At 31.3% G+C, this 72,089-nt stretch overlaps 1 protein-coding gene and 1 non-coding gene across 2 annotated transcripts; both read left to right on the forward strand.

Annotated features, from left to right (window-relative positions):
• The first annotated feature begins 19,284 nt into the window (after window positions 1–19,284).
• LOC132752624 (uncharacterized) lies at window positions 19,285–44,934 on the forward strand. The gene is made up of 13 exons (XM_060742965.1): window positions 19,285–19,322; window positions 25,110–25,133; window positions 26,882–26,920; window positions 32,445–32,480; window positions 32,847–32,879; window positions 34,338–34,379; window positions 35,137–35,178; window positions 37,786–37,824; window positions 39,665–39,703; window positions 41,820–41,858; window positions 42,322–42,360; window positions 43,455–43,497; window positions 44,438–44,934. Exons 1-12 carry the CDS (start codon window positions 19,304–19,306, stop codon window positions 43,478–43,480), a joined length of 417 nt encoding a protein of 138 aa, XP_060598948.1. The 5' UTR covers window positions 19,285–19,303; the 3' UTR covers window positions 43,481–43,497; window positions 44,438–44,934.
• Window positions 31,619–31,691, forward strand: Trnae-uuc (transfer RNA glutamic acid (anticodon UUC)). The gene has a single exon. It is a non-coding gene; the product is annotated as a tRNA-Glu (tRNA).
• Window positions 44,935–72,089: the final 27,155 nt, after the last annotated feature.

Below are 72,089 nucleotides of genomic sequence, written 5' to 3' on the forward strand. Positions count from 1 at the left end.
TACTTTGTTCTTTCAAATACAAATATTTACAAGTATGATTCGAAATATTGCTGCTCTAAACAGGATACAAGATTCTTGTTAAAATGTAAATACTGTGAAATGTCTGATATACATATAACAGAAAAAAACATTTGAACACAAATAAAGCAAACACAATTATAATTTCAATGCAACCTTTTACCGGAAAAGCTGCCGATTTCATTGAAAAGTTCAAACTGCTACGAAACTATGAAAAATGCTACAATACAGATGAAACTTGGCACAAATGTTGACAGGACCAATGCCTCTGTAACAACATGCTCAATCTTCAATTTCCTGTTACCAATGCAACTGGGGACGTCTCAAAACTACCAAACATTTTTTTTCCATTGTTTTTTTTTTCAACTGCTCAATGGATTGAGATAAAGAAATAGGCTTTGGTTACACGTTACCTTAGGTTAAACCTGATGCCATATGTAGCCTGTCACATGTCCAAACTTTTCTTGGCGATGAGGGGGGGGGGGGCTGTCGACCCCCTTCAAACCCCAAACAGAATGGGCATTTCCTCTTTCGGGCAACCCCCTTTATGATGGGGCGGGTCCGAAAAAGTGATCACTTTTTTACAACATTTCTCAAACAAAAACAGTGTTTGGGGCCCAACTAAGGCATTTAATATGAATGTAAAATGTTATTATTTTTATAAACTTAATATTTCCAAGATTTATATCAAAAAGCAAAACAAATGCTCTTATACTTTTTTCTCAATTGCTTAAAAACATGTAGGTATTTTGAAACAAAAATATGAATTGCTTTAAACTTGCTTCAAATTTGCTTACTAATTGAATAAAAAAAAACTGTATAAAGACAGTGAGGAGTACATATTAATGTAAGCAACCTCTTGAATTGTCCCACACAAAATATTCTGAAAGTTCTTTGCTATATCACAGACGCAGTGCTATCTGTTTTGTGGTGAAAAGTATCTAAATTTAAATGTTATAATTTTCATCAGTATATGTTTAAAAGATAAAACTTTATAAAGCCCTTCAAACGGAAGAATATGATTAAGGTTGTCAAACCAAATAAAAAAAAATTAAAATGTCATATTCATACTTTTGAAAAATTTTGTCATTTTAATCTTATTTCAACCCTTATGATACGAGGTAGCCATATTATTTATCAGATTATAATGATATAAACAATTTTAGCGAAGTGCAACCAAAGTATAAGTCTTGTCGAATAACATAATGATTTGTCTTTCTGAAAATGAAACACTTGCAGTCTTATATTTTATATTCTTAGCGATTGTGGCCCTTTTTAGCAGATCTAATTTTACAAAATTTCTAATTATCAATTACGGAAACCCCTATCAGAATTTATAAAACGTATTTCTAGCTTCGGTAACCATCTTGCACATCGGGCCATAATTTGGAATATTATTTAAAAGGACTATTTAGGGATCATTATGCGCTAGTTTGAATACTATTGACCTCGAGGTTCCGGAAAATATCATAGCTACCGAAGCTCTTTTAACATTCTTGGAATCAGTCTTTTAGGAATCGGATATTTAATTCTAAAATTTAAATGCAATACTTTCATTGTTGTCAAAAAAAGACTGCATTCGTACTTGCCTCAACTGGGGTTTATTCTAGCCCTTCTAAAAATCACAACTATTCAAGTTCTTAATGTAAGAAAAGTTCCTCTTTAAAAAGAATAATAATAAATCCTTGTGCTTTATCAATCACTACAAACATAATCAAAATTAAATTCATTGTCATTAATATTTACTTATATCTTGATTACACTTGAAATTAGTAAACAATCAAATAAGCTTTTCCTGTAAGGCTATTTACCAGTATAGTGCTACAAATTCATAGGGCAAAATGACATCAAAGTGGTCTATGTCAGCTAACAGCAACTTTCATATACCAAATTGTTCGTCAGGATCTGTAGTTTCTGGAATGGATATTCATTTGTCTGAAGTCTGGTGCGAAGCTTGGAAATCCAAGATGGCGTCAAAGATGGCCTCCAAATCCCTAAATATTCTATAAAATTTATGTTGGCTCATATTTATTTCCACTTTTCTATTTCAAGTAAAAATTTGCACGGAATATATTATTTAAAACGTTTTATACAAAGAGATATATCTTTATTGGAGAAAAAAGATTGTTTTTTGCTTATTTATACATAAATAAGCGAAATAATGCTAAACTTTTGGGTTCTTTATTTTATACTCTTGTCTATGCTTAAACAGAGTAATATTTATTGCCTATTTTGTTATTAAACTATTGTAATGTATTCATGTGAGTAATGTTTTAATGAATTCATATCATATCTGAAGAATTCTTTGTTTGTAATTAAGCATTAAAACATATAATATGGGAGGCGCTACATTAAAATAGTTTTAAAATGCAATGTTGTAACTCGTTATATTTGTTCTATGAATTGTTTCCCACTATTGTGTGTATCTGTTAAATTGAAGCTTCTTTGGTGCAGTCCTTGTGACAGATTAACATAATTAACAAGAATTATGATAATTTGATTTTGGTTATTTAATGAATTACTAGTCAAATTGTACCCACCCACTATTTTTAGTAGAATGAAATCAGGGGAAAGACCGATCCCTCGATATTACTGATTATGTGGAATGAAAATATTTTCGTCAGTAAATAAACATAAGTTGATTTTGAAAGAGTGATACCATTAGAGGTAGCTTTTAATATCTAATAATCTATTACAAATTTGTTACCAATTATAAAAGCATGAATTTGCTGTAATTTCACCTAAGTATTTGAATAGTATGCTAAAAAAAACAAAAACAACTGTTCATTAATGTTTATGTCAGACACATTTTCTATGTCAAATGTAATTTTTTTTAAAGTCGCTTAAATTGCCTAACAGTCATTTTAAAAATTAACTATTAGTATCTAAATGTATCATTACTTCGGTTTGATGAAACATGCATAGTAGTGCAGAGTAGTCGGATAAAACATAATGTTGATTTGAAGATCGTTCAGCTTGGCATAATTATTGTATTTGTAGTATTTTTAATTCCTTCTATTTGACCTTTTTGAGTTTTTCTATTTGAATACTGTATAATAACCATTTTGATATGTTGCGTGCTTTTAAAGATTGTCTTTTGACCTTTGATCTCGTTTTATAAATCTATTTTAAGTAGTTTCGCCTATCGTTTTAAGCATATTATTTCTTGGGAAAAATACGCTGTATATGGAGAAATTGCACGAACATTTTTGAATACATCTTTGGAAGTTTCTTCACTTCCTTTAAAAATATACCATTTTATGCAAACTTGAGAATTCTGTCAAAGTCGATGCTAGAGGGTGTGGACGGTACCTTGCAATTACCACTACCTGTATGTTCCTATATGACGAGACAGTGTTAATAAAAAAATCCCGCCAAGTGAATTTCTAACAATTGTCATAGAAAAAGATGAAATAAATAAAACACGTAAATAATTACTCGTATGTTAACATGTACAAAACATACAGCCTAGTGGACCGTAACAACAGTACTTAATGCCTTAAAGGAAGATAAAGCAACAAATATCACCTACAATTGCCGACAAAGCAAGGCAGAAGACGAAAATTAAAACCATTCAGGTCGGAAAACCTTTAGAATTGTCCATTATAAAGTATTACACTTCAATTAAAAGATGAAAGCGTAGAGTCCATCTGTAGAAGGGTTAAACACCAAGGAAACTGGGTCAAAACCTCTTTTCAAAATTGCTATGACCAATGATCCAAGGAATTTGGTAAACTACATTTCCAAAGTAATCGTAAAAGGTTGTTTACAAATAAATTTTAAAATATATCTGAATTACGATGGTAGTACTTTGTAAATATTTACGTAATTTATGTTAGCGATAGCCTTGTTGAAGAAGTTGCCAGTAATATATTAATTGTCTTTATGAGTTCATTAAAATCATTCACACGCAGCAGACCCTTGCAAATCTAATTAACTTAAGAAATATATACCCCATATGATGTTGCATTGAGTACATGTGAATAGTTAACGATATTTATAAATCAAAATCATCTCTTTTATCCTGTATTTTTATAGTAATTATGATATTTTTAATGATAGAAATGTTTAAATAAAAAAAGATGAAGAGTTTGTTTCATTCATTTTAAGTTCACTTAGATAAATTAAAGATAGATAAATACAGAATCCCTAAAGATAGCCCAACACGGCAAAATTGAAAATGTTGCAGGCCCCGTTCATGGTTTTATTTAAAAATAAGGATTATTCATGTTAAGGATATCATCTGGTTAGTGGGAAGTGATATTTTATGCAATGTATAACTTCATTGAATGCCACATTTCCTTGTTGATCATGTTTATCATATTCCTGTTGAGAATTAGGAGACTTAACATAAAATCCCTCTCGTAACAATATAAAAGTAAATCAGCTAGCTATCAGATGCCACTAACATGCCAATGGCATTATTATTGTACAATTGAGGAAAAGAGAAGATCCTTTGAGAGCATTAAACAAAGCAAAGTTCATAATTCAGACTCAGTTTGATTGGGTCTGTTCATGAGCACGCCTCTTAGTACCGGCTAAGTAGTATTCAGTCCTCAACTATTAAAGTTTTGCAATCGATGATCCCGAAGGACCTTTAAATATAACACTGAAATTAAGTAAGGTGAATCTTTTTACGGCTGCCACACAACACTTGAAACGTGCTGCTGCAATAGCCTATTCATGGTCGGTACTGGAAAGTGCAAGCTACTGTCTACGCTCCCTAGTATAACTATCAAGTAACCGTCAGAGAAAAGTTTAGCTAGTGTCGTCCAATTATTAGATCTTCCTAATTCCTCCCATGAATTTATCAACAAAATCATATATAAGAGATGTCAGTAGGACAGCGTGCTCGACTATTCTCAGTGCTTGATTGTAAAAAAATGGAGCATAATATTGTAAAAGAAGTGACCTCTTCCTGTACACAGGTTGAGATTATAATGGTGAACAAGTGTGTAAAGTATCAAAGCCATATGTCGATGGAATTTCAAAAGTGGCATGCAAATTTTAACATAAATTATTTGTCAGATATAACGAACATACTTCTGTCAAAATGTTTGATACAGATACCTCCTTCTATGTACAGGTTTGGGCATGTTGGCGAACAAGAGTTCAAAGTTTCAAATCCAAATAATGTCAATGGGATTTCAAAATATATGAGGTGGTACGCACACTTTAACATAAATTCCGAGTCGAAAAAAGGGGCATAATTCTGTCAAAATGCTTAATACAGAGCTGCTGTATACATAATAGGGACATGATGGTGAACAAGTGTACAAAAGTGCATATCCGGAGGTCAAGTGATACGCAAACTGTAAATCCTAAGTCAATGAATGGGTAAATTCTGTCAAATGCTTGATAGAGTTACATCCTCCTGGGTACAGGTTGAGGGCATGATAGTAAGCAAGATTGCAAAGTTTCAAAAAAGAGAAAATAATAATCCCTAAAGAAAGTCAAAACGGCAAAATTGAAAATCTTGCAGGCTCGGTTTGATTGTGCTTGTTCATGAACAGTACTGTGAAATGCAAACTACCGTCCACGACCCCAAACACCGTCCACACTCCCAAGCACCGGTTTAAGCAGATTTTGAAGTAAGAAACATCCGCAGACGGTTTCATACTGCGATTATCATGGAACCTTCAATGTGACACTTCCGTGCCATTCCATGAAAAGCGGCGTGTGGTTCCCAAGTTACAGAAAGCGTGTGCACTAAACGAGAAAACAATAGGCAGAACCAAACAAAATGAAACGTTAAAAGGGGATCAAAGGTTATGAAGTCTGCTTATCACAGATAAGACGTCAAGAGACAAAGTTAAAAAGCAGGCAAAATATCCTAAGGGTGATACAAAGCCATAGTTTTAAAACCATATGTCAATGGACTGTGTACGTAAGTGGTTACGCTGACGTCGACGCTCCTCGGGGGACCAGGATAGTTCTCCTTAATTTTTGAATAGTTTAGCTAAAATTGAAACTAATATATAATCTTAATTCACTCACTATACTAATTTATTAATATTTCAGATCCATTCTAGAGGAAATCTCTTACGTGAAATGAATTCCCTACGCATTTCAAATGTTCTAGGAAATAAAAAATTTACATTTTAATGTATATTTTATACATTTTAATGTATATTTTATACCCATAATCGATAATGACAAAATTGGTGATTCAAATTTTAAATTATCAAATGTTAAGCCAATGCCTTAAAACAAGAGCTGCAAGTCGGAAAGCCCGCTCGAATATTCAAAATCAACAGCCTGCATAAGAAAGGAATTATCTTATTACACAAAATAGTAGAATTCTTTGAAAAAAACATGTATTTTATGACAGTTGAACCCCGTTTGTAATACCCAACCCACTTTATATATGGGTTCAGATCAATATAATACATTTATGGCATAGTTCACTTATTCTAAAAATGTGTAGATACATTTAAACGAAATCACGAATGTTTTTCAGTTTAAACAAAAATAAACTAATAAGTTAGACATATTAAGAAAAGGACACCCAGTTTGCTACATTTTTTTCTTACGTTAAAGCTAAACAATGAAAACTAGAGAAAAATGCAAGAAAGTCAAAATTTAAAGCATGAGGTAGTAAAAAATAATAAAATTCATGTAAATTCAAATTGATTTACAAAACATATAAAAGAAATAAGGCAATCTAAAGATACTAGAATATTTAGGGATTTGGAGGCCATCTTTTACGCCATCTTGGATATCTCAGCTTTGCATCGGGGTTGGGTCTCCAGAAACTACAGATCCAAACGAATATTTTGGTATATGAAACTTGCTGTTGGCTGACATAGACCACTTACCCCTCTAAATAGGCTAGTAAAATAGGTTGATTTGCTGCACTAGTTACATGTATATTAAATCCATACATATGCATGATTTTCTCACTTGTTGTAGATGTCTAAGTAGGTATTTCACTAATTTTTATTTAATTTAACATCTTGTATAGCAAAAGTCTAACTTTTTACTCAGTGCTGGAGCATTCAACAATTTCCTAATCATCATATATTTGACAATAACTCAATATTGAATATAAGTTAAGCAAAACATATGGAAATACCAACTGATTGCTGTTTTACCCTGAATCTTAAGTTGAATATAAATATAACCAATGAAATTATATATTTTACATTTTCCGCTTATAATCCTATGTTAATGGTTATGTTATTCAAAAAGTAAAATGAATGTGAGAGGAATGAGTGGTTAGTATGGTGAAGATAAAACAAACATAGCATCACATACCTTATGATTAGCTCAGGTATTTAAATTCCATAAAGATTCTTATTGAATCTTAGAATAATGTATTTTTGGGAAGGGCCTATACACTAAATTGATGATATACATACATTTAATACAGGGTGTTAATCAGCTTTTACATTTCTATTGAGAACATCCTTATTGAAGCTCAACCTTTAGTGAATCTTACAGTTAATGTCAAATACAGATAACTTAATCCATTTTTTATGTAAACACTGAAATTGTTCAATATATATGACTATAAGATTATTAAGTTTGTTGACAAATACTTTATAAATAATCTATTTTTTCAGTTGTTCAAGTACGTGGTTTAGTTTAATAATCTATTACATATAAAAACACATCAGGAATAATTTCTTCTCTATATTTGGCATTTTTGCCTTGAAAAATAAATGGTTTGGTTTATAAATTAGTTAATATGTCAACAGATGTCAAGAATTAATATAGCAGAGTCCTGACCAGGCCCCTCACAGATCTCCTATATTTGTCATTTTTAAAGGAATCTCCACTGAGGTTAGTAAGCCTAAAAACATAAATTTTTAATTGTTCACATAGATCAACACGAGCTATTAAAACAGAAATATAAATAAAATATAACTAAGAAACATACAGGATATACATTAAAAATAGTTTGTTTGTGCTATTCTCTGTCCGGTTTGAGTGAAAAGCGTTTAAATGCTTTTCAATTTTGGGTCATTTTTCACTATTATAATTATTATTTTGGAAAAACGGAACGAGCTAATGATCTAAAATTTTGCACTTTAGTTATTTGTATAGATCTACATCAAATAGAGTAATAATTTAAAAAAAAGTTTCCAGTCCCGTCATGTCTAAAAACCTCAGTGGAGTCCCTTTAATATATTGCTAAATTATTCAAAATTACTATAAGCATTAAAATTTTAACAAATTAAGATTGTGCTTGCAGTTCAAATTCTTTGTAAATTTTATATCATTGAAAAGAAAATATTTCATGAGACCTCCTCAAGATATTTATAAAGACTAATATGATATTCGTTATCATTGTCATTATCATCATAGCTTCTTATAATAATCATCACTATCAATTTAATGTTTTTCTGCACATCATTTCCACAATCATAAGCAACAAAGAGTCTACAAAATGGCATTTATCATTATCAACTTTAGCAGCAGTATACCAATATTCAGCATTGTTATCATCATCGTCATTGTAATCAGTGTTCATCAGTACAATAAAAAATAAATATTATGATCATGTTATATTTCATATAACCATCATAATCATGAGATTTACAGCATGATGGACATCATTACACCATCATCCTCATCTCTGTTGTACTTCCGCTGGTCAACCTGTTACGAGCCAGGCGTAACGAGAAAGAAAAGCCAGCAACAAACTTGTAACAATAACAAATTTATTACAGAAAAATTATTAAAGAAAAATTAAAGAACAATTAATGTTTACAAATACCTGAAGTCCAAATAAAAATGTAAAATTAAAATGTCTTATCTGATCCTGGAATGATCCTTTTTGAATAGCACAGTTAAATCCAAGTTAAATCCAAGAACACTTTAGAATAAATTCCCACAATAAAATCCACAAGAATAATTTATTTTAAAATCCAAGCTCCAATAATTCACTTTATATCCAAGTAGAATAATACTCCAAATATATTGATTTCTTAAAAGGTAACTGATGACTTAATAGATCACTGATGACTTAAAAGGTAAAGGTAATGAAAAATGTCAATCTATATATATTAACTAAGAAGTTTCTAGAAAAGTCTTCCATTTACTACAGTAATCATAATCTAGCAACTTCACCAATAAAGATCATTCCAGAAGTTTCTATCTAAATATAATGCATGAGTTTTCTACAATAGTTAAGAACCTTCTAGTACATACATGTAGTTTATGTTCTAAAAATAGAACAATGATAATATTGGAAAAACCAACTGGTCAGATACAAACTATATACATGTAATATGTTGCATACATAACACTTCCCCTCTTCAAGAAAAAGAAATATGAATGAAATGAAGATTTCTTTTACATAAATCCAAACAATATGACTTGCGAATAATAGGAGAAATGTTAAACAATTTTATACATACAATCATATATATGTGTATTATAAACAATTACAAACAACAACAAAAAAAAATTCAATCATATCATATACATGTTTAATTTAAAATACTGCAAATAACAGTTTTAGACACGTGAAAGTGCATCAGGGATCAAATTATCTTTCCCTTTAATGTGTCTAATGTCAAGACTATATTCTTGCAAAAATAAGCTCCACCTCAACAACCTTTGATTTTTGTTTTTAAGTTTATGCAAGAAAGTGAGGGGATTGTGATCACTAAAGACAACAACAGGCAACTTTGAAGAAGTTAGATAAACTTCAAAATGCTGAATAGCAAGAATAAGAGCAAGGCACTCTTTCTCTATAGTAGAATAATTTTTCTGATGTTCATTAAACTTTTTAGAAAAGTAACAAACGGGATGGTCAACACCATTGTTGTCTTCTTGGATCAATACACTTCCAGCACCTATGTCACTAGCATCTACAGCTAACTTAAAGTTTTTATTAAAATCTGGTGCCAAGAAAACTGGTGCACTCTTAAGTATGGCTTTCAGGCTGTCAAATGCCATTTGACACTTGTCATTCCAAATGAATTTGTTTCTTTTCTTTAGCAAATTTGTCAATGGTTCTGCAATAACCGAAAAATTATTACAAAATTTACGATAATACCCTGCCATACCAAGAAATCGCATCAGTTGTCTTTTACAAGTAGGCACAGGAAATTCAGAGATAGCTTTGACGTTAGCTTCTATTGGTTTAACTTTACCCTGTCCCACTACATGTCCTAAAAATGTTAAAATTGCATGACAAAATTCACTTTTTGCAAGATTAACTGTCAATTTAGCATCACTAAGTCGGTCGAAGAATGCTCGTATACTTTTGAGATGTTCCTCCCATTCATCAGAGTAGATGATTGTGTCATCAATGTATGCGTCACATCCGTGTAGCCCAGATATTACCATGTTTATAAGTCTCTGAAAAGTTGCTGGTGAGTTTTTCATACCAAATGGCATGACTTTATATTGATATAAGCCGTCTGGTGTCACAAAGGCTGATATATTTCTTTAGCTCTATCAGTAAGTGGAACTTGCCAGAATCCTTTTAGAAGATCAAACTTTGTCACATACTTTGCTTTTTCAATTTTGTCAATACAGTCATCAATTCTTGGTATAGGAAATGAATCAGTTTTTGTTACAGAGTTCACTTTACGATAATCTGTACACATTCTATATGTTCCATTTGAGTTTGGTACAAGAATACATGGAGAGCTGTAACTGCTTTGACTTGGTTCAATAAAATCATTATCCAATAAATACTGAACTTCTTGTCTTAAGTATTTTTGTTTTACAGGATTTGTTCTATATGGATGTTGTTTTATTGGTTCAGAGTTTTCAAGAATGACGTCATGATGTATTTTGTCAGTCCGTGTGGGAATATCAGGAAATAAGTGTTCATATTCATAAATAAGCTGTTTCAGTTCATCTCGTTTCGACGGTTCTAAGTGAGCAAGTTTTTCATCCAGATTTTTCAGAATATCAGAGTTTTCAAGCTTTGCTGAACCAGGATCAGACTTTTCAAAATTTTCATAACTATTAGATTCAACTGAACATTGATTTTGTGGAACAGAGTTTACAAAAGATATAGGTTTACTAATTTTGCTATCTCTATCAAAATATTCTTTTAACATATTTATGTGACACATTTGTTTTTGCTTTCGCCTCCCAGGAGTATTAATAATATAATTAAGGTCACTGACTTTCTTCTCAATAATATAAGGACCAAAGTATCTTGCCTGTAATGGTTTTCCAGGTATAGGTAAAAGAGCAAGTACTCTATCACCAGGGTTAAAACTTCTTTCCTGAGCATTCTCATCATACCTTGATTTCATTTTACTTTGTGTTAATTTTAAATTAACCCTAGCTAACTCACATGCATTAGTCAACCTATTTCGAAAATCTGATACATACTGAAGCGAATTTAAAGATATGTCATCTTCAGAAAGGAATTTCTCTTTTATAAGTTTTAAGGGTCCTCTGACAGTGTGACCAAATACTAATTCAAAAGGGCTGAAGCCAAAAGATTCTTGAACAGATTCTCTTACAGCAAATAACAATAAATGGATGCCTTCATCCCAGTCTTTTTCAGTGTCAAAACAATATGACCTAATCATATTTTTCAGAGTCTGGTGAAATCTTTCTAAAGCACCTTGACTTTCAGGGTGATAGGCTGAAGACCTATATTGAGTAATTCCTAACTCATGCATGACCAGCTGGAAAATACCAGACATAAAGTTTGACCCTTGATCAGACTGTACTGATTTAGGTAAACCAACAAAAGTGAAAAACTTCACAAGAGCCTTAACAATAGTTTTGGCTTTAATATTCCTTAAAGGAATAGCTTCAAGGAAGCGCGTAGAAGCACACATAATAGTTAATAAGTACTGAGAACCTGATTTAGTTTTTGGTAATGGACCTACACAGTCAATAATAACTCTACTAAAAGGTTCATCAAAAGCAGGAATAGGCTGTAAATGAGCTTTAGGTATTGTCTGGTTAGGTTTTCCAACCATCTGACAAGTATGACAAGATTTACAGTACCTAGATACATCTGCTTTAAGGCCAGGCCAATAAAAATGATTGAGAATTTTATGGTAGGTTTTATTAACACCTAAATGACCTGCCATGGGTGTTTCATGAGCCAAGCTTAATATTTCCTGGCGATATGATTTAGGGACCACAATTTGGTGATTAACTGTCCACTCCTTTTCAGCAGGGACATCGGGCGGTCGCCATTTTCTCATTAAAATCCCATTCTTTTCATAATAACAAACAGGGACTTGTAAAGCTTCATCTTCACTAAAAGCCTTTTGAAAAAGGACAGAAATCTCAGGATCATTTTGTTGTTCCTGGATAAGCTGTGACCTTGACAGCGTATCATAACCTTGATCTTTAGATCTTGGTGTAAAAAAATCAGATATTGAAAAATCTGTCTGAGTTTCAGGCAGAGTAGGAGTAAGAGAAAAATTCTTTTCATTATCAAAAGACTGACCTATAAAAGTATCAGCTAAGTCAATATCTGAACAATAATTATCTTCTTGAATGGCCTTCTTAGCCATAGCTCGAGTAACTGCACATGAAGGGTAAAGGTCAGGAATTTCCTGCTCAATGGGGTCAGGTATCTGATCCACACAAGGAGTGTCAGTTACAAGTGGATTAACCACTACCTTATCTCCAGCTAAGTCATTACCTAGCAATAAATGAACACCTTTAAAGGGTAAGAAAGATCTTATACCTACAGCCACCGGCCCAGTAACCAAATCTGAGGACAAATAAATATTATGGAGAGGAACATTAGAAAAACCACACTCTACACCCTGAATAAGGACACTAGATCCAGAAGAAGTCTTCTCAGAAAAAGGCAGTGTATCTGCTAAAATAAGAGATTGAGAAGCTCCTGTGTCTCTTAAAATTGTAATAGGAGTAGGTGGGCAAGTATCACCTATAAGTGACACGGAACCTTCCAAAAGGAATGGTTCATAAATCTCCATTATAGAATCAGACTTGGGTTCTTTGACCTTCAAAATTGCATTGTTATCAATACAAGACTGAGGTTCAGACCTTGAAGTGGTAAGACCAGTGGGTTTGGCCTCATCACGTTGCTGTTGCCTCCTTTTTAAGGTAAAGCAATCAGAAATAAGATGTCCAGTTTTCTTGCAATAATTGCATGTAGGACGAGATAAGGGACTATGACCTTTATGTTCATCAGATGACTTTGGTTTGGGAGTATTTGACTGACTAGATGAGCCAGATAGATTACCAGAACTGAACTTGGAATTAAAATGTGAGGGTGTGGACTTCCCTTTATTTATAAATGAAACTTTGTGGGTTAAAGAATAATCATCAGCTAGACGGGCAGCTTCTTCTAAAGTTTCTACCTGTTTTTCATCTAAGAAAGATTTAACATCAGAGTGAATACAACGTTTAAACTCTTCAACTAACATGAGCTGTCTGAGCTTTTCATGATTTTTATTAATTTTCTTAGATAGACACCACCGATCAAAAAGTTGTTCTTTTTCTCTTGCAAATTCGACATGGGTTTGACCAATTTCTTTCTTAGAATTTCTGAATTTTTGCCTGTATGCCTCTGGTACTAACTCATAACCTTTCAGAATTAATTCTTTTACATAATCATAATTAGAGCTTTGTTCAACAGTAAGTTGTGTATAGATTTCACGAGCTTTACCAGTTAAGACGCTCTGTAAAAGTAATGTCCAGTGCTCTCTTGGCCATTTTAAATTTTCAGCAACCTTTTCAAAATGAAGAAAATACTTATCAACTTCTTTTTCTTGGAAAGGTGGAACAAGCCTAATATTTTTAGTGACATCAAATTTTGAATTTATTCTATGTTCAAACTGATTTGCTCTCTCTTTGATTTCTAATTCTCTCATTCTTAACTGAAATTCTCTCTCTTCTCTTTCTTTTTCTAATTTTCTCTCTTCCCTTTCTTTTTCAAACTGCCTTTCCCTTTCTTTTTCTTCCCTTTCTTTTTCTAACAGTAACTGCCTTTCTTCCCTTTCTTTTTCTAACTGTCTTTCTTCCCTTTCTTTTTCTAACTGTAACTGCCTTTCTTCCCTTTCTTTTTCTAATTGCATTTTTTCAAGTTCAAATTTAAATTGAAGTTCAAGCTCTTTTATCTTAATTTCAGATATTTCAAAGTGTTTTTCAACAATGTGAGAAAGTGCATCTTCTCCAAAAATATCTTCATCCACAAAATAATGAATCAGAAGATTTTTAATTTCTTGTTTACGCATTGAAGATTTAATTTCTGATAAATTATACTTTTTTGCAAGATCGAGCATATCAGTTTTCTTAGCCAAATCTAATACCTCCTGGGAAGGTTCAGCTACAAACTTTTCTAAATTAAAGGACATGACTGCTTGTTGCTGGTTTTAAACTCAGAAAGTGATGTGTTTCAAAAATTTCAAAATGAAAGGTACACTTAATAGAACAACTATGATATCAACTCAGATGAGTAAATACGGTAATAATAAAATGTAAAATAAACAGTAATAATTTCCAATAATATAGCAAAAAGAAATATTCGATCCCGGACGAGCCCCCAATTTCTGTTACGAGCCAGGCGTAACGAGAAAGAAAAGCCAGCAACAAACTTGTAACAATAACAAATTTATTACAGAAAAATTATTAAAGAAAAATTAAAGAACAATTAATGTTTACAAATACCTGAAGTCCAAATAAAAATGTAAAATTAAAATGTCTTATCTGATCCTGGAATGATCCTTTTTGAATAGCACAGTTAAATCCAAGTTAAATCCAAGAACACTTTAGAATAAATTCCCACAATAAAATCCACAAGAATAATTTATTTTAAAATCCAAGCTCCAATAATTCACTTTATATCCAAGTTGAATAATACTCCAAATATATTGATTTCTTAAAAGGTAACTGATGACTTAATAGATCACTGATGACTTAAAAGGTAAAGGTAATGAAAAATGTCAATCTATATATATTAACTAAGAAGTTTCTAGAAAAGTCTTCCATTTACTACAGTAATCATAATCTAGCAACTTCACCAATAAAGATCATTCCAGAAGTTTCTATCTAAATATAATGCATGAGTTTTCTACAATAGTTAAGAACCTTCTAGTACATACATGTAGTTTATGTTCTAAAAATAGAACAATGATAATATTGGAAAAACCAACTGGTCAGATACAAACTATATACATGTAATATGTTGCATACATAACAAACCTAAGTCTCATTAATATCATCATAATCAATGGCATTACAATAGTACGCATCTGCTTTTCAAAGACAGCATACATTTCTTATAACATGACCTTTATCACTACAATAAAAATAATAACATGATGTCTATCATCATTATCAGCAGCATCATCATCATCACCATCATCATCATCATCATTGACTACATTGCAATCATCATCATCCTAATTATAGAAATAATAATCACCATCATCATCCTCATTTACAACATTTCTGTCAATATCATTACCATTATCATCATCATCATAATCATACTCATTATCATAATAATAACAATCTTCAGGTTGAGAAAACTTCGATCATTAATACAGATCGAATGTTGAGCTGAGTGTCGATTGTCTAGCTTGACATGAGAAATTTTCGAATGTCTAGCTGATTGCTAATTGTCTAGCTCCACATTCAATTTAAGAATACTTTAATTATAATTACAGATCGCAAGTTGAGTTGACTGTCGATTGTCTAGCTTGACATAAGGAAATTTTCGAATGTCTAGCTTATTGATGATTGTCTACCTCAACATTAAATTTAAGAAAACTTCAATCTACATCAAAGATCGAATGTTGAGCTGTGTGTCGATTTTCTAGTTCGACATAAGAAATTTTTGAATGTCTATCTATTTGTTGATTGTCTAGCTCAACATTCACTTAAAGAACAATTTAATCATTATTATAGATCGAATGTGGAGCTGAATGTCTATTGTCTAGCTTGACATCAGCAATTTTTAATTCTAAGCTGATTGTTGATTGTCTAGCTCAACATTTAATTCGAGAATTATTATTACAGATCGAATGTGGAGCTGAATATAAATTGTCTAGCTCGACATAAGAAATTTCTGATTGTCTAGCTCAGATAGATAGATAAATAGATTTATCTCGGCATAAGAAGCTCAACATTTAGAAAACTTTGACCATTATTTTAGATCGAATGTTGAGCTCAATGTCGATTGTCTAGCTCGACATTAGAAATTTTTGAATGTCTATCTTATTCTTGACTGTTTAGCTCAACATTCACTTTGAGAAAAACTTTGATCATTATTAATCGAATGTTTAGCTGAATGTTCATTGTCTAGGTCATAAGAAATTTTTGAATTTCTAGGTAATTGTTGATTGTCTAGGTCAACATTCATTTTAAGAAAACTTCGAAATTTATATAAATTAAAAGTTGAGCTGAATGCCGATTGTCTATCCCGACATAAGAAATTTTTGTATGTCTATCTGATTGTTAATTGTCTAGCTCAACATTTACTTAGAAAAACTTTGATCATTAATATAGATCGAATGTTGAGCTGAATGTAAATTGTCTAGCTCGCCATCAGAAATTTTCCAACGTCTAGCTGATTGTTGATTGTCTAGCTCAACATTCACTTTTAGAATACTTTGATTATAATTATCATAGATCAAATATTGAGCTGAATGTTGATTGTCTAGCTAGACATTGAATGTCGATTGTTGATTGTCATGTTATTTCACATTTCCCCTCCGTTGTTTTATCTCGGAAAATTCTTCTCCCTTGAAATTGACAGAGCGAATGTTTATTTCACAAACGACAATTTCCGCACTCACAGACACATAAAAACACATATGATGAGAGAGTATCTCTCGATGTTTTTAAAAAAAATGACATAAATATTGATAGATAATCAACGATATCTATATTTTTCTATAAAAACTGCGGTACATGGACGTGATATCAAAATAACTAATGTTAAGTTTTTTGTTGTTGTTTTTTTTTTAATCAATCCATGAATGACAGAATTATTGACACGTCAATCAATGTACTTTGACAAAATCAAGGACTATGGACGTACAAGTATGGTCTTTACCCTTGAGCTACCGAGCTAGCTGGAAAGATAACATACAAGAAAAATAATTTAAAGATCTTGGCGGGATTCGAAACATGAATGGCTTCAAGACAACGACCTTAACAATTCGATTCGGGCGATTGAACGCTTATTTTTCATATTTTCCAAGAGCTGTATATCGTTGCATACTCGACGCTCTATAAAAAAGAAAACAACAGCAAAACATAAACCAATGTGTCTTTACTCTTGCGAGCTTCCAGCCGCTATATTATTGCTCGGGTGGATAAGTGTCAACTCATTCCCCTTTAGACGGTTTTTATTCACTATGTATTTCTTGAGATATATGTTCTTTGGAGCATTTCCTTGCCTTATGCCATTGGCCGTTGGGAAGTTTGGAAGATATGACTATCAGTATGGATTAAGTCCCTTTAACAAATTGAAAATAGGAGTTCACTGAAAATTACATAACAATTAGATCATAAGCTTTTGCAGTAAATCCTCCAGTAAAGCCTCAAGATCTTGAAAACGATGAATAGAAATTTTATCGAGGTTTAATTAAGATTCTTACTGCTTACTTTAATCATTTTGAGACAACACTGAATTATCTCTCTTCAATTTACTGTTTTTTTTTTCTTTATACCAACACAGATAATGTGTACTGTATTTATTGCATAAACTCAGTGGTATTTCATATATTCATCATATCTTTAGTTGTTTTTTTTTTGATAATCCTATTCGTATTGTGTCTTAATGTCTTCTTAAAAATCATTATGTCAATTGACTGTTCCTATACATACATTATTTACTACAAAAAGTTTTAATATTACCCCACCCACTACGTTAATCAATGCATTGTTAAAGGTCGTGCTCATTATCCAGCTTGTTATACTGATTTTATGGAAATCCTACCTACAGATGTACTCTATGAGATTTTGCACATAGTTACGGAAAAACTCATAAATTTTCTTCACGCTTAAAATTTTCGTAGAACGAACAATTCTTAATTGAAAAAAAATAAAGTGTATAAATAATTATTAGTATTTTTTTGTGATTCACGTTTAAGTCATTTGACATAACTCTTTACATAAACAGTGAAATCTTGCAAATAAAAAGTGCTAGTTTAAATTAAGACATTTAGTCTAACTTATCTTAATAATATACTCTTCAACATTTTCTGCAAAGTGCTTTAAAAGCCATAATTGACAGACATTTTTGAGCGGATACGAATATATATGTACTTTTATGAAAAGGTCATTTTTTATGCACTTTTGACATACAAGCGTGGAGTTTGGGCTATGGACCAAAATTATGTGTGCGATACACGTTCATTGTGGTCAACAGAGTTATATTTTGCTATTAAGAATATATCCAGTGCTACAAAAAATCAAATGTCAACTGTACACAATAAAACTAAAATTATATTATGACTTTCAACTTACAAGTTTGACCTTGACACTTAATAAGAGACATTAATCCTGCACGTGGCCCTTTGAGATAAGAAATCCCGAACATGTTGACCGGACACTTAAACTGATGTTAAATGGTGACATCGACCCCAAGATATTGCGTACGATACAGCATCTTTATGTGCTACGAATTTATTCAAACCTATTTTGAAATTCCTCCATATGGCAAAATTAATGACTGGACAAAATTAACGAACTGGTGATCGACAGTTTTGCATTACCTGTGGTCATAGACTTTTAATAAACTGGAAACTTTGGCGCTTTCTCTACAATAGTTGTTCGTCTGTCTACAAAAATATTTAAGGACACGTAAACATAACTATAAGCTTCCACAAGAGTTTTCGCCAGTCATGTAATAATAAATCTAAATATAAGTACGTTCATTAATTTATATGTCTGTTTATTTTATGAAAATGCAAAAGAAAGAATATATTATAATTTAGAGGTATAAAATGCTAATGTCATTTTTATATGATGTTTTTTATTATTGTTAATGTATAATATGGAGAAAGAAGAAATCATCTCATGACTGCAGCTTTTTTACAAATGCAGGTTATTTTCTTTAATTATTATTTAAAATATCATTAAATGAGGGCGAAATATAATAGGTTCAAAATCAACAATAATAATAGGAATGAAAGGTTTATTTTATCCATGATAAAGAAATGTCAAAGATAATCTACAATTTGCATTTCAATATAAACTTTATTTCTAATACTTGTTTATCCGGCACTTCTGATTAGAAATTGCTACAAGTATTTCCGTTTATTGTGAGTTGTTCCTAACACTGCAAATGATAATAATTACCATTTTTTATATTTGTAATATGTAAATTATTTTTTATTTCAGGAAAAAAACTACTGAAATGAATAACGACATACGTGGTTGGTAACATTATTTCTTTTTCTTTATTTTCTTTTCTTTTATTTCCTCTTATACATGTAGATCTATGGTTGATTTTATCGTACCTTTACTTAATCAAAAAGTTGTTCCCAAATGTATAACAAACAAAAGGCGAAAATATCTTGTTACATGATCAGAAAAAAAGAAAATCTAATACCATCGTATATACATATTTTTAGCTTGACATTTTCGAAGAAAAACAAGATCTTTTCCTCCGGTATATTGTCGTTGCTGTTATCGATGCCATTGCCATCCGAAAACTATAACGTTGGCCTTGTGTTTTTTTTTCTCAATGGATTACCTTCATATTCGGACACAACAACCCATTGGGCAAGACTCTTAAGGTGGCCATACTGAACTTTACCTTTTTCATACATGTACTTTGGAATAGACCTTCAAGTAGATTAAATTGATAACGATCTCATTCATCAATGGCCTTAACTAAAAACTCAAATTATTGCATATTGCTTGACTCTAGCTGTAATTGGCTTTTATATTGTTATTTATTAATGGACTCTCTTTTTTACTTGAGCAAACTTCTTCAAGGACAGTGTAAAACGCAATTTGATCTTGACTCATAGATGACCTTAACTTGAAGAACAATTAATGTAATTTCACATGGTTTAATTTATTTTTTATTTTTCGTTATTTTTGCTCTTCTTCGCTTAAACGTTTTAGTTTTGTGATTAATAAATTGATTTTCTTCATACTGCGGCAAAACAATACATGGGACAATACATTAAGAATGTCATTGAACTTAGTTTGAGCTTGACATTAAAGGTGAAATATCTATGTTATTTATTTATTTTATGAATACGCTAGCAACACTCATTTCAAACTTGACTTGTTTAATAATTCAAATATGGCCTTCTCCTATATGTAGACTTTCAAATATTGAACTTAGCTTAGATTTTGATAACTTTGTCTTTTATTTACATATTTAATGAATACTTTGACCAAATGAAACCCTTATGACAAAACCAGTTTGTTTGATCATTCAAATTTTTCATTGACTTAACTTTGACCTTGACTGTCTTGTCATGTTCTTTTTTTAAATTGTCATGCATTTGTTATTTACTTACATATTTGATTCATACTTATTAAACAAAGTAACACAAATGGAAAACCAAAAGGAAATATTCCGATATGACCTTTAACTTTAATTGACCTCGAGCATCATGTTCAAATATTGACATATTTGCTTAAATCGTCATAAATGGGCAACTCATTAACAAATTTGATATATTCTTGAACAAAAGAATACATATGACAAAACCGACATGTTTGATAATTCTGATATGAAAAGACCTTAAATTCACTTTAACCGTCAAAGTCAAATATTGAATTTTGCTTAAATTGCCACTTCTTTGTTAATTGTTTACATATTTAATTAATACTTAAAGAAAAGGAAATATCAGACAAAACCGATATGCTGTATAAGTTTTAGTATGACATTGACCTTTTCGTGACCTTTTCATCAAGGTCAAATTATTGATATTTGCTATAATTGTCATAACTGGTATTTTTACTGATAGATTTGAGTCAATCTTGGACAAAGGAACACATTATGATAAAACTGATTATTTCAGATGTGACCTTGTTATTTTAATGACCTTGTCTAACTAGGTCAAATATGTGCATTTCGATTATATTTTGTTCAAGAAAATTATATTTTCTAGATTCATTTTTTACTCCAAAACACTTCCTGTGATATGTTTGACTTAAGAAGTGAGTTATAGTCGAGCGAGATCCAATATTGGCGGCTTTTGTTACCTTGTGTAATAAATTTTATTGAATATATGTTTTCAATATTCCCAGTTAATTGAAAGTTATTGCACATGCAACTTTGTACTGATTCTCCTTATATCTGCTTGGTACTGAGCAGTCATTTCCGTGTTTTGAGCTCATTTGACCACATATTCTGTCCGGCGTCCGTCGTCGTGCGTCGTTCGTCGTCAACATTTTGGTTGTTAACACGCTAGCAGTCACAGTTTTGATTGGATCATAATCAAACTTTGTCAGAATGATTGTTTCAGTGATTTACAGACAAGGTCGCAGGAGCTAAAGATAGAAAAATATTGTTAACACTAGAGTGACTGCAGTTTTAACCCAAATATCCTAGAAAGTAATGAGGAAGTTTATCTTAATAATTTCTAGGTTAATTTTGAATATGGGTCATCTACGTCAAAAACAAGGTCACAGTAGCTATAAAAAGACTAATCTTGTTAACACTCTAGTGGCTGCAGTTTTAATTGAATATTTTTGAAATTGGCTAGGAAAGTTGTTTTGATGATTTCGAGATCAACTTTGAATATGGATTATGTCGGGTCAAAAACTAGGTCACAGGAGTTAAACATAGAAAATTCTTATTAACACTCTAATGGCTGCAGTTTTGATCCAACTGTTCTGGAAATTGGTCAGGTAGCTTGTTTTGGTGATGTTTAGGTCAAATTTGAATATGGGTAATCTCTGGTCAAAAACTAGGTCATAATTAAAAATATTGTTAACACTAGTGGCTGCAGTTTTGAACCAAATATCCTGGAAATTCATGAGGAAGGTTGTTTTGATGATTTCTAGGGTATCTGATATGGTTTCTCTCCGGTCAAAAACTGGGTCACAGGAGCTATAAATAGAAAAATCTTGTTAACACTCTCGTGGCTGAACTTTTGATTCAAATATTTTAGAATTTTTTTTTGATAACTTCTAGGTCATGTTCGAATACGGGTTGTCTCGGGTCAAAAACTAGGTCACAGGAGCTAAAAATAGAAAAGTCTTGTTAACACACTTGTGGCTGAAGTTTTGATTCAAATATCATGAAAGAAGATCAGGAAGGTTGTTTTGATGATTTCTAGGTCAAGTTTGAATATGGGTCATCTCTGATTTAAAATTATGTCACAAGAGCTTAAATAGAACCTCTTGTAAGTACATTAATTTAATGGCTGCAGATTTGATCCAAATATTTTGGAAATTGGTCAGGAAGGTTTTTTTGATGATTTCTAGGTCTAGTTCGATTATTGGTTCTCTCGGGTCAAAGCTAGGTTACAGGAGCTAAAAATAGAAAACCCTTGTTAATACTCTAGTGGCTGCAGTTTTGATCCAAATATCCTTGAAATTGATTAGGAAGGTTGTTTGGATAATGTCTAGGTCAAGTTCGAATATGGGTGATCTCGGGTTAAAAAACTAGCTCACAGAAGTTAAAAATAGAAAAATCTTGTTAACGCTCTAGTTGCAATAGTTTTGATCCAATTATCCTGGAAATTGATCAGGTAGATTGTTTTGATGATTGCTAGTTTAAATTAGAATATGGATAATCTCTGGTCAAAATCTAGATCACAGGAGCTTTAAATAGAAAAGAAATATTTTTAACACTTATATTGTGTTAAATAAATCTACACCAACTGGATGACTGTTGATTCCGGTGTAGCGTTAGATTCATCAGACCCGTGAAAATGTAAGATCTTTCAAATCTCACGGGAGGCCTGAGACACCTTAGACCATTTAAGTTAAAAAGATTTCCTGTTTCACATAAATACTGTAAATATTTCCTTGCATCGATACAGTAATGGTTAAACCTTAGGTGTATGTTTATATAACAAGTAAAGAATTACATTAAATTATCTATTAGCTTACGGGATAGCTTCAAGAGTAATTCAAATTTCCTGGCGAGGTTCAAACGCACTCAGTTTAGTTCAGGTGATTTAAAGTAAGCTGCTTTAAACTTTTATAATGCCAAATAATAAAACTTAAACAAACATGTTTCACTAAAAACATATTGAAAAAATAATCAAATTATCACTTGTGAACTCATTACAGTAAGGGAAAATACATAAATTTATCATAAATGTCTGATTTTAAACAGTCAAGTCATCGAAACATTTGAACAATAATTAATTTTGTAATTTTTAAAATATTTTACTATTTCTTACCGTAATGAAATTTACCAATCAAATATTTTTAAAAATACATCTAAGTAAACCAGTCAATTTCTAAAAATATAAGTACCCATGACTTACACATTTTAAATACTTTATAGCAGAATATTTAACCAGCACTAATAATATTCAAGTATTTTTCCTATGTGTTAACGTCTTTCTAGATAGTCTCATATAGGATTTATTCTTCTGTTCAATTCTAAAATATCCATGCTAAAGGTACTGGTAAATATGTGACAACAACAATTTCTTGCATTTAAGACAAAAAAATGTATTTTTCATAATGGTGCTAAAAGCCCTATCTTACACCCCTGGCTATATTTATCGGTAAATCGACAGAGTCTGATTACCACCGGAAAACATTACCCTTGCGCTAAATGTTCAGATCCGTACCAATAGATGTAAGATTTTTAGGTTATAACCCGATACACGGGTGTGAAGAATACATTCAGTGGTTTGTAGCAACCAAAGTTTTCAAATAGAAGTTCGCAGGTTTCGACCTAGATGTCGTTTAGCTATCAAGCACTTTGAAACTTTTATATTAGATTTATAGTTGAGTGAATTGAAATATTCAGAATTTCAAATTCTAACGTAGAATTAATAATTATTCTAACATAGAATAAATGCCCATGAAATCATTAAATTTTGATATATTTGTTGAAAAGTGGAATTATTGTTTTCACAAAACTTCATCAGTAACATGGATAGACAAAAAACTTATGTTTTCCTCTGATAGTTGGGAACGATGTTGCGGTATACAAGTTTTTCAGTGGAAAGTATTGCATACCAAAACTATACTAAATAAAAGTGAACATCAGCACAGAAATATAATAATACTTTTATCAGTTTGAACTCAGACAATATTTCTATGTAAAGTTAGAACTCAATCAATAGTTCTATGTAAAGTTAGGACTCTATCAATTTTTCTATATAAAGTCAGGACTCAATCAATATGTTCATTTAAATTGTACAGATCAAATAATTGATATTGTTGAGTATTTTTACCTAGTGTAAGTGGCGTTCAAAATTTATCATAGAGGACATTATTAAACATCGTGCTTTCTGAAACCTTAAAACATAGAGGATTTCATTCAACTGTGCCACAGTCTGCATTCTAGAATTATTAATGTTAATGAAATTGAATAGAAATGACAGTTTTAATCAAAGGTTGCGTGAAATTGCAAGGATATAATTCTCATGTTACATTTTGCAAAGTGTGTTCTACGAAACTCTTATTGTGTCAAATAAAATAAAATTTGAAAACATAAAGGCGTAGTAGCGCGAATAAAGGCGTGAAACGCGATTTAAGGCATAGTAACGCGAAACGAATGGCGTAATATGTTGTTTTTGTTTGTTTCCTCATTTTCGTTTTCTCTTTCATTGGTTATCAAAACTTAATCTATATATTGTACTATTCTCAAACAAAAGTAAATCTTATTAATAAATTGTGTTGATATATAAGGCTAGTTTAACAATATTAAACTTAAAGCTTGTAGTTCTTCATAACATTGTAATTGTACGCCTTATATACTTTCTGTAAGCTTCAGCTTTATCTTTTAATTTGTTTCTGTTTCTATTGTTATGTTATATGAAACAGTTCAATCCTCAACAATATTATATTCATTTTTATATATTTTATAGCTAGATAAAATCTTTTATGTCATTGTGGCTAATTGCCCATTTTCAACTTCATATACTGAAGTTTTTTTTTGTCTCCCCATACTAGTACACAGTTTTTCTGCTTATCGGCCAACAGATGCACATTAAAGTAGATAAATAAATTTTGAACAATGAATTTTAAGAAACATCATAATAAACATTTTTATATTATTCTAGATATAAAACAAAGATTACAGAAAGGTAAGTTAAGACTTTGTATAACCAATTGAAATTTACATTGTTTGCATTATCGCCTTAACAAATGTACCCAAACTTCCTGGTAATTGTGTCCATCAGCAAATACGTATTAGGAATAGCCAACGTTTTAGTATAATCATGTTTTCGACACATTGTAAAACTTATATATAATGCAGTTTACGAATTAAATGCAGAAGAAAACATTTTTCTGTTTGCCTAATTGCCCATTCAAAGGTCAATCTAATAGTGTCAACCAGCATGTAATTGTCTGTCTTTTTAAGAAGGGAAATATGCATTTATGCATATATTTTTGTAAAAAAATAATTGCTATTTTTTGAAATAAGTCGATTTTTTTTACAAATCTGTCAAAAATATTAAGGATATTAACAACGCCTTCCTTATCAGGACATTGGTTGTTATAGCATAAGTGTATGACATTGGAAATTACTAAAGCCAGATGTAGTGCTAATATTTACATTATCTCTCATGAACAAAATCAGTAGAACTGCTGAATTGTCAAGTTAGAATTGATGTTTCCATTGCTCTCGGGATATCTCCTCTAATCAAGATTATTTTACTACTTATCACATTCCTCGATTGTATTGTCATTCGATAAGTTACAAGTTTCATATGTTGTATAATTATACAAGATAGAACTTCTTGATGGTTCCTAAAAGCTCTTTCAAGGGTGAACTCGTATCCTTATGATACCCATCAGCATTATCTTGATATATACGACGTTTAAGTAATTTGCGTGTCTATTGCTTTGCTTGTAACATAATTTAAAGCGGACTATATATTATTTAGATAGGTAGAACGAAGATATTAGAGGTTATTGAACTGTCCAGTATTGCAAGCATCCAGGCGTCCTTTTTTAAAGTAAATCACTGATAAAACCAACGTTAACGCAAATGTTAAGCTTGAAATACTAACAGTACCGTGTTAAAAAGAAGCATTTACATTTAACAAGAGAAACGAAATAGGGGGAAATTGAGGGTTTCTAGACATGTTTTTAATGGTCTGTATTTACTGATAAGTACAACGTTAACTGAACTGCACATCATAACTATGTCATCACTACCGTTCCAGTAACTACAATACAAGACGGCTATGTTTGTATACACTAAAAATTACATAGTGCATGAAGACAGATACCAAAATTTCCATTCAATGGTATTAAGAAATCATTAAAATGCTATCTGAAAAATATAGAGTCATACAACTTGTTAGTAACCGCTAAAAGAGCTGTGTGACTGTTATTTTACCTGCCACACAGTAAGAGTTTAAAGGTCTAGAATTGTCTATATAAATATATAGTCCTCTCAAAGGTGTTAAAACTGCCATTTATGTGTGTCAATTAGCTATTATTGAATTAGTCCTCTCAGCAAAATTATTTGTGTTTCTTTAATGCAAATTTAACATATCTTCATAAACTTTTGTGGTTTACCAAATCTTTCCTTGACTGTCCCATCTCTAGTTATGAGATTGCAACATAGTTTTCAGTAGCATAAAAGTACAAACACTACTTTTAGCTGTCAAAATGCATTTCCGCAGATATCCTTCTTATGGTGTTCATCACCATAATACTTAAAATGGATAAATCCGTATGTTCACCATCCGTTCATCTTGTGTGATTGTGTGAAAATTTGAAATTTCTTTAAAAATAAACAACATTTAATTGCAAAGCAATACAGATATGATATTCAGCATGTCCTTTAATAAAATTTATTGCATATTTTTTTTAATTTCAGACGACAAGCAAGAACTGTTAAAGCAAATAGAAAACAAAGGTTTGTTAAATTTTGAACTTAATGTACTCCCTTTTGACAATACAATACTGCTTTGCAAATGAGTTAGATTTTGTAAAATATGTTTTAAAATACATAACTTACTGCGTTATCGTATATCGAAATCAAATTGTCACTTTGACATCACATAACTTTTATAATTGTTTATGCCCAATCTTGTCTTTAATAAAACCGTATTATCAAAACCTATAGGGTCCAATTCCTATCAACCATATTAACTTTGTTAAAAGTATATCAGGATCTACGTATTATGGTACAATTTGTACTTTGGTATGTAACCGTAGCGACTAAGTGGTAGCATTCCTGATTCATTATATAAATATCTTAAAAGTGCTTCCTTTTTATCTAAACATTGTAGACATGAAGCAACCTTAAATATGTTGGTGAATTAAATAGCATGTTCTATACATTGCGTGAGTAAAATAAAAAAAGGAAACATAATCATATTATTGGACTTGCAATAAGTAATACATTATAGTGCTTATTTGAATTTTTGATCCAACTATGGTTTCCCGTGTGTTTAACGACATTTAATATTGAGTCCACAAGCTTTATGTAATAATCTTCGATAAAAAATGTTTAAAAATATCTCGAGAACTTTAAAGCAAATAATCTCACTTTTAGCTACACTTTAAAACTCGCACGATGAAAAGAAATTTCATCGAACATAATAACAAACAAATATCCTCTATGTATTATACAAAATATGACAATCAATTTAGTACAATAGCAAACAAATAATTTGGCTGAGCCAAAGACGAAAAATTTAAGGGCCTCGCCGTTTTTCTGAACAAATTTCTCTTTCAACTTATTAACAAATCAATAATTGTTCACACACTCAAACACTCCAAATTTGGCTATTTTTTACACCAAAATATTACTTTTTTGTGCGTTTATCAAATGTAATATCAACATAACAACGCAAAGCTTTTTTTAAAAATGGCAATTACAGAGAAAAGAGAAAAAAAATCCGTGGTTCTTAGAGATCCGTGGTTCGAGTCCCGGCTCCGGAGTGCCGCTTTTTCGTTTGATTTTGTAATATATAGCTTCCCGCTCATGACTTTCTTTCTATTGGTTCATAGAGAATTTCAAGCTATCTTTGAACTTCAAATCGACGAACAAAATTCAAACTAAACCGAATTAGCACTTGACAGTACCGTCCATGAACAGGCTCAATTACACCGAGCCTGCAACATTTTCAATTTTGCAGTGTTGGGCTTTCTTTAGGGATTCTTATTTTCTCTTTTTTAGAGCTGGAGTTGAATAGCTTGAAAGTCGAAATAAGAAGTGAACGAAAGCCGAATTTCAAGCTTGAGTTGAATTTTCAAGCCGTTCAAAGTGCGAAATTTTAATTTCTTAAAGCTGGAAATCGACCTGGAGTTGATTTTCGCGCCAGCTCGAAAGTCGAAATTCAAAGTTAGCTTATAAATAAGCTGATTTTTGTACTGTATTTCAATTTCTAATTAGCTCGAAGTTCGAAACTGAAAATAAGCAAATACCGAATTTCCAGCAGATTCAACAAAAGATCAAGATCCTGCTTAATGTAACTGTGAATTACGATATCGAGCTAGCAGCTTGAAATTTAGCTTCATTTACTTTAAATTGAGATCTTTTAGCTGACTCGAAGTTCAAAGTTAGCGGAAGATAGGCTATAAACTGAATTTCAATTTACAATACCAGTGCTAACTTTCCGATACTCATAAGACAAAAAGAACTATAATTTATTAATGTCGGATGAATACATTATTTCTGTAAAAGAGACAACGCCCGTATTAGTTTCGGTTCCAGTTCCCAAACGCACGCAATGGACACCTTTCATATATTGTACTGTATGTCATTTAAATTATACGGGTTGGTCTGTCCGTATTTATCCTTTGTGATTTATTTGTATCTTACGTAAATAAATATGTAAACGTAGTTAGAAGTATTAAATCATATTTTAGAAATAGGGCTATTCATGAGAATATTCTGCACGTTGACCTGAACTAGCATTTTCTTGGAAGAGTTCTGTAACTTATTTACATATGAGGTCTCGTCGAGTTGTTACATGATCCAAAGATATGTTATTTTAAGACTAAATTATTGTTTCTTTTATTATTATAAGCATATTTTGATAAGAGAATAGAAAAGCAGTTCATATTTTTGATTAATGATCTATTTATATTTAAAGATAAATCTCTCGTTCTTGATATCACAGGAAAAACGCAACAGTATCTTTCATTTGAAAATCAATTAAAATTCATAAGATATGGTACTATACATGCTAGTATGAACAAATCTGTGGATGTTTTAAACTTCAAACTTTCACCATCTTCATATTTAAATGTTCAATACTTCTTGAGTTGGTGCTATGAGTTTTGACAGTAACTTACACTTTCCAGTACCGTGCACGAACAGGCTCAATCAAATCGAGCCTGCAACATTTATTTATTAATATTTTTTGCGACGGACGCGCCCTCAGGCACGTTCAGAGCTAAGTCATCTACACATGGGATTTCGTTGGCTACACTCGCGCAATGTGTCCTAAACCGATTAACAGCCCAAGAAATAGTACATGAATTTGATCCTTCAAAACTCCCATACTTTGTCTGGATATCTTAATGTCTTCCATATTTAGCCTTTTCAATTTCAAATTAAGTTATCCAATTTAAAATATGAACGTATATTATTGATAAAAACGTTGTAGTCCCGTAGTATTATTGCGCAATATGCAAATTACTGCTGAAACGATTTACCGCTGTCGAAAAAGTAGGACAGCAAATTATACTACAATAAAGGTGTAACCTCTGAGTTCCAAGACATTATTAGTAGGAAATAAATATTTCTACATTATACAAAACATTATTATTAACAAATCAAAAGTTTTTTGTGACTCTAGGATAACTCGCGCATTAATAAAAGAAGAACTATTTTCGTGACTCATACCGCGGGTTTAGCTGAATATTCAGCAGTTATTAATATATTAGATTCAGTACAATAGTAAGTATAAATATCTATTTTTGAAAATGCATGTAAAAAAAGAGTTTTTCAACACTTTACCGCCATGTAGTCTTTCATGGTAAGGAAGTTATGATATCAGTTCTACTTCCGATTCTTGTGGTTTGTTTACATATTTTTCTAGGTCATGATATGAATTAACCTTCGCTATTCTAAAAATAGATTCTGCTTCACCTGTTCTGATTTTTGGACATGCGATTAGGGAGTACACATTATAAACCAGCGGATTACATGCAATACTTTTAGAAATTCTATACAATTGTAAGAAGCAAACAAGTTGAAAATGGAATTTAGTGTGAAATTGAAAAGGACAACTAAACACTGTAGTGCTTAAGTGACATTTAAATTAAAATAAAAACGATGTGCTCTGGCCTCTACATCTTTACCTTGTAAATAAAAAAATCTAAAAAATACATTATTAATTGCTGATGATTTTAACCAAATTTTTTTTTAATGAGACATTATCCAAGAGAAATAAAAATACAAATGACTTATATTTTATTGTCTATATGCCCACTATGATATAACACGAAGCAATTCTAAATATCATTCTCAAATGTATAATGTATTATGTTTGAAGTTTTTTTGCCTGGATTTATTTTAGAAATATTTCGTTGACAGTTTTTTTTCTATTTACATATCATTTCTTAGAATAAATCGATAAGGACACTGATTTACAAGTTTGACCAGAGTTTTAAGGCATGAATTTCATTCTGTATTTAAGTGCTTGAAAGTAGAAAATCTGAATTATATCAGTTTGGGACACAAAATATATTGCTCTACAAATCTCGAACTTGTATGGAACAAATTTTCTCTGTTATATATTTTGTGTTTTGTTTTTGTTTAAAAGAAGCCTTTATGTCTCTCCGGTTGCATGTCCGTCGCATTCAGTGCTGCAGCACTTTGATTTTGTTTTGGAGTTCTTTAGAGGTTCCATTTTTCTCTATTCTATAAACATATATTTTGTGATTTATTAACATATTTGTGACAAGTTTTTGTAAACCTTTTCCCCTAATTATAAGACATGATATGCAAACGTTAGTTAGTGAGAAATAAAAGAAACTAAATAAAGTACAAGGTTCGTACCATCGATATCACATTAATTTTACATAACATATATTTCTTTTTTAAGATCATTGACAAGTAACTGATAATACACATAGTACAAAAAATGCTTTTTCGGTGGCCCTTGACATTTTTAGATGAGTCTATATACATTTAAGCTCAAACGTAATGTTACAAATAGTATGAGTACATCATGGTGATACTTTCATAAGTAAAATGTTGAGTAACATTTACAAAAGGTTTAAAACATCTTAAGTTGTCAAACTATCAAATAACAACTTTGGACTTTTCTGTTATCCTTTATATATATATATATATATATATATATATATATATATATTTATATATTTATTTATTTATATTCTATGTATAATTTCTCGCTCATGACTTTCTTTCATTCATATATATTTATTCTTGGGCGGACATGGTCTTATAAAACAATAAATGTGTTTGCCATAAGATATTTGTAATAAGAACATTAATAGTGACTGAGTCAGCCAACTGCGGTAAAAAAAGCTATAAATAGCTCGCCGCTATGGTAATAAAAGTGATGACGTCTCAATAAAGTTAAAAATAACTTAAATATATAAGGCCAATTAGCACGAAGAAAAGGCAACGACCGCTGTGGTGTAGTGGTTAGCATACTGGACCTTCACTCCAGAAACCCGTGGTTCGAGTCCCGGCTGCGGCGTGCCGATTTTTTGTGCGATTTTTTTATGTATAATTTCTCGCTCATGACTTTCTTTCTTTCATATATATTCATTCTTCGGCGGGAATGGTCTTATTAAACAATAAATGTGTTTGCCATAAGATATTTGTAATAAGAAAATTAATAGTGACTGAGTCAGCCAACTGCGGTAAAAGAAGGTATAAATAGCTCGCCGCTATAGTAATAAAAGTGATGACGTCACAATAAAAATAAAAATAACTTAAATATAAAAGGCCAATTAGCACGAAGAAAAAAAAGCAACGGCCGTTGTGGTGTAGTGGTTAGCATTGTACCTTCTATCCAGAGACCCGTGGTTCGAGTCCCGGCTGCGGCGTGGCGATTTTTCTATGTATAATTTCTCGCTCATGAATTTCTTTCATATATATATATATATATATATATATATATATATATATATATATATTGTTTATTTTCTGTACATTTCATAACTAACCATGACATGTTTGTGAATATGATACACATACTTCATTTCATTGAAAAGTCGAAAGAAATGATATTTGTATTTTTTCTTATTAATTAATATTCAAATAATATTATTTAGTACTTGCTTCTCTTTCAATTATTTCAGGATATTCACTATAATTTCGATGTAATGGATGTAATGCGGAAGAAACAAAAGTTTTCTATGATTTGAAGAAATGATTTAAACTAACACTAAAGATAATACTATGAATCTTATTTAATATAGTTTATGTTGTATATTTATTAATTCAGAGCTTGAAGAAATACAAGAATTGAAAAACAGACAAGGTTTGTAGAATTTTGTTATTCTCTTCATTTATAATATAAGATATTTTTAAACTGCTCGTTACCAAGTTGCTGATAAAACTTTTCACACAAAAAATTCTTCCGACCGCCATGCCATTTTAAAACAATTCATTTTAAATTTCGATAGAAACGCCATGGTCAAAACTTTAAGTATCACATTTAGTAGTGAAAAGTGGAAGGCATTGATTTTCATAATTTTCAATTTATTTTAAATTAATAGAAAATAATCATATTGTGATTAAATGATATCTCTCATACTACCCATTTTTAACAATCACGGTAAAAAAAGTATTTATTATTGAAAAAAACTATGATATTACAGTTTTATTTTGCATTTTTATAATTTAGAGGTAATAAAAGGAAGCCTGACGGAGCAATCAGGTTTGTATCATTTATGTATCTTATAGATTTATATTACATATATTTTCCTTTATGCTCATATTAACACACTGTACATAAACATGCCTTTCCGGCGGCCTTTGACAATATGGTTCTCATTTTTAGATGAGTCTATATACATTTAAGCGCAAACGAAATGTTACAAATAGTATGTGTTCATCACTGTGATACTTTCATTAGTAAAATGTGGAGTAACATTTACAAAAGGTTTAAAACATCTTAAGCTGTCAGAGTATCAAATATTAACTTTTTCCGGTAGCCTTTGATCATTTTTGCGTATTTTTTTTTTTTTTTTTTTTTTTTTTTTTTTTTTATAACTTTATTTTCTGATTTCACATACAAACATTATATAATATTTTGAAATTCACAAAGACATACAATAGTATATATATTAAATTCATATAAGTTCACAAAGACATACAATATAATATTTTCTAAATTTATATAGGCAAGTCATTTGACATTTTCAGAAATTAATTTATAGGGGTAAATAGTTGAGCTAATTTCTGTTTTAGTATATAGAAATATAGTTACTATATTGGTTTTGTTTAGTTCATATGATAAAAAAAATGATTTTCCTGTAAACAGACCATAATCTGTCGTTCATGTACGTGCAATATATAACATAAGAAAAAAGAACAAATTTACAGTACAATATTTAAAACAGTACATATTTATTCAATAACGGTACCTAAAATGTATCAACTTATGAATACTTATTCCATACTGGATAGTATACCTCATTAGGAGAATTGCGCGTCTCTACTCCAATTCATATATACATGTGTACAAGTAGACTAGTCTGCTGCGTGAAAGCCTAGATACGTCATAGAAATTTGTGCATAGATTTTGCTACAAAAAGTATGTGTTCACTCTCGTACGTTAAATGTCGATTAGCATTTATAAAAAGTTTAAAACGTCGCAAGTTGTCAAAATATCAATTATCAGCTTTTACCAAAGCCTTTTACAATATGGTACTTATTTTTAGATAAGTCTCTATTTATTTTATGCGCAAACTTTTTATTGAAAATAAATTATACTTATCATTGTAATGCTTTAATACATAAAATATCAAGCAACCTTAGCAGAAGATTTAAAACATCTTAAGCTGTCCATTATAAATTTTTGACTTTCCGATATCCCCGCAACCCGTGCGTTAACCTGATATTTAGAATAATTGATGTTGTTATTTATTTACATTTACGATTTTGTAACAATTTTCTGTACATTTTATTCCTTGCTGTTAGATTTATCATGACTTAAAATTGACTATGATACGTAAATCTCAGTCCAGTGAAAGGGAATGGGATTGATTTTCCTTATTTTCATTTTGTTTTTAAATAATATACAGATTATAATCTTTCTTTCCTATATTGATTATAGAAAGAACTATGATATCATATATGACATCTAATACAATTTTATTTTGATTTTATTTAGATGAGATTAAAAGAAACAGACGTTCCTTGATAAAAGAAAATGGTTTGTATTGTTGGTGTGTCTTATCGACTGATATTAAATATATTTTCCTTTAAGCTCATTGACACACACTGTACAGAAAATGCCTTTCCGCGGACTTCGACAATAACGTTCTCAATTAAAATGATCTATTTTCTTTTTTGAGTACACCTTATGTAACAAATAGTATGTGTTTATCATTATAATACTTTTATACATAAAATGTCAATTAACATTTATAAAAGGTTGAAAAAATCTGAAGTTGTCACAGTATTAAATATCAGCTTTCCCCCAATAGGTTACTCATTTTTAGATGAGTCTCTACTTATTTTATGCGCAAACTTTTTATTGAAAATAAAATGTACTTATCATTGTAATGCTTTAAAACATAAAATATCAATCAACCTTAGCAAAATGTTAAAAACATCTTAAGCTGTCCAAGAATCAAATATAAATTTTTGACTTTCCGATATCCCCGCAACCCGTGCGTTAACCTGATATTTAGAATAATTGATGTTGTTATTTATTTACATTTACGATTTTGTAACAATTTTCTGTACATTTTATTCCTTGCTGTTAGATTTATCATGACTTAAAATTGACTATGATACGTAAATCTCAGTCCAGTGAAAGGGAATGGGATTGATTTTCCTTATTTTCATTTTGTTTTTAAATAATATACAGATTATAATCTTTCTTTCCTATATTGATTATAGAAAGAACTATGATATCATATATGACATCTAATACAATTTTATTTTGATTTTTTGATTTTATTTAGATGAGATTAAAAGAAACAGACGTTCCTTGATAGAAGAAAATGGTTTGTATTGTTGGTGTGTCTTATCGACTGATATTAAATATATTTTCCTTTAAGCTCATTGACACACACTGTACAGAAAATGCCTTTCCGCGGACTTCGACAATAACGTTCTCAATTAAAATGATCTATTTTCTTTTTTGAGTACACCTTATGTAACAAATAGTATGTGTTTATCATTATAATACTTTTATACATACAATGTCAATTAACATTTATAAAAGGTTGAAAAAATCTGAAGTTGTCACAGTATTAAATATCAGCTTTCCCCCAATAGGTTACTCATTTTTAGATGAGTCTCTACTTATTTTATGCGCAAACTTTTTATTGAAAATAAAATGTACTTATCATTGTAATGCTTTAAAACATAAAATATCAATCAACCTTAGCAAAATGTTAAAAACATCTTAAGCTGTCCAAGAATCAAATATAAATTTTTGACTTTCCGATATCCCCGCAACCCGTGCGTTAACCTGATATTTAGAATAATTGATATTGTTATATATTTACATATACGATTTTGTAACAATTTTCTGTACATTTTTTTCCGTACTGTTAGATTTATCATGACTTAACAATATCTATGGTACGCATACTTCTAACGAGGCTAATGCGAAAAATCCAGCCTTTGAAACTTGACAATGCATACTTCGGTTCTTCTAAACAGATTTAATTAAGTCAAAATCTAATTGTCGATCCGAGAGTAACATACTGCACTGGTTGTAAGCGTTTTGATTATCTTGATTTGATAAAATTGAAGCTGTTTACATGCAACTTAGATAATGAGCATAATAATATGCAAAAATTAAAGTTGGTGAATTAACATAAGGAAATGTTTCCCATATAATAGTATAATCACACACACAACTTTCTGTGTTGAGCTAGCCTTTCACCGACAGGATATGTGTGCCTTCAAACTTACAACGGTTCGAATTGTTTGTGTAAGTGTTTGTACATTCAGTCGTCATTACTTGAATTTCACTTTTGGCAACATGGTTAAAGAGAACTGAACAATAAGCGTGTGCCTTCCTTCTTTAAATGACTATATTGGTTTGTAGAAAAACCCAGCTTTTTGAACAAGTGAATAACCGCGGAATTATTCAAAGTTTACCATCGATAATTCCGTTGTATAACCGAAAAACTTGTGAATTTGTCCCATTTTAATGTTAAAATAGATATTCAGTGTGTCCTAGCATCTCTGTTTACCTACATTAGGAGATATTTTGAGTCATACGATGTGATTTAGCCTTTTATTATTAAATATATCTAAGCTGATCTAGCGTTTTGGTCTTCAGCAAACACCTTTTATGCATTTTACTAAATCAATGACAGCTCTAACATATGTGTTTACATACATTCAATAGCTGTTACCTAGAATTGCTCTCTTTCTGATCAAATGCAGAGAACTATTTAATGTACAAAAAAACTACACAGAATATTTATTTAGTTTTGTAAGTGATGGCTTTCTTAGAGATAAAATAAACAAGCATGCCTTTGGTCTCATTTAAATATTATTATTGGAAAAAATGGTAAAAATGGGAAAAGGTATCTATACAGTATGATAAGAATAAAAAGTTACGAACGAAAGGGTACATACAACTTTGGTTTTAATTTTACTATTGTTACAAGTTTTTTCTTGTAAAGTCATACGCTACAGTTAAGGTTACTACTGTTATAGTAAATGCTACTACAACAGCCAGACTTTGGTCTGTCTTAGTATTTGGTCGTAGCAAAATCTCTTCAGCTGTTGACTTGAAAATTTGATAGTAGTAATGTAGCAGCATAACTGTTACTCATCCCTATGGAATCTGCTCAGTAAAATGTATTTGTCTTTAAAAAGAGTATGTTAAATATAGCCTTATCAATAATTAATGCTTCCTTGAAAATAATCTCTAACAACCCCTTAAAAGTGAGACTTCTGTTTTGTCGGCATATACTCGAACAATGAGTATTCCGCATGTTACGATGAAGACTTGGTATTGCTACTCTCAGAAAACCAGTAAATGTTTTTTCGTTTAAAAAACTGTATTTTTTTAAATAGATTTTTACAATGTTAAATCCAAGAATGCAACATTGTAGTTTACAAAAGAAATACAATTGATTTTTGTCCGTAAACAATCTGTTCAGTTCAGATCAACAAATCTGGATTTTTGTCAACGAATAGCCTCCATATACTTCAGTCTAGTGAAAAGTGAAAGGGATTGATAATTCCAAATTTTCATTTTGTTTTTAATTAATGAACAAAAAATAACCTTTCTTTCTGACCTGTTTTTAGTTATTGCAGGGTAGTCACTATAAATGTTATGTTTGTTGCAGAAGAAAAAACACAATGTTTTCTATGATTAAAAATCAATTAAAAAAAACAAGATATTACTATAAATCTCATTCGATATAATTTTATATTATATGTTTATTAATCCACAGAAAACAGAAATTGATGGATGAAATCGATATATATATACACATTAAACAACTAATATAGTATCAAAGTGTTTTAATAATAAAATATATATATATATAATAAATATATATATATATTTATTATTAAAAACACTTTGATACTATATTAGTTGTTTAATGTATTTATTATTTTATTACTTTTTATTTTAGGTCGCATTACTGAACAACTGGTATTCAAGGAGGCACAATGTTTGTATCATTTATGTATCTTATCGATATACATTACATATATTTTGCTTTAAGCTTATTGACAAATAACTGATAAAAACACACCGTACATATAAATGCCTTTCCGGCGGCCTTTTACAATACGGTTCTCATTATTTGATGTGTCATTTTTTATACGCCCGTTTGAAAATCGGGTCGTATTATAGTTCCCAACCCCAACCTGGTTGGCGGCTGGGAGGGCGGGCGGTCCGCCGGCGTCGAATTTTTGTCCGGAGCATATCTCCTATACCTATGGGGGACTTTTAATGAAACTTCATAGAAATGTTCACCACTATAAAAGCCGTGCCGCGCATGAACCAGGCCTCTAGGTCAAAGGTCAAGGTCAATGAAAAATGTTTGTCCGGAGGCAAAACTTCTACTTGCATAGAGGGATTCACAAATGTTCACTATTGTAAGGCGGAGTGTCGCGTGCAAAATTAAGGTCCCTGTGGTCAAGGTCACACATAGGGGTCAAGGTCATACATAGGGGTCAAAGTTTAGATAAAATATGAAAATTTGGGACCATTTAGTCATCATTTTCAGAGGGATTGAAACACAAATGGTCATTATTATGACTACTGGTGTAAAACATGTTATTAACGTTAATATATGCAAGGTCACTAAAGATGATTGTCAAGGTCACTAAAATATAGAGATTTTGTCCAGAGCATGTCTTCTTCACATACGGAAAGATTGTAATGAAACTTCATACAATTGTTCAGCACTATGAGAAGCTGTGTCCCGTGCATAAATCAGGTCTCTAGGTCAAAGGTTAAGGTCACAGTTAGAGGTCATTGAAAAAGGCTTGTCCGGTGCAAAACGTCTACATGCATAAATGGATTTCACTATTACTTGGCACAAATGTTCACTATTGTGAGGCGGAGTGTCGCGTGCAAGATTTTGGTCCCTGCAGCTAAGGTCAAGGTCATACAAAGGGGTCGAAGTTCAGATAAAAAAAACACAAGAGATAATAGTATATCCAGATATAGCCCAGAGATAGCTCTTTTATGCATATCTATAATGGCCACATCTCTGTCAAAAGCTTCTGTGACGGGCGAATATTGCCACAATGATGCCCTTGTTCATGTTTGCGCAAACATAATTTTGCAAATAGAATGTGTTCATCATTATGACAGTTTTATTGATGAAATAGCGAAGAACATTTACAAAAAGTTTAAAACATGTAAGGTTGTCAAAACATCAAATATCAGCTTTTCCGGAAGCCTTTGACATTACGGTACTGATATTAAGATAAGTCTATTTTCATTTTGGCGCAAATCTAATGTTACAAATAATATGTGTTCATCATTATAATACTTTTATACATAAAATATCGAGTAGCATTTACAAAACTTTAAAAGTATTTAACGTTGTCCAAATATGAAGCTTTTCTGTCAGCCTTTGACATTACGTTACTCATTCTTAGGTAGGTCTATATTTATTACAAATAATTCTTCCGGCTACCATTGACAATTTGATGCTCGTTTGTAGATGATTGAAATTTAATTTTGATAGAAACACAACGGTCCAAACTTTAAGTTACACATTGCATTTTCTCCTTACTGTACGCCTTTTATGACATTTTAGTTTTGTGATATGCATTTGTTAGTTAGAGTGCAATAATATAAAATGTTCATATTGTTTTCAATTTATATCTTTCGTACTGACCATTCTTTAAACAATTTCGGGATATTCAGGGTTAAAGTAATTTAAGTGGTAGGGAAAACGCAAGGTTGTCTATGTTTTATATTAATTATAGAAAAAACTATGATATTATATATGATGTTTAATACAGTTTTATTTTCCATTTTTTATAATTTAGATAACACAAGACATAGTCTTTTCCCGATGGAAGGACAAGGTTTGTATCATTTATGTATCTTATAAGTTTACATAACATATATTTTCCTTTAAGCTTATTGACAATCACTGATCAAACACACTGTACATTAAAATGCCTTTCCGGCGGCCTTTGACAACGCGGTACTCATTTTAGATGAGTTAGTTTTTATTTTGTTGCAAACCTAATGTTACAAATAGTTTATGCTATCATTATGATACTTTAATAAATAAAAAGTCGAGTAACCTTGACAAAAGATTTAAAACATATTAAATTGTCAAAACATCAAAAACCAGCTTTTCCGTAAGGCTTTGACATTATGGTACTGATTTTAAAATACGTTTATTTTCAATTTAGTTACAAATAATATGTTTTGATCATTATAATACTTTTATACATAAAATATCGAGTAACATTTACAAAACTTTAAAAGTATTTAACGTTGTCCAAATATCAATCTTTTCCGTCAGCCTTTGACATTATGGTACTCATTCATTGGTAGGTCTATATTTATTTTTAAAAAAAAGTTTAAAACATGTAAGGTTGTCAAAACATCAAATATCAGCTTTTCCGGAAGCCTTTGACATTACGGTACTGATTTTAAGATAAGTCTATTTTCATTTTGGCGCAAATCTAATGTTACAAATAATATGTGTTCATCATTATAATACTTTTATACATAAAATATCGAGTAACATTTACAAAACATTAAAAGTATTTAACGTTGTCCAAATATGAAGCTTTTCTGTCAGCCTTTGACATTACGGTACTCATTCTTAGGTAGGTCTATAGTTATTACAAATAATTCTTCCGGCTACCATTGACATTTTAATGCTCGTTTGTAGATGATTGGAATTTAATTTTGATAGAAACACAACGGTCCAAACTTTAAGTTACACATTGCATTTTCTCTTTAAGCCAAGGTCTCACTTACTCCCGGCAGAGCCCAGGACCATCCCGGTAAGTTACCGGGATGATCCGGGATGAAATTATTGTTGCGGTCACACTTACCCCGGCAGCACTACGGTAGCTCCCTACTAACCACCCAGGATGCGCTCCGGATCATCCAGGCAGAGCCCAGGTGAAGCTACGGATCATGCCGGTGCTTCCCCGGTCGTTCCCGGATGACGCTGGAAGAGCCCCGGTTGACCCAGGCAGAGACCCGGTCGATCCAGGCAGAGCCCCGGCAGAGCCCAGGACGATCCAGGCAGAGCCCCGGTAGAACCCCGGTGGATTGAAAACGCCCGAAAATGATAACATTGATACATATTTTTTATTTAATTTAATATCTATTGTTCCAGAATAGTAATTCATGATGATTTTCTGAAAAATCCTTATGCCATACTGGATAGAAGGGAAATGGGAAGGCTTTTAATACAAACAAGTGCAATCATCGCAAATTGTCGTTATTTCTTTTGAAATGAACCGGGGCTTTGCCGGGGCTCTACCGGGATCAACCGTAGCTCTACCTTTATCCTCCGGGGCTCTGCCTGTAGTTACCGGGATTCTGCCGGCATATACCGGGGCTCTACCGTAGCTCTACCGGCTATATCATACACCGGATCATCCCCGGTTTGTGCCGGCAGAGCTACGGTGCTTTCCCGGTATACCCCCGGTCGTTCCCGGCAGAGATAAGGATGAAGCCGGCAAAGCTATACCTTCCCGGATCATCCCGGACCACCCCGGTGATATTAAATATTTTATTCCATCCGGGGTCGAATGCCGGATGTTCCCGGATCATCCCGGATCATCCAGGACGTTGCCGGCAGAGTTACGGATGTACCCCGGTTGTTCCCGGTCGTACCCCGATCGTTCCCGGATCACCCCGGACGTCTACCGGGGCTCTGCCGGGATGTAAGTGAGACTGTAGCTTTACTGTACTTCTTTTATGACCTTTTAGTTTTGTGATAGGATTTGTTAGTTAGAGTGCAATACTAGAAAACGTTCAAATTATTTTTAATTTATATCTTTTGTACTGCCCATGTTTTAAACAATTTCGTGATATTCAGGGTTAAAGTAATTTTAAATGGTAGGGAAAACGCAAGGTTGTCTATGTTTTTTAAATTAATTATAGAAAAAACTATGATATTATATATGATATTTAATACAGTTTTATTTTCCATTTTTTATAATTTAGATAACATAAGATACAGTCTTTCCGTGGTGGACGCAAGAAGTTTGTATCCTTTATGTATCTTATCGATTTACATAACATATATTTTCCTTTAAGCTCATTGACAAATCACTGATCAAACTCACAAAATAATTCTTCCGGCTGCCTCTGATAATTCGATGTTTGTTTGTAGATGATTTAAAATTTAATTTTGATAGAAACACAACGGTCCAAACTTTAAGTTACATATTGCATTTTCTCCTTACTGTACTTCTTTTATGACTTTTTAGTTTTGTGATATGCATTTGTTAGTTAGAGTCCAATAATAGAAAATGTTCATATTATTTTTAATTTATATCTTTCGTACTGCCCATGTTTTAAACAATTTCGAGATATTCAGGGTTAAAGTAATTTAAGTGGTAGGGAAAACGCAAGGTTGTCTATGTTTTATATTAATTATAGAAAAAACTATGATATTATATATGATGTTTAATACAGTTTTATTTTCCATTTTTTTATAATTTAGATAACACAGGGCACAGTCTTTTCTCGAAAGAAGAACAAAGTTTGTATGATTTATGTATCTTATAAATTTACATAACATATATTTTCCTTTAAGCTCATTGACAAATCACTGATCAAACACACTTTACATTAAAATGCCTTTCCGGCGGCCTTTGACAATGCGGTACTCTTTTTAGATGAGTTAATTTTTATTTTGTTGCAAACCTAATGTTACAAATAGTTTATGCTATCATTATGATACTTTAATAAATAAAAAGTCGAGTAACCTTGACAAAAGATTTAAAATATATTAAATTGTCAAAACATCAAGTATCAGCTTTTCCGTAAGGCTTTGACATTTTGGTAATGACTTTAAGATAAGTCTATTTTCAATTTAGCGCAAATCTAATGTTACAAATAATATGTGTTCATCATTATAATACTTTTATACATAAAATATCGATATCAAGCTTTTCTGATAGCCTTTGACATTAGGTAGGTCTATATTTATTTCAAAATAATTCTTCCGGCTACCTGGTCGTTTGTAGTCATTTTTAATTTCGATAGAAACACCATAGTCTTATCTTATATAACACATTACATGTCTTCTGAAGTAAGTCTTTTAATGACGTTTTAGTTTGTGATATGCATTTGTTAGTTAGAGTGAAATAATAAGAAAAGTTTATATTGTTATGAATTTATATCACTTGTACTACCCATTTTTAACGATTTCGGGATATTCTCGATAAAAGTGATCTGATGATGAAGGTACAAAAAGGTTTTCTATGTTTTTAATATTTATTTTAGAAAAAAAGTATGATACTATCTATGATATTTAATACAGTTTACAAAAACCATTGGCATTTCCTAACAATCATTGATTTGCAAAGTAAACATTGAGATTCCATAACAATCTTTGGTTTGCATAGTAACCATTGAAATACCTTAGTAATCATTCTATTAATACCATTGATGTAACTTAGCAACCCATGTCTACAACATACATGCCTTTCCTACGCGAAAAAGTTACTTGAATAGTTACCATTGATTTCCGGTAGCAACAATTGACGTCTATTGCAACCATTGGCTTCCATACGTAACCAGTGTCTGTAAACTCAACTACTGACTTTCTATATGTATGTATATTATTTTCAGACCAGGCACAAAATAAAAGCCATTGACGAGTACATAAAGGAAGGTCAGTGCAATCGTCTTATCCATATACAATTACATGTTCCATTATAATTGTTAGCATTTTATCGATAATTTCAAGGAACAACAAAATTTCATATAAATAAGTAAAAATGAATTATCAATCAATGTAAGAGTGATCTTTAAATGTGCTCCTCCCAAGTTTGTATTTTGGATTTTTAACTGCATGTGTATAAAAAAAATTTACATGTTTCTTTAAATTTCAAAGTCAATTATTCACTCGAAAAATGCTTTTTGATAACGTGTGATTGTTCCTTGTCTTGAACCTTAAATACAGTATAAATATTATCCCGTTATATTAATGAGCTTTATCATTTTGATAGATATTTCAAATATTGATTTAAATTTATATGTTCTACTTTTACATTAAAAACTGAAACAAAAGTGCATAATTTGTTGTTGTTTTTTTTTTTTTTTTGCTTTCAACGTTTGAAATAAAAGTATATGTATTCAAAACTGCTTAATTTGCTCTTGAATTTTATGTAATATAACAAGTTCTTTTGTTTATACAGTCATGTTTAAGTAAGTGTTGCTAACTGTTGTTTATACCATTATAAACGCAATGTAGTAACACCAATTATTTTGTTTTACATTTTTCACCTAAATCATTACTGATATTCTAAAAAAACAATTGAAAATAAATTCCCAATGTAATCCTATGAAAGTTTTATTTCGCGAAGGATTAAATGAAAACCATAAACCAAAAGTAAATATAAGGTTTGTCGAAATAAAATTCAAGATAAAGGGGCAGTTAATTCGAAAACAAACCCGTTGACTATTTTTCCCAATAAAATGTTTCTTTTATCATATTCATAGGTCATTCAAAGTTTTAAAGGAATTTTATTATACGGTTTCCATGGTGCCCTTATGTCAAGATATAACTGTCGCAAACGTCTTTGATATAAATGTATATTTATTCATTTCAGACCTGGTGAATAATGGAATCTTTTCAAGTGTCATAATGCAAGGTCAGTGCAATTATGCAATTATTTATCAATACAATTACATTAATATAAGATTTTTACGAAACACCGTTAAGATATCGCCTGAGAACGTGTTGCTCTAAATTGTGCAACCTGTAATATAACAAATGATTTTAGCTTATGACCATATGTGAGACAAACTTACTCAAATTAATAAATTTACAAAATGTATACAACTAGATATTTTATGACCGTCCTACCTAGTAGCAGAATATGGTTATGTTTGTTTTCTTTAATTTGAAGAATGTTATTATTTTAACATTCATTGAAAGTATTGCTCTAATATATTTTAAAAGAAATAAGTTATATCTTAGATAAGAGTTTTAGCCTCCTATCCTATCCAAGTTCTGGGCACGAATACTATCGATAGTAGAAAATCGCAACTGTAGAAAAAACTCAACAGTACCATAAAACGCCAGAACGATAAAAACGCCAAAACAATAAAGACAGTACTATGATGCTAATGCCATAGTATAATAACGATAATGCGATAGTGTTGTGATGATTTGTCTCTTCTGTTTAGATTTTATTATGATATTTTCTGGTTTTAACCTTTATTGCAAGTAAGTTAATTGCAAACAAATATGTAGTTTTGTGTTTAAAAAATAGTTTAATTTTTTATAAATAAGTAAATAATACATCAATAAGAATTAATTAAGTTACAATTTATTTTAAACCATTATTTCATATAAAAGACATAATTTTACTATTTGTAAAATATCAGAAAAGTTCTGTCTCAGAATCATTCGAACTCAATGCCATTTATAAATTTGTATTATTTTTTAGCGTTCCATTTTTGTAATTGTAAAGTTTTTGACGATTTCTTATTGTAATTATCGTACTGTTGAGTACCGCACTCTTAGGTGATGACCCTGGCAGTATCTCGAAGATATCCAACCATTTCAAATATAAATCATCAATCGTATTCAAACTTTTGAATTGGTGGGACTTGCAGCGACTTAGATTTTTGAGTTAACCAACAAAAGCCAGTTTTTTTTGTTTGTTTGTTTTTGTTTTTTTTTCTTTGTTTTTTTCTTTTGTTTTTTGTTGTTGTTTTTTTTTTGTTGTTTTTTGGGGTTTTTTTTTTTGGTTTTTTGTTGTTGTTTTCTTTGGGGGGGGATAGGGGCTATAACACAAGCGAAGATTGAAAATCAAATTAAAAAACTTCATAGGTGGATAGACCTCATTGAGGAAGAGTGCAGTGCACAAGAATGATAATTCTACCCTGCATTATTTTTGAGTTATTGCCCTTTGTTATTTTTCAAAATTAATTTTTGTCCAGAGCATAACTCAAAATGCCTTTGCGATATCAACATGAATCTTCATATGTGCATAGATCTCACTCAGGAGGTGTGCAGTGCACAAGAATAATAACTCTACCTTTCATATTTTTTTTAGTTATTGCCCTTTGTTATTTTTCAAAATTAATTTTTGTCCAGAGCATAACTCAAAAAGCCTTTGCGATATCAACATGAAACTTCATAGGTGCATAGATCTCACTCAGGAGGTGTACAGTGCACAAGAATGATAACTCTACCTTTCATAATTTTTGAGTTATTGCCCGTTGTTATTTTTCATACTTAATTTTTTACCTGAGTGGAGCATTACTCAAAAAGTGTTTAAGATGTCAACATGAAACATTATAGGTGGATAGATCTTATTGAGGAGGAATGTTGTGCGCAAGAATGATAAATCTTTGCTATACAATTTTTGAGTTATTGCCCTTTGTTATTTTTCAAAATTAATTTTCGTCCAAAGCATAACTCAAAAAGCCTTTAAGATATCAACATGCCCTTTGTTATTTTTCATACTTAATTTTTCACCTGAGTGGAGCATAACTCAAAGTGTTTGAGATGTCAACATGAAATATCATAGGTAGATAGATCTTATTGAGGAGGAATGCTGTGTGCAAGAATGATAACTCTTTGCTATATAATATTTTTTTAGTTCTTGACCTTTGTTCTTTTTCATACAATTTTGTCCGGAGCTTATCTCAAAAAGTATTTGAGGTATCAACTTGAATCTTCATAGGTGGATAGATTTTACTGAGGATGGTGCAGCACACTAGAATGATAACCTACCCTGCATTATTGTTCAGTTATTGCCCTTTGTTATTTTCAGCCATCAGTATTCACATAGGTTTCAAATCTGTAATAACTTCAGCCATCAGTTTTCATTACCAAAAGCCCTCTTAAAATGGAATTATTCTGCTCTACTACATATACATTCTTCCAATGAGCAAACACATTTGGCGGGGGATGGCCATGTTGACATGGCTCTTGTTTTTTCTGCAATTACATGCTATATTATTACTTTCTTTTATCATATACATATGTAAAACCAAAGGGGCTGTGGCTCCAGATTTTCACTAACCTAATCAATTTAGAAAAATATATTTCCTAACAATATATGTATGGGCACCGTGTGATCATAAAAACATAATATTTTATTTCATAACTCAATAGTGTTGGGAAACCTTATAACTAGAGAGGCAAGTTGAAGTTGACCTGGACTTGTTTTCTACAAGTTTATTTGAAAAAAAAAATATTTCTATAATCACTGAAAAAACAGTTGTTTCTGGTGAGCGATTCAGGGCCATCATGGCCCTCTTGTATACTTTATTTTTATTATAGACAGACCTAAAAAAAGTAAATTTTGTAATTTCTTAAATTTTTATTGATTGATAGATTACATATTGGCAAAGTGCTGTGTAAAAGCCTAACTAATTTTGCACAAAATAGAACTATTGCCCTTTGATTTTTTACATTTATTTTAGTAAATCTTAAAACATATTGGAAATATCAAAGCTGGATAGATCACATTAAAGAAAAACACAAGTAGAAGTCTAAAACTGTAGAACCATAACTATCATATTTATAATTTTTTACTTGTTTCCCTTAATATTATTTAACATTTAATTTGTTTTGGGAGCAATTTTAAAAAATGTATTAGAGATATCAACTTGAAACTTCATAAAGAAAAAATACATTTTCTAAACATTAAATCTATAATGCATAATTTTGGAGATAAATAATGCTTTCTGTAGGTTTTTCATTTGAAAAAAAGTTTAAGTTATAGGTTTATTGGTTTTCAGGTCGAAAACAAGAGTGATAATGAAATTTGTTAGGGAGACATGATAAACCATACAAATGTCTTTGTGCCCCTTAGAGTCGAAGTTACTCTTACTGTTACTTAAAATAAAATAACTTGAGTTATACATGAAATATTACAATCAAACTAATAATATATGATAGTACTTATTGATTGGTACTTGAATATTTCAATTACTTTTTATGTGTTATCCTAAGTTGATGTGTGACTATGTGAAAGATATATTTTAGCTGTCACCTTCTTAAGATATGTGTCAATATTTTTTACAGATATTGAAGAAGAAAAAAAGAAAAGGATGACCAAATGAAACGTGTGGTAAGTTCAAGTCTTCACTGTTTATCATTTTTATTTTCTTTATACAATATCTGTATAGATATATATATATTATTTGATAGCTGATGTCTCTCTGGAACATTTCATTCTGTTTACTGTTTAATAACAAAATAATTTTAACGCCCTTTTGATGATCGACCATACGATTATGGAAAGAAAATTGTTTAGGAGATACTTCTCTACACTTCATATATAAGGCCAATTAGTGACAAGACCGCTAAGGTGAAAAGGTAAGGATACTAGACCGACAATCCAATCCAGAGACTGGTCGATTTTTTTTGTCGATAAAACTTGATTAATACACATTGATTGAAAAGAAAATTTCTATCTCCTACTAGTAAGAAAATATTTGGATAAATATTTTAAATATTAAAGTTTCTCTTAAATTTTAACTATAAACATTACTTGTCAATTATGATTTAAATTACATTATTTATTTATTCATTTATTTATTTATTTAATTTATTATATGATTCTATATCTTATTTTATCTATATGATAAATGCTATTTCGAAGAGGACAATCATTTTCAAACAATAACGTATGCTTCATGTTTCTTTGCTTTTGTTTTCAGGGGAGTTCATTGAACAATGATACGGGAGCTTCAATCCGATGATTTTATTATTCAAATTTTTTATATAAATATTTCTCCGAAAACATCACAAATGTAGATAACGTCAACACTTACAGCTTTTCGCAAGAATGTGTTTTCGCAAAGATTTTGAGAACGAACGTGTCAAAACTTTTCATTTAATACAAATAATTAAGATTTATGAAGTTTGAACTGATGTAAGAACAACTTATGATAAATTATTTCTTAAAATCAGATTTAGTTGTACGAGTAAATAGATATTTTAAACGGAACTATGCGATAGGTGAAAATTTTAATGGTTTGTTAAACGTTGTGATTTTGGCATTAAAAACATTGATGTCATCCAAATAAGCGAAACATTTAGAATACATAAGAATTCATATTTACGAATATACAGACATAAGTATAAACAGAAGTGTTTTTACAGTATTAAAATATATTAATGAAACGTTTTTTTTTATCTTTTAATGATGTAGACTGACTAAACTTATTGTGAGACAAGCAATGTTTCTTCCCTCTGTTGAGTTATATAAAACATACGACTAATTTGTCCACAATAGCCGTGTAAAAGAGAATGTTATTTTGCTTTATGAGTGGGTTTTTGATAAAAATGAAATCTATATAATTTTTTACTACTGTTTTACTGTGAATGATGAATGCCTGTACTGATTTGATTATCTATGATATATATGTTTTTGGTTGATCTTCATGACCTAATATTATATGTAAAACGAGTTCGTTCTTTTTTATTCTTAAAAATCTTCGTGTTTCTGTAACGAACTTTTATTACATTTCCAAAAACAAAAACGTAAAGCTTTTATCACGACGCAATCGGCAGCATCCGCGTTTGTTAACCTTTGCGTTATGGTTCATTTTCTCCGCAACGATGAAAGTTATTTACTGTTGTCAAAAAGACGCTTTTTCATAAAGGGCAGACAATCCTAGAATTATTTTATGCCCCTTTCTCCCATGCTTAACCTTTCTTATGAGGACATTTTTTCTCATAAGCTATGTAAGTTATTCACTTAAAACTTGAACATGATTGTTCACTATTAGGTATAACACCATTTGAGATAACTTTATGATTTAATTTGTCTTATATAAATATACCACCTTTTTATTTTGTTGACGAGAACAACATGTGTTCGCACATTAAGATTAAGGTGTCATAATCACAAAATAACAGTTTTTAATCATTGTATTGAACATTATGTTTGATCTTAGTCCAAATTTTCATACATTATACGTCATCTTTTCGTACCAGTAGTGTGTTATAATAGAACCGTATAAATTGAGAAATGTAACCCTTGAAAACATTGCTGCTTTTCAGACTTTCTTTTCTTTGTGAGATTATATATACTTAATGTTTATTATATTATTATACTTTATCCCAGCAATGATTTTATAAAGCGATAAAATCACTTCTTTGGATATCTCATTTTGATCAATAGATAAATGCGTACCATATTAAGCTAAATTGTGCTTGAATTTTTCCCGTAATTATTTCCAGCGCGTCGCGTTTTTAATGGTTACGTCACATGTCTAAATATACCTCGTCAACAGTAATAGACTGGTTTTATTTTGGGAAAATTATCATCCTAACGGCATCTTTAGTACAAGCAGATAGCTGTGCTTACCTACCTATATCGAGTACACTGAATTAATGTTTTGTTCCATGACTTTTTTAACCTGGACATTTAAAAATCAAATTCAAAATGGCAGCAATTGATTTTTTTATTTTGACATTAATTCTCCTATGGGCGAGATATAAACACATTTTTTGAAATTTTGATTTATGATTTTGTTAATTTTAGTCTTCTGAAGTGTGTACTTGAAACATAGATGGACAAAGGAGACAGCCATCTTGGATTTAAAAATGGCTGACAATTTGCAATACTTCTTTATACTGTATTTTATGTCTCACCATACAGTAAATGTTATTTAAAGTATATTAAAACATATTTATTAGTTTATTGCATATTTTCACACACTTTCGATTTTTCTGTGTTCAATATGGAATAATGAGGGTCGTGTTAGAATTTGTGATTATTTATTATTCAAAGATTAATTACAAATGTATATTTATATGTGTAATATTTATACAAACTGTATATCTTGACCATATCTGGAATGTGTAAATGGTCAAAGACGTTTGAAATAAATGAAATGGAAAAAATGTAATTGTACTTGACTGATGACGGATATAATCTTGAATAAATTGTTGAAAGTATTATTGATTATCATTATTTAATCTCTGTTATAATTTGTATAATGTCAGCAACATCATTCCAGATCACGATTGAGGATAAAAGATTGTTTTTGTACCTGTAATACAAACATTAATGGCACATTATGCCCCACAATTGCTTTAAATTTCATTTTTTAGAAGTTTGGTATTTTTGATGTACATTTAAAATATCCAAAAAGTAACTTATTGGCCAATTACTTAAACATTTTTTTTTTTTTGCAATTAGTAAACTTATAGTGATTTAGTATTTTGTATGGAATTCAAAATACTACTTTGTTTACTTGTTGTTACTTTTGTGACAAATTATTTCATTATAAGCGCTTATTTCTACAAGCAACGAAAATGTTCTAAAACGATTATTTGAACATTATAAAGTTCATGTTGGCAATTTCTAAAAATGTAAAAAAATATTCAATACTGAGCCAAAATATGCCTTTGAATGTAGAAAAATATGTATAAATATATAAGAAATAGTACGCAGGCTTCATGTGCAAAGCACTAAAAGGATTCGATACATAAGGTATTGTAAACTAAACAAAATAATGCATTTTTATCTGGATGATTTTCAGTCATCACACATTTATATTGACAAAAATGTGGCTTGTGAATTAGTGTTTTCTGAGTACTAAGACAAAACATCTATCTTTTTCAATATCAATTCACTGCCTTGTCGCTTTGCTGAATTCGGAGAACATGTAGTTTAGCAAAGCTTTTTAAAGAACATTGTAAGGGATGTAAATAAATCAAAACAAACTGTAAATAGAGCGAACAGTGAGGCACATCATACAGACATTACCCAAGTCATGTCCTTTATTGTCCAGCAACGGCAGAATACAGATCCCAATTGACATGCATCAGTGCCCAAATTTGTTTTGACTATTTTGCAACATAAAACAAAATAGCATATGTTGTTTTAAGAACTTGTTTAAGCTGCGGTCTCACTTACTCCCGGCAGAGCCCGGACCATCCCGGTAAGTTACCGGGATGATCCGGAACGATCCGTGGTGAAATTATTGTTACAGTCACACTTACCCCGGCAGCACTACGGTAGTTCCCAACTAATCACCCAGGATGCGCTCCGAAACATCCAGGCAGAGCTCAGGTGAAGCTACGGTTCATGCCGTTGCTTCCACGGATGACGCCGGAAGAGCCCCGGTTGACCCAGGCAAAGCCCCGGTCGATCCATGCAGACCCCCGGCAGAGCCCAGGACGATCCAGGCATAGCCCCGGTAGAACCCCGGTGGATTGAAAACGCCCGAAAATGATAACATTGATACATCATTTTTATTTAATATAATATCTATTGTTCCAGAATAGTAATTTCTGAAAAATCATTATGCCAGACTGGATAGAAGGGAAATGGGAAGGGTTTTAATACAAACAAGTGCAAACATCGCAAAATTGTCGTTATTTCTTTTAAAATAAACCGGGCTTTGCTTGGGCTCTACCGGGATTAACCGTAGCTCTACCTTTATCCTCCGGGGCTCTTCCTGTAGTTACCGGGGCTCTGCCGGCATCTACCGGGGCTCTACCGTAGCACTACCGTAACTCTACCGGCTATATCATACCCCGGATCATCGCCGGTTTGTGCCGACAGAGCTACAGTGCTTCCCCGGTATAACCCCGGTCGATCCCGGCAGAGCTAAAGATGAGCCGGCAAAGCTATACCTTCCCGGATCATCCCGGACCACCCCGGTGATATTAAATATTTTATTCCATCCGGGGTCGAATGCCAGATGTTCCCGGATCATCCCGGATCATCCAGGACGTTGCCGACAGAGTTACATATGTACTCCGGTTGTTCCCGGTCGTACCCCGGTCGTTCCCGGATCACCCCGGACGTCTACCGGGGCTCTGCCGGGATGTAAGTGAGACTGTAGCTTTTATTAGTGCATGAATATAATATTTGTATACTTCTTCATAAATACGTTTTGTATTAGGTTTCAATGACTTTCGTTGTGCAGTTGTAAGTAAACCTTTTAGAACACTATATAAAAACATATTGTTTTGGTTGTCCGTACGAAATGCACATGTTTATTATATATTCTTTTTCAATCTACTTAAAAATTCAAGATAACAAATATGCTCTAAATTTAAAATAAGCTGTTTGAAGTTTATCATAAAATGAAAATAAATATTTATCTTAAATTATTATACCATTTAAAAATATGTCAAATTACTTCAACTGTTTTGTTTATACAATATAAATAATTATAATTGTTGTTTACTTCATAGTAAAGTTTGGATGACAATGCACAGCAAACGCTTGTTTATAAACGCATTACAATTTTATGTAATATACATGCTATAGCAAATGAAAGCTTTTCAATAATAATGGTAATCAATTGCCATGTTTGTGCTGGTCAAATTTTAAACATTCAATACATTGCATAGCAGTTAATGTTTCATAAATAGCATGTTTAAATGATACATGTGAAAACCGAATGTAACTGGCAACTTTTAATCATTCACACGAATTTAAAAAAAGTTTTAAAATTGCAATGTTTCAAGCATGTTTCTCCTGCCAGATATGAAAAGCAATACGTTGTAAAATATTTAAAATTATTAAATATAATTTTTTTTTGCAATCAATGAGATATGAAATGAATATGCCTGTTTGAATGCGATATAGCCTCCAAAGAAGCAATATATACTGAACAAAAAAAGAAACTTTTCTGAACCCCGTGTTTAAGCGGAGGTATATAGTGTTATTTAAAAACTTAAAATGTCAAATGTGCTACATATTTAATATTCGGGCGAACGATTATGTGTCTGATAAAATCAATTTTAACTCGATTTTTAGCCATTTTGCCGGAGAAACCAGCTGATCGCGATTTTCACGTGCAAGGACCAGTAGATTCGTCTACATTGTATATTTTATTAAATCTTTCATTTAATTTTTATAGACTTTCATGTCAAAAAGAAAAGACGTTGAAAAAAAAGTGTTTAGTTTTCTTTATTTTTGATATGCTTAGAATTGTGCAATATTTACGAGAACGTGCGATTGGCATGCTTAATGCTGGAATGACGATGAACGCCGTCGCTATGGATATAGGATGTTCTACTCCTTTCGGCTAAACGTCAGCAAAAAACCAAAGTGTTCCTGACGGAAACATCTATACCAGCAGATACACAGTAAGACACATTTACCAATATACCAAATTGGATTCTATGGAATCGAGGTTTGGGCTTACAGGGACTCGCCGGTTATGGCGATATATGAGCTGAAATTGTTATTTATAGTACGATTTTCGGCTATTCAACGTCGACTAAATATCTTAGTATTCCCGACGGACACACCTGTACACGGTCGATCCCTTAACCATCCCACCATAATCATAATGGGTTCTACAGCAAGCAAGAAATGGAGAGAAATGAGCTGAAACGATCATATATAGTACGATTTTCGGCTTAACGTCGTCAAATTACCAGAGTATTCCCGACAGACACACCATGCACATAACACTTAGTCTTTAATTTATCTTTATTTTTTCATCTTATGTAACCTTGATTTCGGTTATTCTGTCTAGTCGTAATAGCCAGAGTTGATGTGATAAATAATTTGAAATTACATTATGGAATAAACCAATAGTCTTTCGAACAGAATTACCTATATCTCTCATTAATAATATTATTAGCCCTGGGGAAATTCTCAGTGTCCCTAACTGTATGGCTTGTGGAATTATCATGTTAAAAAGAGAGATATTGGCATTATTCGAAATAGTGGCATAACATGGCTCACAAGAATGCCATCTTTGGGCATATAAATTCCCTTTGATAACGCCAAGATTAGTGTGAAAGCCAATGCCACCCCAGACAAAGACAGAACCACCATCCCGAAAACGACCTCGTTTATGTACGCAGCAGTCTGTATATTTCTTTTACTGTGAACTCAAGTTTTTAAGTTTAAGAATTCAATATTTCAACTCACGAATTTACAAATTTAACATACGGAATTTATGAATTCACGATTTCAAATACACGCTTTTTACTGCAATGATTCACAATTTCAAATGCAAAACTTCACGATTTCAACTATTTCACTTTTAGGAAGTTGAAATCGTTAACTCACGAAGTTGAATTGTGAAGTTGAAATCGTGAATACCAGTACGTGAAGTTGAAATCGTGAATTCTCTAAGTCGAAATCGTGAATTCATGAAGTTCTCATCGTGTTTTCGAGAAGTTGAATTCGTGAATTCATGAAGTTGAAATAGTGAAATCTCCGAAACTAAAATGCCCCAAGTAGGTATTTGATGTTAAAGGGTCTGATGTGTGTCAGCTATTATATACTGGTGTTGTGGTCATTTTAGCTAAAATGTCGCCCATTTAGACTTGTTTCTCTGAGTTATAGGCTCAATTCTGCAGAACTCTATATGTTGGCATGTATGGTGGCATATTTCTGCCAACGGTTAACCATATAATTATCGCGTTAACTATCTGACTTACAAGTTAGTTATCGTGTTAACGCGATAAATAACAGATATCTATCAGGCTACCTAGATATTTTTTCTGTTATATAGATAAATATATCGTTTTTGCCGACGAATGTGTATTCCCGACGGATACACCTACACACGGTCATACCCCTTAAACGTCCGACCATATGGGGTTTTGCGGAATTGAGGCTGGGAGATATGAATTGAAATAACCATTTATAGTAGGATATTCGACCCAACGTCGGCAAAATACTAGAGTATTCCCGACTGACACAACTATACCAGCGGACACTTGGTCAGACCTCCTTACCAGTTATGCGGAATTGAGACTGGGGCACACAGGGGCAAGTCAGAATTGGCAAGATATGAGCTGAAATGATCGTTTATAGTTCGATTTTTGGCTCAACGTTGGCAAAATACCAGTGTCCCCGACGGACACACCCATACCAGCGGACGCACGGTCACACCTTGTAATATTCATCAATCTTTCTTCGGATATCTTTTTCATCTAAATGAGCCTTGATTTTTGTTACTCTGCCCAGTCGGAATAGTCGGAAGTCGAAGTGATACGTAATTAGAAACTACAGTCTGGAATAACCCAAATGTCTTTTGCACCGGTTTTACTGTATCTTCTCTAGCCAGCCGATTCAGTTGGAACCGGATTCCGGCTAGCCGGAGAAGCCGGAACAGCCAGACTTGACAAAAATGTGTTCCGGCTGTCCGACTTACTTCACGAACATTTAATTATATATGGAGAGAAAAACGTATAAGATCGAGTATCACGGAAACTTGTCAACATCACTGGAATTTATCTAAATTGCTTAAAAAGGGCTAGATTTTAGCATACAACAAAGTCACACCGGAAGATACTTTACATGGTTTTCTTTGTTTTAATGTATGATCCCTTTACCTATACATGACACGCCTTGAAGAAAAAGTTAGCTCGAACTTGAACAATCTATCAATTTGATGTGTGCTTGATGCGTTAGAGGACGGAACAAAAACGTGGAGACAACCAAATATATGGAAGCAATTCTGAAGAAATAGTAAAAAGAATTGTGTGAACATGTTTTCATTTTATTAATTAATAGTGTTTGTCTGATAACAAACGCTCAGAATAATCGCACCTATTTACAGGTGTAAATATGTCGACAAACTGGGTGGAAGAAGACTGCTATTACATTTGTGTAAAATGATAGTATACATTAAACTTAACAAATCATTGTCTTTTTAATCGAATGTTACTTTCACTTCAAACGTTTATATTTAGTACAAATTTGTACCAAGAAAGGTAAAGAGAAGATAGAAACACACCGATATGTAAAAAAAAATAAAGATATTAGTCATTAATCTAAATACTTAATTAAAACTAAATAGGTACATCGTATCAAAGGGATCTTTTTATATCATTTGATATCTATAAAAACTGGTTTAAACCAATTAATCACTTAATCAACGTTGAAAAAGACACCAATTGTGGTTCAATTGAACTGAAAATTTGTATAATAAAGAAGATCTTTTTTTTCTTCATTTCGTATCATAAAATCAAAACCAATTGCTTCTATTTAAAGCCGTGTTAAGATTTTTGTGACCGATAAAGAGACGAACAAAGGCGCATTGACATTGAAGTACAATGTACCTAGCTATCAAGTTTCGATAACCGTACTGACACTAACAAAATAAAAAAGACAAAAATGAAAACATCTTCATAAAACTGTTTGTATTTGCTTTTATTTAAAATAAAAACAGTCCTTTCATTTGAGTTGTTTTCCTTGTATGTCCATTTATATTTAAAAACTTTAAAGTTGAAATTGGGTATTTCTTTTATGCCCGGACGTTTTTATAAAAAGGAAGTTTGACAAAATGATTCAGTGAAAAAATAAAAATTCTTAAGTTTAACATGACTGTCAGAATATAGCAAAGTCAATTATATTTTAAAAAATAAGATAAGCTACAGGCAAACAGAAATATGTTAGACACGTTTCAAACGTATTTACGAAGGGCGTATTTCCTTCACTTCACTCTGTATTTTCGATTACTTAGATAAAAAAAGAATGGTCATCGATTCTTGTTAGTTATAAATAAATTATATGTTCAAGTTTATTAACTAATCCATTTCTTACAACACAATTTATTTGACCACAAAACCTGACATTTCAATATGATAAATTGGGATCATTATGTACTCAATGGTTTAATCCCCATCTAGTGTGCGGCTCAATCCTAACGGTGTCGAAATACATGAGACAAGTCTAAAACCGTAATTTGGGCAAATATCATATAGAATATTAACAATTGTTTAGGGTCGCTGTGACAATCTCAGGTCAACTGAAGTGCTCAATGAGCATCCAGTGGTTAAAAACTGAGCTTTGGTCGATGGTCGACAAATTTATGTCTGCTTACATATCATCGTTGAACTATGACTATCTTCAAAATGCTTATAAAAAGTACTCACTTTGGTTAAGAATAGTTCCTGCTTTTTAACACATAGATCATTTGAAATTATTCGTTTGATTTAAAAATATTGGCCAAAGTAGGCATTGCATTCAAATCAAATCTGACCAGGCGTCAAGCCATAGCTGACCTTGGCATTGATTGGACCTAATGACGATTAATGAAAACAATCTGTCACATAGGCATAGGGCCTTCTTTCGACTCTGCTATCAAAAGGTTTTTGTGGGCATATTGCCAGTTTTTATAATAAATTGATGGTTTAACTACATTAATCATTGACTTGGGGAGGTCAAGTGTAATGTTTAAGTGTTGACAACGTTACTTTCCATTTTCTTCCTTTCGATGTCTGATGTGGACGGGTACATGAGAAGACCAAAGAAAGCTACATAATGACCAATTGTAGTTCAAACATTGAACAATATTGAAAGGTTTTCTTTAAGTTGAAATATCAATGACATTAAAATATATAACAAGAGCGATCAGTAATCACATGTGTCGCCTCATGATGGCCAATTTCATGTTGGGACAAATTTTGTGACAGACAGACAGACGGACAGTGCACAACTAGACTTGGTACTGATCATTCCTGTAAAGTTTGGATGAAATTGCACGAGTAGTTTATGAGGAGTAGTCCGGACAAGATTTTGCGTATCTGGCAATACACAGAAAACAAGACCTTTTTATCAAAGGGCCATAACTCCGCCAAAAATCATTCAATCGGAAAACCCGTGCAATATGCGCAAGGACTTGAGCTACAGATCAATCCTGTAAAGTTTCATTGAAATTGCATTAGTGGTATAAGAGAAGTAGTCCAGACAAACTTTAAAAATAAAAATTATTAAAGGGCCATAACTCTGACAAAAATCATTGAACCGGAAAATGCTGACAATATGCACAACTAGACTTGGTACTGATCATTCCTGTAAAGTTTGGATGAAATTGCACCAGTAGTTTATGAGGAGTAGTCCGGACAAGCTTTTGTGTATCTGGCAACGACTGAAAAAAACACCTTTTTGTCAAAGGGCCATAACTCGGCCAAAAATCATTCAACCGGAAAACCCGTGCAATATGCGCAAGGACTTGAGCTACAGATCAATCCTGTAAAGTTTCATTGAAATTGCATTAGTGGTATAAGAGAAGTAGTCCGGACAAACTTTAAAATTAAAAATTATTAAAGGGTCATAACTCTGACAAAAATCACTGAACCGGAAAATGCTGACAATATGCACAACTAGACTTGGTACTGATCATTCCTGTAAAGTTTTGGATGAAATTGCACCAGTAGTTTATGAGCAGTTGTCCGGACAAGTTTTGTGACGGACGGACAGACAAACAGACGGACAGACAGACGACGGAGAAGTGATCCCTATATGTCGCCACTACTCCGTAGAGGCGACACAAAAACTATCATCAAGGAAGGGTGTCGTTTAATGAACGCAACACCCACACGATCCTCACACCTCAGGACCACCGGCAAGGAGCCCAGCTGGACACCATACAAAAACAGCACAGGGCACAAAGCAAAGTACGGACGATAAGATCCCTTAAATAAAACATAATAGAAAATAGTAGAAACCGACAAAGAAACCTTTAAAAAAACATTTTTAAACCCCATTTATGAAAACTTTTTGTAAACACCCTTTGTAAATTTATTATCAATGTGTTATATAAATATTTTACCCTTCGTTACAAGCATTTGTAATCGTTGTGTAATTATATATGACATGACAAAAATTCATTAGTTTTATTACGGTATTTGCACTTGGTCATTACAAAGCCTTTACTAATCAATACATCATCTGATGAGCAATCGAGTAAGACAATGTTAAGAGCGGAAATGGCAATTGTTCAATTCATGTATATAAATTATAAGTTTAATTGGTTCACTTTATGAATAATGATAGATCAAATGATAATTGTCATTGTCACAACAATTAAAATGTTTAAATATCTTGTTGTACATGTATATACGATATCTCATTTGTGTGATATATGTTTAGTACGACTGCACTCAGTTTTATCTTTTTCAGTAACATGTAAATATGGACTATTGATAGCAATTGAGTAGATGAAGCATGAAGCATGAAGTTTATCTTACATAACACAGATAATGACTGTATTCATCGCTTTAAAATATTTACATAAAATCTAAACCAGCTTTTAGACATTGGCAACTGTGCTTAAAATAAGCATCAGCGAATGAGATTAAGGAGGAAGTTTGTGAAACTTTGATGAATAAGCTTAGTGATTACCTGATATAATATAATAAGGCAAAAAAAGTCCCAAAAAAGATATATGTCATACATCTAAAATGTTATTCAAACACGATGGGAAAGGTTATCAAAAAGGAAGTTTAGAAAGAAATGCCTAACTTTTTTCTGACTAAAACGACATTCTTTTTGCAGGGATTTCTCATGATTATCAAAGAAACTTTCGCTAATTGTTATTTCAATATATTTCAATGTATAATTACTTTTCTTACTTATTGTTCATTGTTTTGCAAATGAATGACATGGCTGAACATCCCTGAGAAATATTATTGTGAAATTTTAATGTATAATGTATACTTATAGTATATGCTTGATATGGCCCATGTTTGAAAACTAATGCCTAACTTTGATCCATTTTTGCATTTATATTGTACAAATGTATAATGATCGCATACCCTGGATATGGCCCACATTTGTAAATCAATGCCTAACTTTGGGACATTTTGCACACCTAAGGTATACGTGACATGAACTGCAGAAAAACAACTAAATTTACAGTATGTTTCGTTTTAGAGTGCAATTAACTATGCGATATATTAAAAAAAATCAATGCAGGCATACCTTAACTATTACAATGTTATGGCATGTTTGAAATCATGCCTCAAATCACCAACTTGAACAATACAATACAAGGTTAGATTTAATAAAACAGATAAAAGGTATGCATAATAACACCTAAATAATAGATTGATTTATTGCTGTCTGACAAAATTGGTTATTGTCTTATGTTATTTGCCTATATAGACATTGTTAATATATCAAAAGATATAATACACTTCAATCATAATGGACGTTTTAAGAAGATATCAAAATACCCATTACTATACAAATTTAAATGCAAAATATGCTCCTTACAGTTATTATAGAGTAAGGTTTAAAAAAAATATCTATAAATAAAGACTTTGAATGACTGACTACAAGAGAAATTATATAGATGACTAAAAAATACTAACACACATGATTATGAGAGAAGAAACATTTACACTTCGTATTGTCAGCTACATGTGTATACGGTGAAAGATAAGCAATGAAAAAAACTTTTAAATTCATATACAGTTACTGAACCAAATGTACATGTAATCTGGCTAGAATACCTTAAATTCTTTAAAGTGTCTGTACAAGATACAAGATACAAGAAACTGTATTTTAAGTCGGTTTACAAATTACAAGAAAAATTAGCTAATAGGCTAAACATATTTACTCACAAATAACATGTCTGAAAAGTAAAATCATATTAAACTAGTAGCATATGTAGGCATGAAATAAAAAGTATAGCAAGATTGAGAAGCTCGAACTATACAATAAGATGACAAAATAAAGCAAAGTACGAGTATTATGAAATGCAAAGTAAAAATTGTATAAAAGGGACTAACTGTTTAAAAGTAATAAACTACTGTAGTATAGAATTAGCTGAAAATTTAAGTATGATACATGTAGCAAAGTGAAATTAATAAAAATAATTGTAATAAAAAATATAAATTAATTAAAATAGTAATATATACTATCTGGAGTTTATACATAATTTAAGATTTACTAAAAATAAATTGACTTACTTATAAAAATACATAAAAGTTTATGACAGAACTAAAATTGCATGAAAAATGTTAGATAAAGCACATACAGGATAACAAACAGTTAAATCAAAGTTAACTCAAATTAAGTTGCATGCACAGTCTAATGGAAAGGAAAATAAGGAGTTTTAATTTAAAACAAACATACAAACCAGACAGCAAGGATACAAAAAGCATTAAAATATGGGGTTTAAAGGAAAATTAACTTACAGCATTTAATCAAAACAAACTAAAAAGGGATGCACAAAAAAGCAAAAGCAAACAAACAATCAGTCTCAGCATTTTACATAGAACTAAGCAAATTTACAAACACATAGCATAATTATAACTGGGCCACTCCGACCTGGATCAGACTCCCAAACTCTTTTGAGTTTCAACCTTGCAAATGTAATTAGGAAGACTGTTCCATATCTGGGCGCCTTCAAACCTAACATAATTATTACCATATGTTACTGTTTTGACCCTTGGAGTATTTAAACTTTTTTGATTCCTAATTGGAATTTTTTTAAGTTGAATTAAATATTTTATATGTGGTGTGACTTTTCATACAGGCATTTCATCACGTCTTTGGCTATAGTTTTAATTCTTGATAAATGTAATGTAGGCATATTTACTTTTTTAATAGAATTGAGTACGCTCTTGAGTACCGCTCAAGCCGGTGCTAGGGGGCGTGAGGGATGTTGCACATATTCATTATCCCTAATGTACAGACTCAATCAAACCGAGTCAGCAATTCTCTTGTAATTTTGTTGTGATTAATGCTTCCGAGGGATCACTTTGTTTCCAGATTTTTATACTTCACAACAGCAGGTGTCAAGTGCTGTGTGGCAGCTGTAAAAAGTTGCCCCGTACTTCACTTCAGTGTTGTTATATTTTTCTGGTCCTTCGGGATCATTGATGCCAGCACTATTAAGTGTTGAGAATTGAGTACCGCTTTGTTTCCAGATTTTTATGTAGAATTAAATAATATTCTTAGAGCTCTATCCTGGAGTTTTTCAAGCTTTTTAGTGTTTGTTTTAGAGCAAAAATGCAAAACTAGTGAGCAGTAGTTACACTTTGACCTAATAAAAGATATGTAAATAAGAAACATTCTGAATTTGAATTTTTTCAAAAAATTAAAAGCACATCTAATTGATTGGCAGTCTTTTACACATTCTGGTGATCTGTATCTCAAAGTTAAGTAAAAGGTCTATGTCTATACACAATCTTCACATTTTATTGATACATTGTCAATTTGAAATTGATACTTAATTAATCTATGATATTAATTAATATTAATTTATTAAGTACGAGTAACAAGTGTATAATTAATGTTGAACACTTAAATACTATAAAAGCAAAGACGTATATACATTTGTTTGTTTACTGCATGTTATAAAAAAAACTATTTTTTTTTTCAAATTTCAAAACAATATATAATTTTTAAAGTATGTCTTAAGTAAGTAAAGGCCTTGTTAGTTACTGTCTTAAACTTCCTTTTGCATTCACACTAAAATTTAACGATCCGATAAATGAAAAGAATAGTTCTTTTGAACAGGTAACTTAATGAATTGGATTTGTAAATGGCCTATTTCATTTGTTTAGCTTTTGTTCTTTTGCTACATATATAAGCCCTCCTTTTGGGAACAAAGACAGAGCAATCAAATTACAGTGTCACACCAAATGACTGCTTCTTTTGTGTCATAGCCATTATTTCTACCTGCGTGAATTTTATCTCTTGACTGCATTCAAGCATTTAGTCTTCGGATTGGGTACCCCGTGCTTTACACAATTCTTCCTTGCCAATCGGTGTTCTATACGTTGACTATTTGTTGTATCACAGGGTGAGAAAAATGTGCTATCTGGCCGCTTACACATCATTTCCCCTTTATAGTGAACAGTTCTGAACCGTAACATTTAATTTCACTTACAAATAGCTACAACAATTTCAGTCGCCTATCTATTTACGAATTGCGTCTTATTTGGAGAGTACATTTCTAAAACTTTCAGTACACCTGTCAATGTACCTCTTTTATGTTATGTTTGTATTTTATCTGTTTCAGGTATATCATATTTCTTCACCTGACATTTACGACTTACCTGATATTACTTCAATGGGTAACGAAGGGTTTTCCCCATAATTATCTTGAAATCAAGGCAAACACCTTGAAAAACCCATACAGGTATTTCTATTATGGTTACATGACATTGTAGTCATGCAGACGACCATGACAAAGCAATGCAACGAGGAAGCGAAACAAACCAAACTAAAAATAGAATTCCAGGTATGTGAATTGAATAATCCAGACACGACGACCTTGTCAGAAAACAAACAATCGTAAAATATAGCTGGAGAAGGAAGTATTGATTTTGCCTAACTTTGTAAAACCATATTGCGACAGAACAAAGCTGGGCCTTCTCAAGATTATTTTTAATTTCTAGGCAACCAAACTTTTACCACTTTTAGTTCATTTTCACGAAATCGAAGTATCATACTTCTCTGTAATAAAGTATTTAGTATTATTTTGTGAAGTTTGACTTCTAAAGATACTGTAACTCCGTAAAATTTTATATGATATTTATATATCTTGAAACCACCCCTTTATGAAAGTAGGTTACGTAGGTTGCCTAACTTTAAGCAATGATTTGCGTATTCTTGTCACACAAACATGAAGAAATATTTAAGATCAATAAGTACGATGTAAACATGATACGACAAGCAAATTTATAAATACAGTGCAACTCTGATAGTACGGTCTAACCTAGCTCTTGATTTTGATAAAAAAATATATCCACCAACATATATCCAGCTACATCTTCAGCATTCTCGTCATGAAATCAGCTTATATTTGTCTTTTTCAAATGTACAGACTAAGTTTGCAAAATCAAAATATATATTTTTATAATATCTGCTTTTGGTGATCACTGGGCTGGGCACCTCAAAACTTATTATGCAAATAGTTTTTAAAAATATAGAGCCCTACAATCGTTCTAGGGAGCATTTTATAACATGCAATTTGGTAGGCATGAAGAACTGATTTTCTTAGCTTTTAATTTTAATTTAGTCAAGCAAATGTTTTATTAAATATTTATAAAGCAACTATCAAATATATACCACAAATAACTCTGTTTTTGCTAATTTCTACTGAAATTGAAAGATCACAACAATGATATTAAGAAGAATGTTTTATGTCTATCAAATATCAAATTAAATCAAGTTTCCTTGCCTGTATTAATGTAGATATTTTTTATACAGTATATTATATCAAAAAGAAATATAAAAAGATGCCCAATTTTATTACAAGTAAAATGATATCACATTTTCTATTGCATAATTTGATTAGTTATCTCTAATTTTCCTTTTGAATGTTATTATATATTTTGAATAATGAGTTTATGCTAACTTAAACTGTATATTTCATGGCTTAATATGTTTGAAAATGGCAATTATTATAAATTATCAATAAAGGGAAGGCCTTGGGATTTAATAGGGATTCTGTAAAAATGTAATTGGAATTTCTATAAGTAGGTTTTGGTGCTGGTATATCATACTTAGAGGGTTTGGTTTAAAATATTGCAAATACATATTCTTTAGCAAAAGAAGAATGAAGTGTATGTCATACAGAAAGGTTTAATTTTCCCAAAAGGATTTCCTTTTCAAATTCATATATTCACTGTACAGTACAGATGAAATGAATGTTTGCATACACTTGTAATATGATAAATTAAGTATATCATCATAATTGTTTATATACATGTATGATTGTAACAATAATGTTTGTATTAAATTGAATATATCATGATCCGAAGTTACATATTCTGTACACCCAAATGTGTAAAATAAATGTGATTGTATTTCCATACCTACTCACAAAAGGTCTTGTTTAGATTGTTTGTTTATTTCATTAGTAGACAAGATGAAAGTTTTTGTTTCATCAAATATGTTTGTGTTCTGTATAGAGTTTTCTTATTTAAAAGTTTTCAATGATGCAAGGTGTTCCTAAAATGGGACACACCAATATTGCTAAATATTTGATAATATGTATTTGACAAAAAACATATAGCTTGTGAGCAGAATAAGGTAAACATCATTAAAATGGTGTACTGTATGCTTACATAATTTTTTTTTCATTTCAAATCTTAGTATAAAGGGCTACTTTTGTTAACTGAAAATCATATTTCTAAAGGTATTCATATGCAAATCCCTTTCACTAGTTGACATCTCATAAATACGTTCAATTACAACTTTAACACAATTCTCTCTTTCAACATATTTTAAGCTTCAAATTACATGATGTAGAAATAACTGTTTAAAGGGAGGTTACGAAATCTTGTAGTGGTTTATTGTACAATATTTAACAACAAGACTAAAGAGGTTACGTGCCCTTAGCAGGTGAATAATGGTTTTCTTGTAATATGATATTAAGCAAATACATGAATACATTTCTAAGATCAATAATTACTGTCAATATGAATGTTTTTCAAACAACTCTCAAACAACTTTGTGATACAGTAGAACTCTGATAACATCACATGATATTAATATTCTTATGAATTTGAAGACTCAGATAAATTCTTTAAATGATTTTAACAGGTATTTGCCAATTCTCTTTGAATACCCTTTCCTAAGTATACAACAAAATACAAAACATTTTTAAACCTTATTTTAGAAAAATAATTGGATTGAATCTGGCTAAAATTTCAGTTGTACTATTTATATGGTTAATATTCAGTATTTATTTTTACATTTTATGAATGCATGCATGTAATCTCAATAATTTTTTTTTTAGATGTTCTCTAACTTTTAACCATACAGTTATGCTAGTTAATTATTTTCATCTTTATTTGAAAATTGAGCAGTCATTACTTTTTATATTTAATGATTGATTATGATGAAGTTTTATTCAAAAGCATTAAGCAATTATTTAAATTTTATACGGGGAAAAAATTTTCCCCCAATCGCTTTGGTAAAGTTAAAATATATTTGTACATAAAGAAATGAAAGGTTTTTGTTATAAAATCCTATCTTTAAAACATTATTTGAAAAAGTGAGAAATAAAAATTTATTTATGTTTTAAGATTGTGCCTTTTTGTCTGTTCCCCTGAAAATTTAAATAAAAATTTAAAAAAAGAGAAATGGTTTGATATGATGTTATTTCTTTATAGATGAAGGTTGGTTATCTAGAAAATGAAAGAGAACTTGATTCAATATGTTAAATGGTTGATTCATGTTTTAACCAATATTGACACAAAAAGATCTAATTATGTAACACTCTTTTGAAGATAGGCAGATGAATTTTATTTGTTTTACAGACAAAATAAAGACAGTATCAAGTAGTATAAAGCATATAAATTTGCACCCATTTTTAGCCAAAATGTTTTTTAAAGATACCCCTAATTTATTTTTTGTCATCATTTCATATGATGCTATAGATATTAATAAATTATAAACTGTAAATAAGCCTGTAAGCAAGACTAGTTAATAGTAGTTTTTACACATGTGTCTTTATTTATTCAATTGGATATTCTTAGATAGCTTTACAGTCAAGCAGAACAGCTAATGCTCCTTAAATATGTCAGATATAAACATGAAGTTAAATATGTATTGTAATTTAAGAACTTAAATAGGGCCCATTATGCCCCAGAAATGCTTTAATATTTGTTTCTCAAATTTCTTTTTTTTATTTTTGGTATTCTTTTATTACTCATTGGCCAATTCCCTTAACTGTATTAGTCTTTCTTTCATTTTGGCAATTACTTCATTTATAAGGATTTAGTATTTTGTATAGAAGTCAAAATACAACTTTGATTACTATTAACTCCTTTTATAATATAGCACTATTGACATCAGGAAACTAGCATCTAACATGCCCAAGAACCTTGTTTTAAACGTTTATAAAACTCACGTTTGACCTTTCTAAATAACTTAATAATCATTTCATTTTTGAGGCAAAATTTGACTTTAAATTTAACATTGTTTGCTAAAAAAAAATGGTATTTCAATCTATTTTCAAGCTGTACATATCCATATAAAATTGAGTAGCACTCGCTAAAGCTTTAACAAATTCGTTTTGACAGCCCCAACACCTTATAATTAAGGTTAAATAACAGTGCGCTTTTCAAATTTTAAACTTGGGGCTCATGTTACAGTGTTTATTATACCTGACATTTAAAGGGAGAACATAATTTATTAGTGGTAATTTGCACGGTTGATCATGATTGCAATAAGGTTAAAAGAGTTGCGTCCCTGGAACATTTTTTACTTCTCAATTTGATACTTAAAAGAGTACTGGCATAGAATATTAGAACAGTGATTTAATAGGTGTAAAATATATTCACGAATATGCCAAAGGTATAAAGACTTTAAGACTAATATGGCCAAAAAGTGTCAAAATATAGATGTTAATGTAATATTATTATGTAAATATATGTATAATAATATAATTAATATATATAGATAGAACTAATAATAAGACTATTGTAAAATTGTTCGCATGAGAAAGCATTAAATGTTTCGCATTTCTTGTTTCCTTTAATTCCTTTATTTGATTAATTTAATCTACTGCTGTATTTTAGAATATGATTTTTAGGTCCAAAAACATTGTATATGTAGCAAAAAAATCTTACTAAATGCAAACTTACATCGCATTGACGGAATTATATAACCAAAGGACAGGTAATGTCCAGTTTTCTGAATAAATATATCAGTATTATGAATAATTAAATGATTATGAATTATGAATAATTAAGTTGATGGTTTTAATAAGTCTGAAAAATGAAAGCAATGAAGAAGACGGAAAAATAGGTTATTTCGAAACATTCTTTCCGTGGTAAGAAAATGCTTGTGACAATTCTATCCATTACATGATAAAGCATATATACTAATCATTATCACTAAAATAAGTTCTTATGATTTGAAAAGTTCAAATTTAAAACATTTTATTTTTGAAGTCAGACTGCTATTTTTAATATTTCAGACGTTAATGAACTTTGGTCAGAGAAATGGCCCACCGTAACTAGTACTTTCAGTGTCAAAGTTAATTCATTCACAATATAGAATTACATTATCAAGGTTGCATTTAGGATATATAATAAAATAAATGATGTCGGTAGACTTAAAAGAATTGTCACTTAAAACAAAAGTACGTCTCCAAGTTTGAACTTCGTTAAAATCTGTTAGAATTATAATCAAGATAAAGGCTGTTCTATCGGACGATAAAAGATACCATAAATTCTACTCTACATATACAAGTACTTGAATGTATGAACAAAGGTGTAGATGAAAGGATTCATTTGTACAATGCTAATTAAAGATATGAAGTACAATTTTTAAAGACATACAATCGTAATTTTAAATTGCTTTAATCATCAGGTTTCCCTCTAAAACGCTTCCCTCCAAATGGATTCTTTGCAGAATGTACACACTTTCATTACTGGGATAACCGTAAATGTTATAATTGTTGGTATTTGCCCATTGAGGAGATTGTTTCAATGTAGATCAAAAGGTTGGACCGTGAGCATTTAGGAGCTTACCATTTCCTGGAATGAATGGAATAACTGGACAACTTTAATCCTGTTCTGTATTTTTTTGGTCTTATGGTGAAGATATATAATTCAATTATGAGTAATTTTGGAAATTCTTCCACTTTTGAAAACCTTTTAGTCTTTTGTTATCATCTGAGTAATTTGGGATCGAACATTCTACAACTTGGAGGCTCCCCAGGAGTTTTTCACCACGCTCTTTACTCAATCTTACATCTAAGTTTACATACTGGTGTTGTACTTCTAATTGATTTCGTCTGTTGAGGGCTTAATATAACTTTAGACAAGACATTTGCTATTTCAATTTTGCTATTTTAGACTGTGTATATGCAATGATTAAAGGTAAATAAAAGTTTTATTGATTAATATAATATAGTATATAACGTCGGCTTAAACATGTAATGAAAACATATGAACCATTTTGAAATGAATCATTTTCATTTTATATATAATATTCTTAATGTTTTAATACGTTGCCTAAGTTCAAATTATTAAAAATCATTTTTAGGATAAAAATCCGTCTGATTTTACGCTTTGAAAAACAACAGACACAGTTGTGTCTTTTTCTACATATAATATAATAATAGCAAACTTGAGTTCGAACAAGGCAATGTGGTTGGCATGGTCTTGGTTGACATGGTTTGCAGAACGCGTGCGTCAACTATCAGCTAAATCATTTCCCCAATGAAACTAAATGGTACTACCTTGATAACAATAAGTTGATGTATATGGTGTTTCTTACTTTCAGGTCCTTTGAGAGATTCTTCAAGGATACCTGCTTGGACCATTTTAAATCTAATTTATGTCAATGATGTGTCTGCCATTGTAAAAAAAGAAAGCTTTTTCATTATATGCTTATGATAATGGATTACTCGAGTCTTGAAGATTATGTCGCCACATATTGTCTTATCTTTTAAGTTGAAGAATGTTAGTAACTGATCTTTTGACAATAGGCTGCCACTGCAAGTTCATTCTCTTTGCGTCCAAAACCATGTTTATTAAGACCTCTTTGTCAGCCTTGTTGCAGTTGTTGTCCTAAATCGGTTACGTGATGCTATTGCAGGGTATATGATTATGCCCCCACAATGTGGGAGCATATAGCGTTGCACTTGTCCGTCCGTCCGTCAGTCCGTCCGTCATTCCGTCAGTCCGTCCGTCAGTCCGTCCGTACGTCCCGAAATCTTGTGAACGCAACTCCTCTTAAACCGGATGGCAGATTTTGCTTAAACTTACAGGGATGAACAACCTTAATGTGTAGATGGTAGTAAAGGAAGGAATTTTCGCTGCGACCAAATTTAACAGAATTATGGCCCTTTGTTGATTTTTTCACTAGATACTATGTAGAAATTTTGTGAACGCAACTCCTCTTAAACCGGATGGCAGATTTTGCTTAAACTTACAGGGATGAACAACCTTAATGTGTAGATGGCAGTAAAGGAAGGAATTTTCACTGCGACCAAATTTAACAGAATTATGGCCCTTTGTTGATTTTTTCACTAGATACTATGTAGAAATTTTGTGAACGCAACTCCTCTTAAACCGGATGGCAGATTTTGCTTAAACTTACAGGGATGAACAACCTTAATGTGTAGATGGCAGTAAAGGAAGGAATTTTTGCTGCGACCAAATTTAACAGAATTATGGCCCTTTGTTGATTTTTTCACTATATACTATGTAGAAATTTTGTGAATGCAACTCCTCTTAAACCGGATGGCAGATTTTGCTTAAACTTCCAGGGATGAACAACCTTAATGTGTAGATGGTAGTAAAGGAATGAATTTTTGCTGCGACCAAATTTAACAGAATTATGGCCCTTTGTTGATTTTTTCACTCTATACTATGTAGAAATTTTGTGAACGCAACTCCTCTTAAACCGGATGGCAGATTTTGCTTAAACTTCCAGGGATGAACAACCTTAAGGTGTAGATGGTAGTAAAGGAAGGAATTTTCGCTGCGACCAAATTTTACAGAATTATGGCCCTTTGTTGATTTTTTCACTTTATACTATGTAGAAATTTTGTGAATGCAACTCCTCTTAAACCGGATGGCAGATTTTGCTTAAACTTCCAGGGATTAACAACCTTAATGTGTAGACCGTAGTAAAGGAAGGATTTTTTGCTGCGACCAAATTTAACAGAATTATGGCCCTTTGTTGATTTTTAGTTTTCAACTTGTGGCACATGTAGTCCAAAAAATATTTGACCTTGAGTCATAAGATTGACAGAACAGTGGCGTGTGGGGGCATCAGTGTCCTATGGACACATTTCTAGTTTCATATTAAAATTGCAGATGACAATACCCGTCTAGATATTTTGCACACGTCCTCTTCGTTAGAATGGTAAGGGCTTTTATTCATTGTAAATTTGATCATTTTTTTTCTCTTATACTAGTATCTATTATGGTATTAACCAATTACTTGTCTAAAAGACTTCCAAAGACTAAAATCATAATAATCACAGACTAAGACGGAAATGTGAAAATAACGCTAAACTTATGCAAAAGTAACGCCGCATTTGTCCAATTTATGGTCAAAATGAGCACAATTTATTTGCTTCCTTTGAGTACAATATAACTCAAGTAGGTATAGCTAGAACGTTTTATATGCGTTATTGTACTCATAAATAACAATCAAGCACAAAATTTGACTTCGAAGTAGCAATGTATTAATTATCCTTAAAAGTAAACATTTTCCTGGAATAAATTGTAATGCTGGTTAAAATGTAATATTTTAGCGATCTTTTGCGCTTAATCGTTTATTTCAGTTCGATGAACTATATAAATGGTCAGTGTACATACAATGTTGCTTGTTTCGGCCATTATATTGTATCGATTGAGCGTTACCAGCTAATACACAGTTTGATCTTTTTAAGAACTCGACCACATTCTACACTCAAGTAATGGGCTCAAAGTTGATTTTTTAAAATTTAAACTTTTTTAAAAAGGTATTTTATCTTGTGATCGAGGCATGGTGTAAAGCTAGCTCAGTTGTAATATATTCCATCACCTGACATACAGATCAAATACAAACAGGTACTCCGATTAGATGGGGGCCTGCAAGC

The sequence above is a fragment of the Ruditapes philippinarum genome, unplaced genomic scaffold (genome assembly GCF_026571515.1).
Source record: "Ruditapes philippinarum isolate M1 unplaced genomic scaffold, ASM2657151v2 ctg3244_1_1_1_1, whole genome shotgun sequence".
In the NCBI taxonomy this organism is placed as follows: domain Eukaryota; kingdom Metazoa; phylum Mollusca; class Bivalvia; order Venerida; family Veneridae; genus Ruditapes; species Ruditapes philippinarum.

Excerpts from the sequence above, each read along its gene's own strand:
- LOC132752624 (XM_060742965.1), top strand. Across the intron at positions 25,134-26,881 it reads AAAACAAAGATTACAGAAAG|ACGACAAGCAAGAACTGTTA; the intron begins GTAAGTTAAGAC and ends TTTTAATTTCAG. Across the intron at positions 26,921-32,444 it reads AAAGCAAATAGAAAACAAAG|AGCTTGAAGAAATACAAGAA; the intron begins GTTTGTTAAATT and ends TTATTAATTCAG.